The following is a 60948-nucleotide window of genomic DNA, read 5'->3' as shown; positions in this document are numbered from 1 at the left end:
CCCCAATTATGCTATATTAGTTTGTATGTTATAGCAGTCTGGATGTCCCCAAGTATACCGATTAGTTTGTATGTTATAGCAGACTGGATGTCCCTAAGTATGCTGTATTAGTTCAAGTTTATGACAATGTTATAGCAGTCTGCATGTCCCCAAGTATGCTGTATTAGTTCAAGTTTATGTTATAGCAGTCTGGATGTCCCGGATGAATAAACACAACGACAGTACTTTGATTTCTTAAATGATATACTATACAGGCAAATGTGTGTCTCTTGTTTTAATTCATTTTACTAATTTCTAACATGTATTATCAAAAAGAACAAGTCAGTTTAAATATGAACCATAAAAACTGCATTTTATTACATGTAGCTTGGCACAGTTTTTGCATTTAGTTAGATGAAAGCTGATTTCGTATTTTTTCTTGCTATCAGATAAAAGAAAATAAATCACGGTAAGGCATCTCGCATTTTAAAGTGTGCTTTTTCCCTTGAATGTCATATTGGCAGAACCCCATGATAAGACGCAAAAGAATCGAAATATTTGGCTGTCTATAGAAAATAGGAGTGAAATACTGAAACATAAATTAATGTTGATTATTGGTCTGGTATGAATCAGATGCGTATATCAGAGATTTTGAAAAAAGGTGGGACGGGGACTCCATCTGTACAACACTTTTGGAATTTTGGATCCTCAATGCTCTTCAACTTTGTATTTATTTGGCTTTTTAACTATTTTGATCTGAGCGTCACTGATGAGTCTTATGTAGACGAAACGCGCGTCTGGCGTATAAAATTATAATCCTGGTACTTTTGATAACTATTTACACCACTGGGTCGATGCCACTGCTGGTGGACGTTTCGTCCCCGAGGGTATCACCAACCCAGTAGTCAGCACTTCGGTGTTGACATGAATATCAATTATATGGTCATTTTTATAAATTTCCTGTTTACAAAACTTTGAATTTTTCGAAAAACTAAGGATTTTCTTACCCCAGGAGTAGATTACCTTAGCCGTATTTGGCACAACATTTTGGAATTTTGGATCCTCAATGCTCTTCAACTTTGTATTTATTTGGCTTTTTAACTATTTTGATCTGAGCGTCACTGATGAGTCTTATGTAGACGAAACGCGCGTCTGGCGTATAAAATTATAATCCTGGTACTTTTGATAACTATTTACACCACTGGGTCGATGCCACTGCTGGTGGACGTTTCGTCCCCGAGGGTATCACCAACCCAGTAGTCAGCACTTCGGTGTTGACATGAATATCAATTATATGGTCATTTTTATAAATTTCCTGTTTACAAAACTTTGAATTTTTCGAAAAACTAAGGATTTTCTTACCCCAGGAGTAGATTACCTTAACCGTATTTGGCACAACATTTTGGAATTTTGGATCCTCAATGCTCTTCAACTTTGTATTTATTTGGCTTTTTAACTATTTTGATCTGAGCGTCACTGATGAGTCTTATGTAGACGAAACGCGCGTCTGGCGTATAAAATTATAATCCTGGTACTTTTGATAACTATTAATTGGAGTGTGACAGATAATAGGTCTGAGTTAACCATATATGTAGCTCGATAAATAATTTGTTTTTTCAAGTCGAGAATTTAAATGTTCGTCCTGAGAAAAAACAACATCCCAAACTGGACGCGGCATGCAAAAGATTAGGAAACTCAAAGGTTTTCTTCCCGAAAAACTTAAATTTAATTTTGAACTCATGTTGGCTATATTATAATAAATGTTAAACCTGAAGTGATTCATGAATGACAGAAAACAATATGAAAACAATGGTACATTATAAAAAAGAAGATTTGGTATGATTGGTATGATTGGCAATTTGCCAATGAGACAACTCTCTACAAGAGACCAAATGACACCGAAGATCATCGTACTGCCCGGTTTCAACAATGAGCAAATTCCATGCCACAAAGTCAGCAATACAGGCCACAAAATCGCAATTGTAAACCAATTCATACGAGAAAACCAATGGCCTAATTAATGTACAAAAAAATGAACGAAAAACAAATACGTAACACAGCAACAAACGTCAACCAATGAATTACAGGCTCCTGACTTGGTACAGGAACATACATATACAAATGGCCAGTTTAAACATGTTAGGGAGCTACAATTTGATTTTTATGGAAGGCTAGAATGATCAAATTTGTCTGGCATTTTTATACGCCCGTAAAAATCTTGACGGGACATATATTGGCCTGTCTGTCTGGCGTAAAATGTCGCACTGTAACCTGAGAACAACTTATCCAAATTTCATGAAACTTAACATAGTTGTTTCTTATGATGGTCAAGCGATCTGTATACTTTTTGATGAAAATAAGATAAACACTTTTTGAGTTTCAGTTTTCACATGTTGTGCCATATCTCAAAAATGATTTATGACTATTGTTTAAAACTTTACATACGTCTTATTTATATTTTAAATCTAAATATCTATATACTTTTTGGTAATTGTTCTTTATATTATAGTAAATACATGTATGTAAAGATTTATGTTTTCGGCTTAATAAATTTAATTATTAATACAGTCTTTTATGAAGACAACGGATCATTTTAGGGAACTAAATCGGTACTCTATACCTTTTTTAAATAGTCTAGGAAGGTCTAGATAAAGTCCGAAGTGAAAGTGTGGGAAATTTTGACACATAATGACACGTTTCAGCATTTTAAACACATTATGCAATGATGTAGGGAGAAATTGAGGAATTTTAAAGGTATATAAATTACTCATACAATCATGCATAAACTTGTCAATGCAATATTTTAAAGGAAAGCAAATATACAAATATATATTGTCCATTTTTACCAAAGCTGAGAATATATAGAGGAAACGGACAAAAACATGAAAAGTGTTATAGTTATTTGTTTATGACATTTGACAACTTGAAACCGAATTTTATAGAAAATGACATCCTGTGTCCAAATTATAAACCAGAACGTAGATATTTGCAGAATTCTAAATTATCATATTTACTATTTTCAAAGAGATATAAACATGATAAAACATATAAAGGCTTATCTATGAAGCTTTTTTTGAAGATAAGAAGTGTGCAAAATAGTCGGATTGAAAATAAATTTTGTGTTAAATGAAACAAGAGTGCACATGCTGAAATGTCTCACCTTCTTGAATGATCATTGATATTATGTTGATAGTTCTAAATATAAAGCTTTATTACAATTTAAACATAAACTTAACAGTAACCCAGAAAACTAAAAATTGACCACTGAACCATGAAAATGAGGTCAAGGGAAGATGAACCATGCCTGGCACACATGTACAGCTAACAATTCTTCCATTCAACAAATAAAGTTGACCTATTGCTTAAAGTTTGAAAAACAACTGACCATAACCAAGGATTTGTATAGTTAGACAAAACAAAAAAGACTTAACACTGAGCAATGAACCATGAAAATGAGGTCAAGGTCAAATTCAATCTGAGCACCTGACATATAGATCATAAAATATTTCCATACACCAAATATAGTTGACTTATTGCATATAGTATTAGATAAAAAGACAAAAACTCAAAAACTTAACTTTAACCATGAAAATGAGGTCAAGGTCGGATGACACATACCAGCTAGACATGTACACCTTACAATCACTCCATACACAAATATAGTAGACCTATTGCATAAACGGACAAAAACACAAAAACAGAACTATAACCCCTGAACCATGAAGATGAGGTCAAGGTCAGATGACACCTGCCAGTTGGACGTGTATACCTTACAGCCCTTCTATGTTCATGATCACTGATCCATGAAATGAGGTTGAGGTCAAGTGAAAACTGTATGAAGTGCATGAGGACCTTGCAAGGTAAACACATACCAAATAAAGTTATCCTATTCCTTATGATAAGAGAGAATTTAACATTACAAAAAATCTTTACTTTTTTTTTCAAGTAGTCACTGAACCATGAAAATGAGGTCAAGGACATCGTACATGTGACTGACCGAAACTTGATAATATGAGGCATCTAATTACAAAGTATGAAGCATCCAGGTCTTCCACCTTCTAAAATGTAAAGCTTTTAAGAAGTTAGCTAACACTGCAACCACCGTAACACTATCCCTATGTCGAGCTTCTGCAACAAAAGTTGCAGGCTCAACAAAAAACTGAACAATGCAATACTAAGCTATATATGTAAAATATGGAAAGATCTACTGTCAAATGACTGTAGCTACATGTACTTTTAGGAATTAAAAAAAGGGAAAATTAAGATCTATATTTCCCTATATATACATATTCTTTAATAAATTAATTCATCTGAGTTGTCCCCCTTAGATGTTCCCAGTCAAAGAAAAAGCATTCTGACTACTTAATTCAATAGTTGTAATTTACAAAATGATTCCAACAGTTTTCTTCATTTAACATGTTTAAATGAGAATTCTTTCAACTGAGTAACTATCCTGACTCAAAATTTGAGTATTACAAGGAAGATCTAAACCAATTGTTTTCTGCTATTCTATATTATGCAAGATAGCAGATTATACATGATTTCTTAACAACCTAAAGGGAAATCATTGCTTGTGTTGAATGGTGTAATTCTCTATTGAAACAGTGTTAATGCTTTTTCCACAAGCATAATAAAATTGTATCTTTACCAAATATATATTTCACCCTTCTGTCATGACCAGATGACTGTAAATTCTCCATTTGCAATCTTTTAATGATAAACATGTACCTGTATTGGTGAAAAAATTCTAATTAAATCCTCATAAAAATGTTGTTCTTGTTTTGAGTAATTTTTTTACATACCAAATTATGTGCAAGTACGTGTAGATTAACTTTAATAGAAAAACTAAACTGCAAAAAAGAAGATTGGCTACTTGGAAAAACTTATCATCCTGTTTGATTTTAAGCTTGTCATGGGCGATTTGTAAAGGGTTTGATTTAAAGCTTGTCATGGGCGACTTGTAAAGGGTTTGATGTTAAGCTTGTCATGGGCGACTTGTAAAGGGTTTGATTTAAAGCTTGTCATGGGCGACTTGCAAAGGGTTTGATTTAAAGCTTGTCATGGGGGACTTGTAAAGGGTTTGATGTTAAGCTTGTCATGGGCGACTTGCAAAGGGTTTGATTTAAAGCTTGTCATGGGGGACTTGTAAAGGGTTTGATGTTAAGCTTGTCATGGGGGACTTGTAAAGGGTTTGATTTAAAGCTTGTCATGGGGGACTTGTAAAGGGTTTGATTTAAAGCTTGTCATGGGGGACTTGTAAAGGGTTTGATTTAAAGCTTGTCATGGGCGACTTGCAAAGGGTTTGATTTAAAGCTTGTCATGGGGGACTTGTAAAGGGTTTGATGTTAAGCTTGTCATGGGCGACTTGCAAAGGGTTTGATTTAAAGCTTGTCATGGGGGACTTGTAAAGGGTTTGATGTTAAGCTTGTCATGGGGGACTTGTAAAGGGTTTGATTTAAAGCTTGTCATGGGGGACTTGTAAAGGGTTTGATTTAAAGCTTGTCATGGGGGACTTGTAAAGGGTTGGATTTAAAGCTTGTCATGGGGGACTTGTAAAGGGTTTGATTTAAAGCTTGTCATGGGGGACTTGTAAAGGGTTTGATTTAAAGCTTGTCATGGGGGACTTGTAAAGGGTTTGATTTAAAGCTTGTCATGGGGGACTTGTAAAGGGTTTGATGTTAAGCTTGTCATGGGGGACTTGTAAAGGGTTTGATTTAAAGCTTGTCATGGGGGACTTGTAAAGGGTTTGATTTAAAGCTTGTCATGGGCGACTTGTAAAGGGTTTGATTTAAAGCTTGTCATGGGCGATTTGTAAAGGGTTTGATTTAAAGCTTGTCATGGGCGACTTGTAAAGGGTTTGATTTAAAGCTTGTCATGGGCGACTTGCAAAGGGTTTGATTTAAAGCTTGTCATGGGGGACTTGTAAAGGGTTTGATTTAAAGCTTGTCATGGGGGACTTGTAAAGGGTTTGATTTAAAGCTTGTCATGGGGGACTTGTAAAGGGTTTGATTTAAAGCTTGTCATGGGGGACTTGTAAAGGGTTTGATTTAAAGCTTGTCATGGGGGACTTGTAAAGGGTTTGATTTAAAGCTTGTCATGGGGGACTTGTAAAGGGTTTGATTTAAAGCTTGTCATGGGGGACTTGTAAAGGGTTTGATTTAAAGCTTGTCATGGGGGACTTGTAAAGGGTTTGATGTTAAGCTTGTCATGGGGGACTTGTAAAGGGTTTGATGTAAAGCTTGTCATGGGGGACTTGTAAAGGGTTTGATTTAAAGCTTGTCATGGGGGACTTGCAAAGGGTTAATTTCTAACCTTGTTTTGACCATTATCTAGAAAGCAGTGATGGCTAAAGATAATTTTCAACAGCAAAGTTGATGAAGAAGAAAAACCATTTAATTGTAGAGATGCTGGAAAGATTTTTTGTAAAAAATTTTAATCCTGATTTGTGTCACTGTATAATAATAATAATCATAATAATAATAAATTCTTTATTTAAAGAGGGTAAACACAGTTAGTTACAATCACTAATCTTCCCTGAGGCCCTCATATGATCCTATATGTATCAATAGGCATATTTACCAGAAAAGGGATTCAGGCTCTTTGGAGTCTGTATTTGAAACACCTGAAGGCCACTCACAATGAACAATTTACTTTGTGATTTGAAAATTTATAAGTAAATGTTAAATCATAAGTACCACTCTATGAGTAATTTTTTATGTATTAATTTCCAAAATGAAACCTAAATTTTACTTCTAAATGGTTATATATGGTGTTTTTTTACGCTTATATTTTGCATGTCTTAATTAATTTTTGAGAGAAGCATTATATTGTTTAAAATACTTAATTGATTCCTGGAAAATATTATTGTAATCAAATTACATGTACTTTAAATTGAGAAATTATTGTGAGGTTTTTATTATTGCAAAAAATGCGAGTTTAAATTTTTGAGTTTACAACTCTCGCATTTTTCGCAATAATAAAAACCTCACAATAATTTCCCAATTTAAAGTACATGTAATTTGATTACAATAATAAGTGCACACAATAATTTCTGAATTTACAGTATGTTAAAATTATAAGCTTCCCACATACATGTATTCTAAAACCCCTTTTAGGGGTCCATATGTATACATCAGAACTAAACCCATTTATTCAAAAACCAGTCATTTGCCAGTTGTTGGCATGACATGGATTATGTTCTTCACATATATGTTATGATGGTATGATACTAAACCCCTAACAGAAAGGATTGTGTCTGATGTTCATATGATGAAATCATAATCTTTCAGTCAGTTAAATTGAAGTCTGGAGCTGGCATGTCAGTGAACTGCTAGTAGTCTATTGTTATTTATGTACTATTGTCATTTTGTTTATTTTCTTTGGTTACATCTTCTGACATCAGACTCGGACTTCTCTTGAACTGAATTTTAATGTGCGTATTGTTATGCATTTATTTTCTACATTGGCTAGAGGTATAGGGGGAGGGTTGAGATCTCACAAACATGTTTAACCATGTTTTCTATGGCCGGGTTGTTGTCCCTTTGACACATTCCCCATTTCCATTCTCAATTTTATATACAGCAACTTTGAGACAACTCTCCATCCAAGTCACAGGTCTCCATCAGCATGTATGTATATATGCATATTTTAATACCAAATATTTAAAGAGAATTTATAGATTTATACAGCTACTGGTCTCTTTAATTTAGTTTGGGTATTTCAATGGTTATATAGTCTGTCCTAATCAGTTGAAGAAATAAAATGACAACTCTTAATGTTAATTATAAGAGAACTTGTCCGTGTGGAAGACTGTACTTTTCCCTACAATGGTTTACTTTTACAAATTATGACTTAACAGAGAGTTGTCTCATTTGCACTCATACTACATCTTTCTATATGTATTGTATTTTTGTTATTTTCTACTTTCATAACTTTGGTTTAAGTCTGATTATTCAGATAAATAAAATCAAATTCATATATATTTATTATTTAACTACAAGTCCAACAGGGGCCATTTACAATCAACAACTTCGATGAAATACATACACAATATACATGTAAGCAACAAACATGATACATCATGAGCAATCCAATTGATCTCAATAAATATTTTATCAGTAATAATTTCCTGCAGTTAAGTGTCCTGAAGATCTTTTGGTGATACAAACTATCAGTTTAAGTGTTGTCAGTTTGGTATCTCTGTAGACCAGGCTTAATATAGATTTTTATCTTGTTAATAGTCACAAATAATTTATTTATAGTATGCGACTTTAAAAATGTACTGAAAAAATGACTAGCACTGTAGGTTTATCTCAAGGATATTTGGGATAAGGAAAAACCAGATGAGGGTGTAAATTAAGATATTAGGCGGTAAAAGGATATCCATTCCCAGAAATAGTGAAATTGAAAAGTTGGTTTTGATCATCATTTTTAGCTCACCGGGCCCAAAGGGCCAAGTGAGCTTTTCCCATCAATTTGCGTCCGGCGTCGTCCATCTTCGTCCGGCGTCATTAACTTTGACAAAAATCTTCCCTTCTGAAACTAATGGACCAAATTAAACCAAACTTGGCCACAATCATCATTGGGGTATCTAGTTTAAAAAATGTGTCTGGTGACCCAGCCAACCAACCAAGATGGCCACCATGGCTAAAATAGAACATAGGGGGGTAAAATTGTTTTTCAGGTCAAGATCTATCTGACCCGCAAGTTTCAGATGAATCGAACAACCCGTTGTTGGGTTGCTGCCCCTGAATTGGTAATTTTAAGGAAATTTTGCTGTTTTTGGTTATTATCTGGAATATTATTACATGTATTATAGATAGAGATAAACTGTAAACAGCAAAAATGTTCAGCAAAGTAAGATTTAAAAAAAAGTCAAATCACCGAAATGGTCAATTGACCCCTTAAGGAGTTATTGCTCTTTATAGTCAATTTTAACCAATTTCGTAAATCTTAGTAATCTTTTACAAAAATCGTCTTCTCTGAAACTTCTGGGCCAAATTAATCCAAACTTGGCCACAATCATCTTTGGGGTATCTTTTTTGAAAAATGTGTCTGGCCATCAAATCAAGATGGCCGCCACCACAAAAAATAGAATGTAGGGGTAAAATGCAGTTTTTGGCTTGTAACTCAAAAACCAAAACATTTAGAGCATATCTGTCAGGGGAAATTGTTTATCAGGTCAAGATCTATCTTCCCCGCAATTTTAAGATGAATTGGACAACCCATTGTTGGGTTGCTGCCCCTGAATTGGTAATTTTAAGGAAATTTTGCTGTTTTTGTCGAGCCTGCAACTTGTGTTGCAGAAAGCTGGACATAGGGTTAGTGATCTGGCAGCGGCGGCTGTGTTAGCTCACTTCTTAAAAGCTTTATATTTTAGAAGGTAGAAGACCTGGATGCTTCATACTTTGTATATATAGATGCCTCATGTTACGAACTTTCTGTCAGTCACATGTCCAATGTCCTTGACCTCATTTTCATGGTTCAGTGACTACTTGAAAAAATAGTTAAGATTTTTTGTAATGTTAAATTCTCTCTTATTATAAGTAATTGGGTAACTATATTGGGTATGTGCATACCTTGCAAGGTCCTCATGCCTGTCAGACAGTTTTCACTTGACCTCAACCTCATTTCATGGATCAGTGAACAAGGTTAAGTTTTCGTGGTCAAGTCCATATTTCAGATTATGAGATACTATAAGCAATAGGTCTAGTATATTTGGTGTATGGAAGGACTGTAATGAATACATTTCCAACTGGCAGGTGTCATCTGACCTTGACCTCATTTTCATGGTTCAGTGGTTATAGTTAAGTTTTTGTGTTTTGGTCTGTTTTTCTTCCACTATATACTACAGGTCTACTATAATTGGTGTATGGAATGATTGTAAGGTGTACATGTCTAGCTGACAGGTGTCATCTGACCTTGACCTCATTTTCACAGTCCATTGCTAAGTTTCAAGTGTTTGTGTTTTGGTCTGTTTTTCTTTATTTATTAGCAATAAGTCAACTATATTTGTTGTATTGAAGAATTGTTAGCTGTACATGTCTGCCTGGCATTGTTCATCTCTTATCTATAATACTAAAATTACGAGGTCCAATTTGTCAGCCGTCATCACGTAAAAACGACGAATCACAGAGTTCAACTTTATATATAACTAATGTAGTACAAAGGTGTAGATTAAAAATTACACCACTCCAGGCCCTTTTGTTTTCCACGTAATTAATATTGCCAATAATTAAGAAGTTCCGGGTCGAGTCCGATACCGAAACCAATAGTATATTCACCTGTTACCTATTACCTTATCTGTACGTTCCGCATCTACCCTGGGCGCACCACCAAACGGTGTATTCAGGATTAATATGCTCTATACACTTCAATTTGTTAGCGGGCATGACGTAAAACAGCGAATCAAAGAATTCTACTTTTTTATAACTAATATAGGACAATGCGGTTGATTAAAACATACTCCATTCCAGGACCTTTTGTTTTCCAAATAATTAATATTACCAATAATTGATAAGTTCCAGTTCAACGGGTTCAAACAGAAAGATTTGAAAGCAGAGAAAAAACTGTGTTATTATAATCGGCATGACTTTATCAGATGACAATACTAATACACTAAAATAAGGCTTGCGCATAGTTATATACTTTAATTCAGTCACGGACACGTAATATCACGGGTGTGTTCTAGTAATGATAATGATTGTAAGGTGTGCATGTCTAGCGGGCAGATGTCATCTGACCTTGACCTCATTTTCATGGTTCATTGCTCAGAGTTAAGTTTTTGTGTTTTGGTCTATTTTTCTTAAACTATAAGTAAAAGGTCAATTATATTTGTTGTATGGAAGCATTGTTAGTTGTACATGTCTGTCTGGCATGGTTCATCTGACCTTGACCTCATTTTCATGGTTCATTGCTCAGTGTTTAGTTATCTTGGTTAATGTTAAGTTTATGTGACAGTTTTTAATAAAGCTTTATAATTAGGACTATCAACATAATATCAATTATTATTAAAGAAGGCAAGACATTTCAGCGTGTGCACTCTTGTTAACAGTTTTCATAAAATTTGTAAATTTTTACTAACATTTTCCACTGAAACTACTTGGCCAAGTTCCTTATAGATAGAGATTATTGTAAGCAGCAAGAATGTTTAGTTAAGTAAGATGTTCAAACACATCACCATCACCAAAACACAATTTTGTCATGAATCCATCTGCTTCCTTTGTTTAATGTTCACACAGACAAAGGTGAGCGACACAGGCTCTTTAGGTGTAATACCACCATTGATTTTTCCCTATTAGTCTTTGTTAAATTGGCATTTTAAAAAAATTGTACAGTTTTTACCTTTATTTCAACCAAAGAAATACTTTGCATGTATAAAGTTTAATCCTTTCCAGTGATACAGTGAAAATTTCACACTACATTTCATTGCATATAAGAAATTAACCAACACTGGAAGTAAACAACCCAATTTTTACACTGTTATTTACTGGTTACCTGCTTTAGTAACTAGATAACCTTAACGTTCCAAAATATTTTATAAGACCATCAAATAAAAAAAGAATGATGCTTTCAGACTTCCAACATACATATTTACGACTCAGAAAAATTTAAGTGCATTGAAATGCAGGGTTAATTTTCTACAATTGTCAAATTCAAGGGAATATTTTTTTAGGCCTACTTTCGTATGCAACCGGATGCGACGTACCATGATTTGGTGGTATTACACCTAAAGAACACCTAAATGTCAAATAAACTTAATGTAATTTTTTTCCCTCCAATTGCAAGTTATTTCAAGCATACCAGTCAAGTTTTGTCTCAGTCAGAGCTATAGTTTCAGAGAAAATCACTATAATGTAAGGCCACATCCTAGGGCAATTTCAGTCAAATTTCTTCGAAAAATCCTAATTCCAGTGTATCATTATAAAATGCAGTGTTGACTAATATCTGATCATAAACTCATGATCTATGCATTCAAACAATTCAATAGAATACAAAAGACAACTTTAAGATGATAAACAATTTTATTGCACCTTTAAGAGTTCATTTGAAGGTCTGTTTTAGTCTTTTTTTGTCCTTTTTTTCCTCCATCCTTCCTTTTTCATCAAAACTTGATATCTTTTGTCTAAAAAATAAAACAAATGTGATTAGTTTCCCACAAAAATGAAATAAATGTAATGTTAAATCAATAATTAAAGTGTTTTAGCTGAAAGAACTGTCTCTATAAATGTTAACAGTCTACACGGAAGTTTCGATAAGCCCTTATGTGTAACTTGAGTTTTTGGTCTGTTCCCCTAGTGTGACAAATAACGGTTCCCTTTCAGTCAATCATTTATTGTTACTGGTATCAAAGTCTTTTTATTTACTCATAACAGAATATTTCTAATAGATTTACACAAAAAGTCCTCTTTCTTGTATTTTACATTAGAAAATGGGGAGAAAGAGTAATAAAAAAATACCTAAAAATGTTTTCAAAAAGGGTTATGTCCCTTGGAATGCTGGTACAACAAATATATTGGTAAGAATTATAAAGTTTAAGTATGTGACACTGGATTCTGATGTGTATAAATCCAGGGCAACTAAGTGTTTAGATGATTTATTGTCTGTGCAAAATGTAGACGGCACAATGGCAAATTGTAAACTAAAGCGGCCAAAACGGAAAGAAATAAAAATCATGACAATAGTTGATACTTACTCTAATGCTGAAGTGTCATCTGCAGACCAATTCACTTATAAGATTTTTCAACAGAATGCTCTTCAGAACATGATTAACACTGAAATAAAAAATTCACATGTTGTATAAACAAAACTGTAAGGGTAATTTAAAATTTAACACAGTTAACTAAATACAGCTTCGTCTGTTCATCCATTTTACTTAGAAAACACCCGTAAACCCCCATTTCAAGGCAATTTTACCTCAAACGTGCTTTCTGTGTCTAAATCCATTCCGAAAAGTCCATGTTTACAATGTATGAACTGGTTTATTAATAACTTTTAAAAATGAAAGTACAATAAGGTCAATAGTGCACATGTAGTTTCCCTAAATAGGTGTAATACCACCATTGATTTTTCCCTATTAGTCTTTGTTAAATTGGCACTTTTAAAAATATTGTACAGTTTTTACCTTTATTTCAACCAAAGAAATACTTTGCATGTATAAAGTTTAATCCTTTCCAGTGATACAGTGAAAATCTCACACTACATTTCATTGCATATAAGAAAGTAACCAACACTGGAAGTAAACAACCCAATTTTTACACTGTTATTTACTGGTTACCTGCTTTAGTAACTATGTAACCTTAACGTTCCAAAATATTTTATAAGACCATCAAATAAAAAAAGAATGATGCTTTCAGACTTCCAACATACATATTTAAGACTCAGAAAAATCTTAGTGCATTGAAATGCAAGGTTAATTTTCTACAACTGTCAAATTCAAGGGAATATTTTTTTAGGCCTACTTTCGTATGCAACCGGATGCGACGTTCCATGATTTGGTGGTATTACACCCTAAAGAGCCTCTAGTTTTTGTCGAGCCTGCAACTTTTGTTGCAGAAAGCTCGACATAGGGATAGTGATCCGGCGGCAACGGTGGCTACGGCGGCCGCAGCAGTGTTAGCTTACTTTTTAAAAGCTGTATATTTTAGAAGGTGGAAGGCCTGGATGTTTCATACTTAGTATATATATGCCTCATGTTACAAAGTTTCCGTCAGTCACATGTCAAATGTCCTTGACCTCATTTTAATGGTTCAGTGACCACTTGAAAAAAAAGTTCATATATTTTTATAGTGTTGAATTCTCTCTTATTATAAGTAATAGGATAATTATATTTGGTATGTGCATACCTTGCAAGGTCCTCATGCCCCTCAGACAGTTTTCACTTGACCTCGACCTCATTTCATGGATCAGTGTACAAGGTTAAGTTTTGGTGGTCAAGTCCATATCTCAGATACTATAAGCAATAGGCTAGTATATTCGGTGTATGAAAGGACTGTAAGGTGGACATGTCCAACTGGCAGGTGTCATCTGACCTTGACCTCATTTTCATGGTTCAGTGGTTATAGTTAATTTTTTGTGGTTTGGTCTGTTTTTCTCATACTTTATGCAATAGATCTACTATATTTGTTGTATGGAATGATTGTAAGGTGTACATGTCTAGCGAGCAGATGTCATCTGACCTTGACCTCATTTTCATGGTTGAGTGGTCAAAGTTTAAGTTTTTGAGTTTTGGTCTTTTTATCTTATACAATATGCCGTAGGTCAACTATATTTGTTGTATGGAAATATTTTATAATCTATATGTCAGTTGCACAGGTTATATCTGACCATGACCTCATTTTCACGGTTCATTGCTCAGTGTTAAGTTTTTGTGTTTTGGTCTATTTTTCTTAAACTATAAGTAATAGGTCAACTATATTTGTTGTATTGAAGCATTGTTAGCTGTACATGTCTGCCTGGCATGGTTCATCTGACCTTGACCTCATTTTTATGGTTCATTGGTCTTTGTTTAGTTATCTTGGTTAATGTTAAGTTTATGTGACAGTTTTTAATAAAGCTTTATACTTAGGACTATCAACATCATATCAATGATTAGTAAAGAAGGCGAGACATTTTATCGAGTGCACTCTTGTTAAAACATCTTTATGGAAAGAGATGTTCTCACAGTCAAAACATTAAAAGTGTCATACCCAGCAAGTTTTAAAAGGGGGCTCCCAAACCAGGAGAAAGGTCACCTGGGTGTGTGTGTGTGTGTGTTCCAACCATATGTCCCAATGTTTGTGTTTCTAAAAAGGGTGTTTCAACCCCGACCCCCATGATGCCATTCCATTTATGCTGCTATTTTTGAAAATCTGACTGTTACAGTATGACAGATCTTAAGATTTTTAGCAAGGTAAATCTGGTCCAAACATTTTCAACACTAAAGACCTCGTTCCCAATTAGACAATTAGATCAATTTTGACTAGATATGGTTCACTTGAGATCTATTAAACATGTTGAAGCCCAAATGTGAATGCTTTGAATAGGGCTAAACTGAAACAAGCTACACTGCTGTGAGATGTCTAAGTCTGTCTTTTAGATAACAGTTACATAATTCTACATATTTTAAATTGATTTCACATGTCTAAAAAGATTGTCTTTGAAGTTCAATTGATTAAATATATTTTATATCCATTGAAACTTAGCTACTATGTAAAATGGGCCAAACATTGTTTACTTAGTTGACAAAGAAAAAACTTTTTATTGAATATATGTTATAAAGATCACAGGTGTATCATATATACAGAAGAGCAGAGCTAGTATGATATGAAAGTAAGGAGATGTGGTATGATTGCCAAGAAGACAAGAAACCATCACAGACTGAGACAACCATTCACTGGAGACCAATGCAATTACAAATGAACAGAATGTAAACGACTAGAGGTCACTGTACAGCATTTTACAAAGAGCAGAACCCACCATACAGAATACTAAATACTAATGATATGATAGACCCCTGCATTGCAAAATGTATGATATTCATTTAGATTATTCTGTAGCTAACCTTGCTTAGGAATCCTCAAATCTCCCTTTTCCCTGAATTTATAGAAATAATAAAATATGTTTGATTTAGTTCTAGTCATGTATCTAATATTTATAACTCAGAATCAAATGAATATCTGATATTCAATGAATAAAAGCTATTTCAATTCCATGATAGTATTCAGAAAACTATTTGGCAATTGTGTTGTCCGATTTTATTAGTCCCCTACTGACTTTGAAGGGGACATAGCTTTGTCTGTTTTGTCTGTTAGTCAGGCAAATCAGTTTTCCATACTTTTTTCTTCATGCTTGAAGATATTTATTTGATATTTGGTGAACTGTATTATTATAAGTTACAGATCAAGTTCAAATTTGTTTAAATATGATGCAGAATTATAGTACTTTGACCATTTTTGACACAGAAAATTCACTCAAATAATCTGTTTTCCACACTTTTTTTCATCATGCTTGAAGAGTTTGTTGTGAAATTGGTATATAGTTTTATCATGACAAGTTTATTAAAGGTCAACTTCAAATTTTGTTCCAGTCTTGATTGTGTGCATCTTTGTGGTCGTTTCAACCCTTTTTTTTCGTCATGCTTGAAGATATTGAAGACAATAATATGTTGGTAACGTTATTGTTACTTTGATAAAATGGTAAGATCGTCCTATTAGAGTTAACAGATAACAAATTGATCATTATGCCAACCTATTACAGTGGAAAATGTAAGGTCACCAAGGTAAGGTCACGTACCCTATTAGAGATGAAATGTCAAGGTCACCATATTAGAGCTATAAAAGATAAGGTCATCATATTAGAGCTGAAAAGATAAGGTCACCATATTAGAGCTGAAAAGATAAGGTCACCATATTAGAGCTGAAAAGATAAGGTCACCATATTAGAGCTGAAAAGATAAGGTCACCATATTAGAGCTGAAAAGATAAGGTCAACATATTAGAGCTGAAAAGATAAGGTCACCATATTAGAGCTGAAAAGATAAGGTCACTGTATTACTTTTAGAGTTAAAAGATACCAAATAAATCATTAAGTCACCATGTTAGGGGTGCTATAAACAGTTTCGTATAAAAAACTAGGGGTTATTCCCCGACTAAAAATAGACTTGGAGGGAAGTCCCTTTTTATCAACATAATTGGTAAAAAAGTATCATGTTTTTTTATATTTGATTGTAAAAATAAGTTAAATAGCTTCAATTAAAACAGGTTGAATGATTAAAATAATTTTTGAAAATTAGATTAAATACACATGTTTTAAGGGGAGACAAACTGTAAACATCCTGTTTTTTTGGCAGTGAAAAGTGCAACACTTATTTGCACCCACTGTAGCTCTTTTCGGAGCAGGCGAACGTAGCCTGAAGCATAAATTTTTAGAAAGACCAGGTAAAAACCTATGAAATTCATACAGTTTTGAATATGAAAAATGTGCATGTATCATGTCTGCATGGGTGTGCACATGGCCTGATTTCATGTTTTTTATGCATAGATTAGGCAATGTTTTTCCCATTTTCTCTGGATAAAACTTTTTGGTACTATTAAAAGTACAATTTATTTTTATCTCATTATAAACTAGAGAAAATTCTGATTCTAATGATATCTAGTTTTATACAAGTATCTTCATTAACATTAACACCACTAAGGGTCAATTATAGATGGTCCCTCAAAATATGACGTCATAGAAAAAAACTGTTGATTGCACCCTAGAGTTTAACAGGTAAGGTCACTATATTAGAGTTCTTAGATACCAGATGAAATCGTTAGGTCAACCTTAATTGAGGTCAACCTATTAAGGTTGAAATGGTAAGGTCACAGTCACCATATTAGAGTAAACAAACACTAGATGAAATGAAAATTATATATCTTATGAGTTGAGATTACCATATTAGAGTTTAATGTCATCAAATTTAAGGTTTGCCTCCAAATCATCTGAAAAATTCAATGGGGCTATAAGGTATTTTAAGTAGTAATTTAAATGTTGACAAGAGCAATGATATCATCCCTTTCTAAAACATGTTAGTTTTTTTATTATACAGAAATGCCACAGGCTTTGAGTGAGAATTAACATTTTTAATTCCCTGGATCATTCTACATGTTTAGATTAAGTATTAATTTATTTTATCAGAAATGATCAGATATATAGCTATTGTAAAGATTTTGTTTTCTTTGGAAATAGGATGGGTATTCAACTTTGAAATTTTGAAATTGGAATGTTTCAATATATTGTTAGTTGAAATGAAATGATATTCTTCTTATTTTAAAACGTAAATATTTTGAGATTAAATGCTCCTTTTTTTTTTTTTTTAGCTGTTTTGAATATTCTATTTAAATAGTTATTGTGTCTGATCTTCGAAGTTAAGTTGAAAGGAGTGAAATGTTTTAGTCTTCCTCTCTGTAATGAATGATAAACAGAACGTATTTCAGGATAACATCTGAAATCTGCTGAGACTTCTTGTTATTTATAAGTAGTCTCAGGATATGTATAAGCCGAATATTGACTTTTAGTCTGCAAATTATTGCTTCTCTAATTAATGATTCAAGATTCACATAAAAACACCTGTAAACATTCTAATCAATAGGAAGTGATAGTTTACAATACAGTATATACATATCTATACCAAGATATTTTTCTTAAGATTCTGTGTCCATTCCCTAATCCCTTAATTTTCTTTTAAATATTCATGGCTGTTCATTAATTTTCAACAAAGATCACTGAATTTTAAAGATGATTTAAGGTTAATATATATACATGAAGTTATCATTAGCATTGATAATATATACATAATGGTATTTCGTACAGGTGTAAACAGGTGAGTAACCTTTCATATCAGAATTACTATTACTCGTAAATTTTAAACATATCAATCATATTTCATTGAAAATAGTATGAGTGTGATCACATGACACTATGAAATTCTCACTATAGAATTAAACCTAACACCAACAAAGGTATGTCCATTCAAAAGAATACTCAGGTAAATTCTGGGTCAGAACGAAGGATAAGCCATAAGTGTTAAAAAGTATATATATTATAATTCATTATTTTTATGGATTTATAAACTGTGATACAGTAAGTTGTTAATTTGTGTATGCTATGTTTATAACAGCTTTCAAATGATATAGTTAATTGGTAGATATATAAAAACAAGGGTTGGAATTTGTTGCTTTTGAAGTAACTAGTTTTTAGATTAGTTGATTTTTTACAAATTTGAATATAGTAACTTTATCAGCATAATTCTAAGTTGTTTGTTCAGACAGATGGTGTTACTGGCATGACTGGTATCTTGTAGATATAGTTATGAGTTGGTGGTGTTTATCTCTTTATACAGTTGTTTTGAATTTCCAATATTGAGTGTGTGTGCCAGGGGGAAGGGGGAGGGAGGAGATCATTATACAATGTTTTAATTTTTTCAATATTGTGTGGAAGGAGTTTAATTTTAAGATAAGGTTCATAGAATGATGGAAAATGAATTATAATGCTAGTTTGAATGAAAGATGAATTTGTTTCACAACCTGTGACTTAGAAATCCTCTTTTCAACATTTGTTTAAAGGTGATCTGTTTTTAAGATACTTACAAAATTTAGACATCCAAGCAATTGAGTTCAAAAGCTTGGCTTGCTCACTTTCACATACATGTACCATGTAAACATTAATGTACAACATCAATTTGAAGCAGCAATTGACAATTTAGTGCTATTTTAAACCTTAATTGTGACATTTTTTATATTTATCAAGAGTAAGAATACTTTTGTTTAAAACAGCAATAAAAAAAAGTTACTTTTTGTTTTTATAAATAAAAATATTTTTTGCCTTTAAGTCCTAAAACATTAAGGGATGTGAAAACCTCATATGGGATATCATTCCCATCGTTTTTAGTTCTATTTTTAGTGTTTGATAATAAATAACTAAAATTAAACTATTTATGTATTGATATCTTCTATATTTATAGAAAGTTATATCTTTATAATCAAAATCAATTTTCACCTTACAGGTGTGTTATTTTACATCGTAATTGAATTCATGCCCAATGTCACATACTTTCTGTATTTTAGCTATTTATTGATAACTACTATATTTATGGAATAATCAATAATCAATTTTAAATTTCACTTTCATGTACCTGTATTTTTTAAAAATAGGAAATGAATTCATGCCCTACGTCACATACTTTCAGTTTTTTTGACACATTTAACTATATATAATAACGATAATATTTATACAGTAGTAGCGGACTGTTTACCTGTGGTAATTACAACTTTATGTATATTTTACAATCTCTATTGTTTATATTCATTGGTCACAATATAAATTATTGACTATAGATAAACAGAGCATTTATAGTCATAAGAAGATTTACTATGTAAATTCTTTTGTTTTGAAAATCAATTGAAACATTATTGTTTTGAAAATTTTGAAATGCCATGTTCTGATCAGTCTAGAATATCTAAAGCTTTGGATAATTTGCTATGATTATTTGAGTTGAGTTGTTATTTTTGTTTAGCCTCTTTGACACCTTAATCTTGTCGTAATCCAAACATTGATAAAATTAGTTTGTTGCCTAGGATAAGCCATATTGTTACTTGGGAAAACAATACCAACATGTTCATCTATTTTTAGACAGTTCTCAAAGATTGGAAATACCTAAAAGTTGAAAATTATGATAAAATAGAACTCTGGGTGTGGGAATTTTTTGCTGAGTTGAAGACCCAATTGCGGCCTTCGCCTGTTTTCTGCTATTTGGTGGTGTTGTTGTCTCTTTGACATATTCCATATCTGTAATTGAACAGAAAGTATATTTTTGGTCTATTTTGAAGAGTTGTCTTATTGGCAATCATACCACATCTTTTTATATTTATTTTAAATTCTGGTCACCTTACTAATAGGATCATCCGATCTTACCCACAGGCTATGATTCATATTTGTATAATACTGATTAAAGAATTATATAAACAAATTTAATGTATACTCTCTCTTGGATTTTAAATCATACATAGAACAGTGTTTTAAAAAAGGAGTTTGTCCAATTTGAACGTTAAGAATTCACTCATTTCCTACACTTAAATCTATAACAGTAAGTACACCAGTATGTTAGAAAACAAAAGTGTTAGAGATTATGTGACAGGCATGTTCTTACTTGTAATTATATAATTTAAAAAGAAAACATAGAAATTACTTTAATTTAATTAAAATGTTAGCAGAAAGCTGTTAGCTAGGAAGTAAGTTTATTTACTGGTGAGATTTAATTGGCAGAGTGAGATAACGAGATAAGTTCAATCTACCTGGGAATGTCACACATCAATTGTTTACCAATAATACAGGTATCAATGAGCATTGGAATACAATTTAAATATCAAATATGTTGATCAGAAACATATTGTGTATATACACGATATTGATTGATTTAGTCTGATAGATTGGAAGTTGATTTTGAGTCAGCACTAAGTTAAGAATTGTTTTGAAATTTCATGCGGATATTAGTCAATTCCAGTTCAGGTAAGTGTGACAAATATTTCTATCAATAGCAGTGCCATAGTTCTGTTGATAATATTATGTGAATGTAGACTTGATATGTAAAATGAAAAGCAGGTATGAATTTTTAACAGAATAAGAAGGAAGTAAAAATTTGTTCCATTAAATATACATTACAAAATAATGTTCCATTTAATTAACATTGCCAAATTTGTGCTTTGGCAATCTAATTGACTTAAATGTAGAATTTGATATTAGGAATTTTATGTCTTGCTTGACTTGCTGCCCTGTCATGGTCACATATGTGTTTTAACAGGAGTATTAGTGGCACATTTCTGGTCTAATCAATTTGAAACCTCAATTAAAATATATAGTTATACAATATTGTTCACAACTGCTGAGTCTGGTGTAACCATGCATATGTGTATTAAATTTTTGAGAATAATACCACAGTATACTTATACTTATTTATCTAGTCTTACTTGTATTTAGTAAAGGTAATCCTTCAATGTTGACCTTGAGATGTGTTTTATTTGTAATATTGGTTGCTGTGACTTATTAACATATACATGTACCTTGTACCACTGATTTATATTTATAAAAAAACAGGTTTAAGCATTCTGTATTCAGCCAATATTATATTCTTTAAAGATATACTGCCTTTAGATTATATACATTTTGATTCAAAAAAAGATTCCATTTAAAGCATCCATTCATACAATATTTGCTCCATATTACCTTTGACAATAAATATTTTTTGTGTAGGGAGTACAGTATTAATCTAATAGGCATAATACTGATGCCAAGTTTTTCTTTGTTTCATGGTTTTAGTGGTGCTTCATTTTATTTTATTTGATACCTTTATAAGAATGTACTTTTATGTCATATCTACATTTACCAAGAGAGGTAAATGAAGACAAAGATCTCACAGATACATAATAGAGACTCATCAAATTACAGCTTGTACTGTATACATTATAAAAAAGAAGATGTGGTATGATTGCCAATGAGACAACTCTTCACAAGAGAACTGACACAGAAATTAACAACTATCGGTCACCTTGCAACCTTCAACAATGCAAAGTCAGCTTTAAACGGACCCATTATGACAAATGTAAAACATTCAGATTCAGAAATGTATACATGTATTCTATTAATCAGTCTATTTTATTCTAATCAGTCTATTTTATTCTATGTATTGGCTTGTTTTTGTTTTGCCATAAGCAGAAGAGACAGCTTTGTGTCATATATATATATAAACCAATATACATCTTTCATTTTTGTCCTTCTGGCTATGGTAGACTACCATGCTGGTATAATCTTACAATTAGTCAATGTGAATAACAGATGCTTCAGCAATGAATATACTTTTGATAATGATTATAACTGGTTAATTATTGATATGTTAATTTGGGTATTCAAATCTGTCATTAAAATAATGTAAAGAAGTTGATACCGACTTACTGTACAAGGATAGTCAAACTAGACCATGCATCAAGTTTAGAAATATATTTATAGTTGTAGCAGATACCTGGGTCGACTGGATTCATTTATTTTTGTGGGTACTAATTTTTCGTGGATTAAGGAAAACTTTCATTTTCGTGGTTTTGACAATCTCTGCATACAAAAACTATAGAAAATTTGCTATTTCGTGAACATTAGTATCTGTGGGTCACATCAGCTCACTGTCTAAACCAGCAAAAATTGTTATCCAATTCTAATAATGAATCCACAGGGCCTAAAATAAAATATTATTTGTTTCCACAATCCTGACCGACCCTGCAAAAATGCTCCGACTCATAAAATTCTATTGTCAAAACTAAGATAAATATTATTTTATTCATTTCCGATTTGCAGGCCTGCCAGATCGACTAAACTTGTTGCAGCTTTTGAAAAAAAAAAATATTTCCCTAACTACCTACACACACCTGGCTTGGCATGGTCGGGATTGGGGAAACAAACAATATATTAATTTAGGCCCAGTAATTTACTAACCATTATAATAAAAGTTCCAGTCGAAATAAAAATAAATAAAATTGGTAATACTTTTATACCTTTGGTATCCTTGAAATGACCTCATAATTCTTTTCAAAGAGAGGATGGCAAAGATAATTGTTGAGAATACATGAATTAAGGAAGAAAACGTTGCATGTTATAATTTGTAATCAAACAAGAGAAAGCCTAAGTATACAAGTAACATGTCACAAAGTCTTTACCCTATAATATAAGGAATGAGTGACGTTCTACCGCTGTGTCTACCTACAACAATACGACTGCAAAGAAAATTTCTTCTGATTTTTAAAAATTGTTATTTTTGAATGATTACGTTACTGTAGGACTGTACATGTGCTTCTCCCCTTATAAGAAAGCTTGATGTGCAGAAGGTATTTCAACTAAACTAAAAACTTATTTTTTTATGTTTTTTGTACGATATACAGGAGACTTCAAAGCCAGGCCACAACTGTCACAACCCAAACAATTTTATAAAAAGAATGGGATAATTGGCATATTTTCATCCTTTCTGAGCTAATTTGATGTACTTTTTATATTTCAGATATAACTGAACTATAAAGAGAGTGTTGAGATTAGAAAGATAGTGCAAGGTGATATATTGTGATACTTAACCTAGGACTAGAACACAGTAGAACTACAATCAAATCCAACTTATTTCTCATTGTATCAGCTACCCTGAAGTCATTACAAAGTGTGACATGGAATGATTGCTTATAAGGACAACAGTGAGAAGGTTTCAGGTGGTACCAAGTCGTTTAGTAGTAAAGGTAACGTATAATAACCTTATCTACTGTACAACCTGCATGACATTATATAACCACTTTAAATATTCCATATACAATGTTTAAAGATTTTGCAATGATTAAAAAAACTTTTCCTAACCGAACTGAACATGGCCTTGCATAAAAATGCTTGTTAGTATAATCCCTTCATTCTATAGCTCACCCATTGAATATGGAAGACTTTTTACTTCCCAATTACATTGAATGTTTGCTACTGATAATAAACATCAAGCAGTTGCCAACTGGTTTTATTAAAAACCCTTTTTGACAATCGTGATATGGCTAGCACAATTAAGTATAGCTTTTGCTTCTGGAGACATTTATCATCAGTACTAGATAAAGTGGTAGAATCTGCCTCTCTGATGAATGTTTAACAATATGTAGGCAAACTTTGCTGTTAGTCTCTTGTGGAGAGTTGTCTCATTGGCAATCATACCACATCTTTTTTTATATTTGGCATTCTTTTCTTGTGATCTACAAAAAAAGATTGAAATTTTCCTGTGCAATATGATAAGCATGGCCCCACTCAATTTTTTAAGAGGATAGTAGAAATGACAAATTGATAAATGTAAGAATTTTCTTTTCTTTCTATGAAACATGAATATCCCAAAATTATCCTGACCAGATATTTACGTGCAGACAATCTGACCCAAATAAAAATGTGGAAAAGGAGTATGAAGTATAACCAGTGTTCTCTTTGTTCACGTCATTAAATCCGTCATTTAATCATACATATCTGATATCAAGCATCCCACATATAAGTCTGTATATATACCAACTATGTGTACCTTCTAAACTGGCGTTTTAACTGATACGTTAAATTAATCTATTGTTCGCGACTATAAGGGAGTGAAATGTGAAAATTATATCCTAGCGATACCATCATGCACTTCAAAGTATGGACGTCATGTAGTTAAAATACAGAAAGATTCTAACTTATGGCTTTCCATTATGCATAGTGGACTTGATAGGAATTTAGATATGTAGTTCGTATATGGAAAGATTCTTACCTATGAATTTCCTTCATGCGTAGTGAATTTTATAGGAATTTAGATACAGCACATAAATATCTAAATAAATTTATTATTTATACAATTACTTTTAGTAGCTTGTATAAAAGAAATAAATTGAAAATTTATGAACTGTACTAAAAAAGGTGTGAAAAATGTACACTTAAACATGTTAGTATCAAGGGTTGTATTTTGAATGTTAAAATTGAAAACGTCAGCATAAATATTTCATTGATTTTAGTCATGTAATTTGGTTAATATTCATCTTTTCAGTAGCAATTCCTATACCAATAAATATACCATACTGTGCTATACAATTTTTAGTTGAAGTTTTGAAATTTTTATTTTAAATGATCAATTTAAGCATGTTTATAAGTACACCTGAACTCATAAGCGACAAGGGATGAATTAGTAGCACAAATATTGAAAAATGTCAGCATAAATATTTCATTGATTTAAATCATGTAAATTTGGTTATTATTCATCCTTTTCCCAGCAATTCCCTTAAAAATATATAAAACATACTGTATTTACAATTTTACAGTTGAAGTTGAAGTTGTGAAAGTTTTATTTTGATTTTTTTTTTTTTTAAAGCATTCTTCAAGCAAACATTTAGAAATAAATCAATTACGTTTGAATCAATATTTCATATGTATACTGCATGATATGTTGTGGTATAAATTAGCTGAATTTCAAATAATAAAGTAAACTTTCCCTTATATAAATATATATGTGTTTGCGCTTATAATACTGAGTAAGACTCAAACATGCTTATGCTGTAATGATGGTATTTACACAAGTTTATAAATTTAAAATATGTATAAATCAGATCATTAAGGAATGCCTGTACCTGTTCATTGATTTTGTAATATTGTGTCTTTGTTATATGACATAAATATCCATGGAAATCATGTATGTAGCATATAATGCAATGAAACTATGAGAGAGGATCAAATATCTATAGATTAATTTCAATGTGTTAATAATCTTTAAATCCCTTTTAAGTTATATAAAGTCTTCTCGATTGCATTGAATAATCTGAATCCATTTCATAGGTTTGTTTATATTCTACTAATTTTTTTTTTTAAGAGGGAATGTATGATGGTATATCACAGTCTGTCTGTCCGTCTGTCTGTCAGTACAGCTAAAATTTGCTTTGACCATATATCATTTTACTTTAACACAACATTAGATTTAGATTTTTAATGCCCCACTTAGGGTAATATGTTTTTCAATCTGTGTGTCTGTTAGTCTGTTAGTACATTTATCTGTGTTCATCTGACGATCTGTCATGCTTTTACATGTAATTGATGGAGATTTCAAATTGGGGTAAAAGAATAACTGCAAATTGCTAACATGCTGCAACTGTACATGCATGCTCATTTTTTCCTAATACACATAATGGTTAACTTGTTAATTGGTTTACATGCATGTAAAAAAATGACAGAAGAATAAGTCTGAAGAGAGATGCAGCTCTCTTAACAAATGGTTAAACATGTCATTGATTAAAATTTCAAATCAGAATTACCAGCAGATCTTTAGATTGCTTGCATGCTACAACTTAACATGCATGCTCATTTTCTTAAAATTACCTAATTCATTTTAAGCAGGTTATAAATGTTTTAACCCTATTGTATGTTTGTAAAAGTTGGCAGAAGAATAAGGCTGAAAAGAGATCATTAGAGATGTAGCTCTGTTTTGTCTTAGCAGTTATAAGTATGAAGTTATTATAAGTAGTGTCTATAATCGTTGATTTTTATTTTCAGTGATGTCTGTATTGTTATTCCAGTGTATAGGAGTACCTACTGTAACTCTGATATTTTTATTTTCAGTGATGTCTGTATTGTTATTCCAGTGTATAGGAGTACCTACTGTAACTCTGATATTTTTATTTTCAGTGAAGTCTGTATTGTTATTCCAGTGTATAGGAGTACCTACTGTAACTCTGATATTTTTATTTTCAGTGATGTCTGTATTGTTATTCCAGTGTATAGGAGTACCTACTGTAACTCTGATATTTATTTTCAGTGATGTCTGTATTGTTATTCCAGTGTATAGGAGTACCTACTGTAACTCTGATTTTTATTTTCAGTGATGTCTGTATTGTTATTCCAGTGTATAGGAGTACCTACTGTAACTCTGATATTTATTTTCAGTGATGTCTGTATTGTTATTCCAGTGTATAGGAGTACCTACTGTAACTCTGATATTTTTATTTTCAGTGATGTCTGTATTGTTATTCCAGTGTATAGGAGTGCCTACTGTTTCTCTGATATTTTTATTTTCAGTGATGACTATTGTTATTCCAGTGTATAGGAGTACCTACTGTTACTCTGATATTTTTATTTTCAGTGATGTCTGTATTGTTATTCCAGTGTATAGGAGTACCTACTGTTACTCTGATATTTTTATTTTCAGTGATGTCTGTATTGTTATTCCAGTGTATAGGAGTACCTACTGTTACTCTGTTATTTTTCTTTCAGTGATGTCTGTATTGTTATTCCAGTGTATAGGAGTACCTACTGTTACTCTGATATTTTTATTTTCAGTGATGTCTGTATTGTTATTCCAGTGTATAGGAGTACCTACTGTTACTCTGATATTTTTATTTTCAGTGATGTCTGTATTGTTATTCCAGTGTATAGGAGTACCTACTGTAACTCTGATATTTTATTTTCAGTGATGTCTGTATTGTTATTCCAGTGTATAGGAGTACCTACTGTTACTCTGATATTTTTATTTTCAGTGATGTCTGTATTGTTATTCCAGTGTATAGGAGTACCTACTGTAACTCTGATATTTTTATTTTCAGTGATGTCTGTATTGTTATTCCAGTGTATAGAAGTACCTACTGTAACTCTGATATTTTTATTTTCAGTGATGTCTGTATTGTTATTCCAGTGTATAGGAGTACCTACTGTAACTCTGATATTTTTATTTTCAGTGAAGTCTGTATTGTTATTCCAGTGTATAGGAGTACCTACTGTAACTCTGATATTTTTATTTTCAGTGATGTCTGTATTGTTATTCCAGTGTATAGGAGTACCTACTGTAACTCTGATATTTTTATTTTCAGTGATGTCTGTATTGTTATTCCAGTGTATAGGAGTACCTACTGTAACTCTGATATTTTTATTTTCAGTGATGTCTGTATTGTTATTCCAGTGTATAGGAGTACCTACTGTAACTCTGATGTTTTTTTTATTTTCAGTGATGTCTGTATTGTTATTCCAGTGTATAGGAGTACCTACTGTAACTCTGATATTTTTTATTTTCAGTGATGTCTGTATTGTTATTCCAGTGTATAGGAGTACCTACTGTAACTCTGATATTTTTATTTTCAGTGATGTCTGTATTGTTATTCCAGTGTATAGGAGTACCTACTGAAACTCTGATATTTTTATTTTCAGTGATGTCTGTATTGTTATTCCAGTGTATAGGAGTACCTAATGTAACTCTGATATTTTTATTTTCAGTGATGTCTGTATTGTTATTCCAGTGTATAGGAGTACCTACTGTTACTCTGATATTTTTATTTTCAGTGATGTCTGTATTGTTATTCCAGTGTATAGGAGTACCTACTGTAACTCTGATATTTTATTTTCAGTGATGTCTGTATTGTTATTCCAGTGTATAGGAGTACCTACTGTAACTCTGATATTTTATTTTCAGTGATGTCTGTATTGTTATTCCAGTGTATAGGAGTACCTACTGTAACTCTGATATTTTATTTTCAGTGATGTCTGTATTGTTATTCCAGTGTATAGGAGTACCTACTGTAACTCTGATATTTTATTTTCAGTGATGTCTGTATTGTTATTCCAGTGTATAGGAGTACCTACTGTTACTCTGATATTTGCCTGGTTGTGTATGTACTTTGGACTTTCTGATACCTATAGTTACTTCCCTGAGGTAGCTACAAAGAAACTGTATGATATAGACAGTAATATTGGAATACAGTCACAGTTCTGGAGTATAGCTAATGTTTCTCGTTTCTCTGCTGTAAGTTACTGTTAACCAACTTATTTTCATTGAGACTTTTTTACGCAATAAGCCCTTTATATATGAATTGGCAGCTATTTATTTTTATGATGTCCTTACCTTTTTGATGTATTTATAAGGCAAGATCAAAGGTTTACCATGTTTGAGACATTTATATTCGCAATATTTAGTTCCCTTTGATAGTTGGGCCATTCTTAAAGATTATTTGTTTCACCTTTTTATGCCAAGTTAATTCTTTTTTTTAATAGACAAAAGAACAAAAGCAAGACTCTTCTTATAAGACAATTATCAATGCAATGAGCCTTTAAAAATGGTCTGATATTTATTTTCTTTAAAAATGCTTTATTTATCATTCGTTTAGTTTAAATTCAAAGCTTACATGTATATCACAATATAGATCAAGATGAAATGACAACAGGTTGTTTTTTTCAAGAATTTCCTCTAACCAACATGCTTAAAAAAAATCTCTGTAGTCATGGTAGAGCGAAACTACTTTTGCCTTGTTTGAATTTTCACCAAAAAATAAAACAAAAAATAAAAAATATTATACTGCTTGTTGACCCTTTAAAAGGAAAACTAATATTCTATTTTGGTACCTCTATTTTCAACATAGTTTTATGAAATTAAATCCTCCTTTTACAACTTTTAAATGACTGACTGTTGCATTTAATAAACGTCATTTACACTGATTGACCTTAGGTCATTTAGTGTAACTCATTCATAAAAAACAACTGAACTTGTCAAGATTGGTTTATAAATCCACAGTAACTGCTACCAGTGATACTGAAATATTTTGTATGGTTGGATGTATTGGTAGAATGGGATTTAATAGAGGATAAGCTCCATGAAGAAAAACTTTTGAAAAAATAGTCATCTGAAAAAATTCTTTGAAAATTTGTATTTCTTAAAAGAAACGCTATCACATTATTTCCATATGAAATTCTTTGAAGAAAATGAAGAATATTTCAGATTGTATCAGTTTTCCATTCACGGCATTGAATATTTCACTAATTTTATACCCTTGTCTATAAGTCATACGTAGTTAGTCTGACATTATATTCTGTTTCAAATATCATAGTTGTTTCATTATATATTGAAAAAAAATCTCATCTTAAAGGTATGTATAGAAGATGACAATATTCACTTCATATGTTACCTTGACCTCTGACTAAGGTTAATTTTTTTTTTTGGACATACTTAGTCATATTCAACCTCAATACTAGATTGATCAGTTTAACCTACAGGTATGGTCATGTTTAAACTAATCATATTTATTAATGATGCCATAATTTTTTTACAATTAAAGAAAACAAAGTGGACAATTTTTGTGTAATCATTTTAACCTTTGACCTTTATGTTTTCAGATGTATTGGTTTGACGAGCAGACATGGTCCTATGTAACCTTTATTTTGGCCATCTTGCCATTGATTGTGTATGCAGTTGCCATTGTAGTTATATCAATTTGTCATATAGGAGGGTAAGAATCTTTTTATTACTGTATATTTTAATTCAATAATAAGGAATTCAACTTTTGAACATATTTTAATGATTTTACATTACACAACATCGATAATGACGTTCTTTTAAAAGTCTGGGAACAAAAATTATCACCAGTACCATTAAAAAAGTTGACTCAAATAAGGCACCTTGCAGTATATATATATATATATATGTTATAGTCTACATTTCTGCTAAATTAAGATATTAAAAATTAAAATATGCTTTTTCTTTTAATTTGAAAAATAAGTTTATTTTATGACTTGTTTATCATTATATATTTGCAGGCATTTCCACTTCCACAAGAAGGAGGAGCCATTATTGTCACATGATTCTTTACCAGGGGTTTCAATAGTGAAACCATTAATGGGAGTTGATGATTTACTGGTAGAAAACTTAGAAAGTCATTTCAGTCTCAATTATCCAAAGGTAAAGTTAAACATGATACTCAAAGTTTTCTTGTGTCCTATATAATTTTAGTAAATATTCATTTTATATTTTTATGCCCCCACCTACAATAGTCTGTTTGTTCGTTCATCCGTCTGTCTGTCTGTCCTGCTTCAGGTTAAAGTTTGTGGTCAAGGTAGTTTTTGATAAAGCTGAAGTCCAATCAACTTGAAACTTAGTACACATGTTGCTTATGATATAATATTTCTGATTTTACAGCCAAATCCAACTTTTGACCCCAATTTCACGATCCATTGAACATGGAAAATGATAGTGTGAGTAGGGCATCCGTGTACTAGAACATGGAAAATGATAGTAGGAGTGGGGCATCCATGTACTTTGGACACATTCTTGTTTCACTTTAAAAAAAAAGTATCTTTTTTACACTCCAAGCTGAAATGGGCAATATATAAACTTGATAAAGATGTGGATATTGGACTTGACTGAAACTTTTTAGAATTTTGACCATACTATGTCATTGTACACCTCATAATTTATCTTTGAAGATGCTTGAGGTATCCTTCAACAAATCATGGAAGAAATTACATTGATTTTGGAATTGAAATGGCAGCTCCTATTAGTAACAAACATGTAGATTGAGAATATAACTTTGTTGTTGAACTTACATGCATGTCACACTTTTGGCAAAAGTTCTATAAGATGTATATTGTCCTAGCTAAAGTTGGTCTAGAGAGTCAGATCATAGTTTCAATTATTTATTACTATTTTTGGAAATGTTTTAAATGATACCAGAAATCAGTACTAGAACAACATGTATAATTTCTGTTGTAGTTCGAGTTGTTACTGTGTACACAGACTGATGACGATGAAGCTATACCTGTTGTAAATAAACTGAGGAAGAAATATCCACAGGTCGATTGTACATTGTTCACAGGTAATTTAGGACATAACTTTTTATCAAAATGTTCTTTTTGTAGCAATAAAAAGTATTAATGGCAAAGATATATAGGCTCAGAGCTTACTGTAAAATTGAGAATAGAAATGGGGAATGTGTCAAAGAGACAACAACCCGACCAAATAAAAAAACAACAGCAGAAGGTCACCAACAGGTCTTCAATGTAGCGAGAAATTCCCACACCCGGAGGCGTCCTTCAGCTGGCCCCTAAACAAATATATGCTAGTTCAGTGATAATGAACGTCATACTAATTTCCAAATTGTACACAAGAAACTAAAATTAAAATAATAGTAGTATTACAATATGTGGCAATTTTCTCTTGTTGTAAGTACAGGCAGTTATAAACAAACAAGTTTCTGTATAAAGATAAGACCGTTTGTTTTCCCATTTGAATGGTTTCACACTTGTTATTTTTGGGCCCTTTATAGCTTGTTGTTAGGTGTGAGCCAAGGCTCTGTGTTGAAGGCCGTACCTTAACCTATAATGGTTTACTTTTATAAATTGTTATTTGGATGGAGAGTTGTCTCATTGGCACTCATACCACATCTTCCTATATATACTTATAAGTTGTTTATGTCACTTTACATAGTTCTAAAACATTACATGAGAATGTGCAAACAGGAAATTAGTCCTGAATCCACATGGCAAAGGGGAGATAATAGATTTTTTTTTGCAACATTACTAGAGGTGGTAATAGACTCGTGCATGAAAGGGGGTTTCTTTTGTGAGTTCTATTTCATACATGGTTGTTTTAGAAACAAAAGAGTGAAGGGGTAGGGATAATTGAAATTATTTTACTCCTGAATTGCATAAAGAGTCTTATTAATAGAGAATATCATATGGCTTTTTCAATATCGCATTCGTATCAACCCGAGACACCAATATAATCCCAAGAGCTCTGCTCGAGGGATTATATTGGTTGAGGGTTGATCAGTGTGTGATATTGAAAAAGCCATATTATATACACTTTATTATATACATATACCTCAATTAGATGTTTTTTATGTGACATGACGTCATACAGATAATTGAATAAGGAGGTTTGAAATGACGTCAAACAGATTATAGGTTTGACATGACGTCATACAGATTATGGATTTGATAAAGCCTTTTCAACAGTGACTGCATCGATGACGTGATGTCATACAGGTGAAAGGTGTGATAAAGCTTTTGCAACCGTGCTGATATTGATATCATCATGGGTGGCTGATACAGCATGCTTGCCATTGATTGTATTAAACATACAATTTATCTGTATTTACTACTAAGTATATAATAAACTCTTTTATCCAATAAAAATATTTTGTAAGTTCACGTGGAAATAAAAAATGGAAACTAGCCGGGTCATTTTAGACCAGAAATTAAGTTTGCATATTATTTCTGATCCCTAACAGACTTAATAAATATCTTTGGAATATCTGAATATAAAGATGTGGTATGATTGCCAATGAGGCAACTCTCCACAATAGACCAAATGACATGGAAATTAACAACTTTAGGTAACTGTACAGCCTTTAACCATGGGCAAAGCTCATACCTCATAGTCAGCTATAAAAGGCCCTTTAATGTCAAACAAGAAAACTAACAACCTAATTAATGAAAAAAATATCAAACGAAAATTAAAAATAGCAACAAAAGACAACCACTGAACTTCAGGATCCTGACTTTAAATTAGGTCACACACATACAGAATGTGGCAGGGTGATATATGTTTATTCAAAGTGAATTTATTGCTTTCTCATTCATCTGTTCATTGAAAAATAATATTTGTTTACTCTTATAGGTGGTGGTCCAGGCTGTGTAAATCCCATGGTCAACAATATGGCACCTGGTTACTGGAATGCTAAATATGATTTTATCTGGGTCAGTACCAGTAGAATTAAAGGTATGTATGATATGTTGACTAATCTTTTTAAAGAAAACATCCATGTGTGAGGTATATTGTTGAAGTTAAGAAATTTGTTCCAACCTTCAGTCTGTCAAATCAGATCTTGTGAGGAATTAAAACTCAATATCAAGCTCTATGAAAAATTAGAAAAAAACTTGATTTTATGATTTTGGTTTTCCCCCATGATAAATTCCAACATAATCTTTTAAGGTAAAGTCTCTTACTATACATCATACTGATGTTACACAACTCTCATCTATAGATAATTTGCATGTGTTTTATGATATTTTAATGTAGATGAATTCAAAGGGTGAAGTATTTAGGGGTCTTTTAGTATTGATGAATTCAGCTATTGATTGTAGCCAACAAATTATGTACAATGTTAAAAAACAAAAACAAAACACCAAAAATATTTTCAATGATTCTTCCTATATAGATGCTATGATAATGATAAACACAAATTAATTCATGTGGGGAAAGCATATGATATAAATATAGGAAGATTTTTTAAAAACTATCAGTTTGTAAAGTTTAATATCAATTTTACAACTATTAAATAAGTTATTGTTAATAATAACTTTATTTCACAGCCTCGTCTGATATAATCATGGATATGTCCTGCAAGCTTCAGAAACCAGATGTAGCCTTAGTTCATCAGATGCCATTTTATACAGACTTGCCAGGATTTGCTGGAACTATTGACAAGGTACCAATTAAGGGGAATGACTCAAATCAATATGAGAGCACTTATTATTTTTTTTAACATCGAAGCAACTAATTACTTTGTAACTTAACCTCATATTTAGATTTCTGTGTTATATTTGGAAGTTCAGTTTGAATAATTTCAGGAATAGTAAAGAAATATAATTGAATATTTCAGTGAAAAATACTCCAACTTTTATCATGAACTTTTGAGTGTTTATTTGAGGGCTGGAATGGGGATACTTTCATGACAAATAACGATATAATTTTTTCAAATGACTGTAACAGTAATTTTTGGTGCAAGACAATAAAATGAACACTTTCTTTTAGATGATAAAAAATTTGACGGATTTGACAAATAACTAAATATTTTTCCATAATAATTATAAGGATCATAATTTGAGACCTCTGAGGAATCACAGGGATTTGTTGATGAATCACACTAAAATAATAACCAATTTGACGCTAATGGTAGCTGAAAATTACCATTTGACTCCTGACAATAAAGGACATTCATACCATCTTATTTGTTCCTAAGTTTTATACATTATCAAATGTTTGTTATCTTTCCTTCTTTACAGGTACATTTTGGTTGTATAATTGGTCGATGTTATCCTGCGTTTAATTTCTTAGGCCTTTGCTGTTGTACAGGGATGTCATACTTGTTTAAGAAGCCTGTATTGGAGGAGTGTATGCCTCAAGGGGGACTTATCTACTTTGGCAAATACTTAGCTGAAGATTTTTTTTTATGTACATTATTACATGAAAAGTAAGTACTTATTGATGTAACACAATATTGACATTTTTTCGTATATATCTAAATATACCTTCAATCATATCCATCAAAAATACTGGAAAATATAAAAAAAACAAAGGAAAATCCTAGTTGATTAAGATGAGTGTCAAATGCACTGCCCACTTGCAGAGTTCAAACTTCTTTGATATATTGTTGCTACTTTGTTTTTATTTTAATCGTTAACTTGTTGATATTTATCTTCTAATGTTACTTTTTTTTCCAAATTATCTTCATGACAGAATATTTCAAAAAATATATAATAAGTAATTTTAATGAAAAATATTGATAATAAAAGGATATTTTACTACTTTTTTTAACCAGATTTGTTGATTTATATTTGTTTATACTTTTCTAATTATTTTACAGAGGCTACAAGTTAGTTATGTCAGCTTACCCAGCTCAACAGAATATTCCCTCATCATCCATTTGTTTCTACAAGGATAGAATGGTCAGGTTGGTATCATTATTTCTTTTGTTTCTACAGGTCATTGGTAGATTTTCTCAAGAATCAATAAAATTGAGAATGGTTTTTAGGGATGTGTCAAAGAGACAACAGCCCAACATTAGAGCAGAAAACAGCAAAGGCTACGAATGGGACTTCACAACATAGTGAGAACATTTCACACACGTAATCCGACCCATAATAAAAATTTGTACTATTTCAGTTTAAATGGATGTCATACTAAACTCCAAAACATGAACGAAAACTTTATGTGAGCATGTTATACCCTGTGATGTGTTTTTACATCCATCATTCATCAACTTATATTTATACAAAAATACTTATTAAAGGGATATCAATAGTATTGCTCAGAGTTTGACTTGTTCAAACACATACTACCGTATAGCGGGTTATTTTCGCGGGGTGTAAAATTTCGCTTATTTTCCAAATAGAACAAAATCTCCAAAATAAATTCCGCCAATTTAAAAGTGTACATGCAAAGGTAATGTTAAAAATGTTGAATCCGCCAAAATAATAACCGCCAAAATTTTTCGAATACCTTATTCAATGAAAATCGCGAAAATAACCCGCTTTACGGTACCATGATAACAACATGAAATTATTAGAGAATGGTACTAAAAGTATTTCAAAATTCAGCTTGTACTGGGGGTCAATGCATTCTTATGAATCCTTCCTAATTTGTTTTTATTATATTTGTAGATGGCTGAGATTACGCCTTAACATGATGACATTTACAAGTGGTGTTCTAGAACCGTTAGGTGACATGATTCCTTTAGGAATTTTAGTTAGTCTAAGTGTCAATCATTTCTTCAGCATTAGTGTAACTTATTTCCTGCTATTCCATTTCACTTTATGCCTCATATCAGATTATATACTACTTAAACGGTACCAGGTAAGTTGATTAACAAATATGTTATTGTGGATTAATTTTTATGCCCCACCTACGATAGAAGAGGGGCATTATGTTTTCTGGTCTGCGGGTTGGTTTGTTCGTCTGTCCGTGTGTCTGTCTGCTTCACTTCAGGTTCAAGTTTTTGGTCAAGGTAGTTTTTGATGAAGTTGAAGTCCAATCAACTTGAAACTTAGTATACATGTTCCCTATGACATGATCTTTCTAATTTTAATGCCAAACTAGAGATGTAACCCCAATTACACTATCCACTAAACATAGAAAATGATAATACGTGTGGGGAAACTATGGACACTTTCTTGTTCTGCCTTGGTTAGTTTATTTGTAGATTGATGAGAAATTGTGTTTTCATTAATAAATGAATGTATGGTTTTGCTGTATTCTGAAAGCATGTCATACAGAATATTGATACATTGTCAGACATCCAAATTGATGCTTTATCTTAAACCAAAAAATTTGTATCCATGAATTATAATGATTCTCCAGTTTGGGTTGATATTTATATAGTTGTAATAGGGTTCATTGACAGAATAAAATGATTCGTCAAGTTTAAGATGCTTTATTCATACGACATAAATAAATCAACCCTGAAAGCACACAAATAACAAAACGTAAATACATAGACAGTACAGTGTACAAAGGGATATAACTCTAAACCATAAAACGGAAAGTACATGTATAAAATATGATAAACTAGCTCTTTTCTAATGAACTAACTATATCAGCATAGCATTTATATAAACAATAAGTAAAATGTTCAGCAGACATTACTTTGGACCTTTTATAATAATAAAATAACTGTACCAATACATGTATCATTAATATATCTATGATATATTATTTCTCTGAGTTCATGGAAATACTTCTTCAAAATAAAATATCTATCCTTCATGCACAATCATTCTGACTTATTCAAAATACATTTTCTCTCAGATTCAAACTAAAGGAATACTGTGCAAATATTAAAGACTTAGAGATATTAGTAACTGACTTGATTAATATGGAATAAGTGTCCAGAATATTAAACTGTATAACTATTTTAAATATGGCTGCTACATGTAAAGCTTTCTCTCAAGGTGTATCAAAAAGAGTGGCAAAAACTATGAACTCAATGACTGTGACCAATAGTAGACAAGATAATATGACACATGACTGACTGACTAATGTTAATTATTCTAAAAGAAAATAAATATTAATGCTAAACACTCTACCATATAGTAAGCTTCCAGTCTGACAGAATCACTGGGGTAAAGCTGATGACCGTAACTGCATTCACGGTCATCCCAAGATGTCGGACGAAAAATTAGGTCAGTTTCTGTATTGTCTGTTAAAGTGTTTCTATATCATTTTCTTTACAATTCTTACATTGAAACGATGTAAATTTATAAAAGAATCACTCGGAAATCACTGATTACTTCCGAGAAATATGCATGAAACGGGAAATTCGATTTGAAAAAATCTCTCAGAAGACCGTAAATCACAATCGAGATGACCGTAACAAAATCACCGATTCATAACAAGGGTGACCGTAATTGCGTTTAAGATGACCGTAATTTGTAAATGATGACCGTAACTTTTAAAGGATGACCCTCAATTCTAAGAAATATCCGTATTTATTTAATTACCTTTTTGTATCAAATGATTAATCGTGTTGGTATAAACATATTAATATGAGAGTATTATCCTATAGGTAGAAAAAAATAAGTCGTGCTTCAAATGCAAAGATTACAATATGTATCTTTTTTACGGTAGAGGGTTTAATTTTTTTAAATGTCTTTGCAAAAAGACATGCAAATGAACAGGTAGGGAAACCATACTACAAAAGCGCGATAAAATGACACCTCACAAGTATAATAAAAAAAAATGCGGTGCACAGCCTCCAACTGCTCGACAAAAGATTTTTTTTATTTCTTGGATTCCTTTTAATGACATATAATAAATACACATTTTTAAAAATGTCAATGCATGTAGACCCATTGTTATTATATCGTCTTCCATTTTGTCGTGCATATAAAATAACAGAAATATTTTGAAAATATCATACGACTAAACTAGTGAAGGTGAGCTCCAGCAAAGTAGATCCTTAAAATAGTCTATTACGAATAGCGTATCACAAGGCGGGAGGTTGTCAATTTGTATATATATACAGAAATGTTATTCATACAGTCAGGATTCTACTTCTTCAAAATTGTTTCCCCATTACGCCAGTTCATGCTCACAATCGGAGAAATGGAGCCATTGTAGGGATGACCATCTGCCAATTTTGCTCTTGAAAACTGATAAATTTATCCACATAGCACCATTACGATCGATTGTTATACGTCAATTATATTTTAAAAGACAAATGTATCTACTAGCTAATGAGCATCAGTTAATGATCTTGTCTGCATTGATTCAACTTAAAAATATTGTCTGTTCGGATGTCAGGTGGAATTTTAGAAAATTCTTTAGCATTTAAAAAAATTCTAATTAAATATTTCGTGGAAGGGCAGACTAGATTTTTTCAGTGGTTGAAGATTATAAACCCTAGTTATCACACACAAGAAAGTCATATTTTTTCGAAGGTATCCATTTTCATCATCCAAATTAAAAGACTGACGTCAAGTACTTTTAGAAAAAATAGCTATTCGAACACACCTACTCTGTTTTTGTGATTCATTAGATAGGTATTTCACTTGAACCATATATTTCATCTTTTCGTACTGTCATTTTTTAACGTTATAAAGTCAACCTGTAGCTTTGCTATATAAAAATGATAGAATCTGAAGCGAGATGCTATATCAAATACTCTTGTTTTGTACGTTTTAAAGACAAAATATACACCCCAAACATGTCCTTACATAAAAAGGTGCACTCGACTTTCTCTTTTCGATACAATCGTTACCTATTTTGGGGAATTTTTCATGATTCACATAATGGAAGGGCAGACACGAAAATTTTTGAACTAAAATATGTTCTCCGTCCGTGGTAAAAAAAAAAAAAAATCAGATTATGCATTTTCTACATCCAACTTATAGATACCCATGTCGTCGACTTGATATCTTAATGTTTTGCATTACTATGTAATAGATACATTGAATACTTATGCAAATGGTGTTTTTAAAATAAAACACTTCGTAATTGAGAAGAAAATTGTCGTTTTATTTGTTTCTATTAAGGGACGACATCAAAAGATCAATGAAGGATAAAAAACTTAATTCAAATAGTTTGGGGGTGGGGGGGTTAAACGTGCTGCAAGTTTTGTTTATCAAACATCGATTTTACATATATCCATATGGGTCAATCAATGTTTCCCAAATTAAGTTAAGAGGGGGTAGGGGGGTCAGTAAAAAAACTATCTGAATTAAGTGTTTTTTTTTTTATCCTACATTGAACTTTTGATGTCTTCCCTAACTTTTTAAAATTTTGTTACTATATCAAACATTACAGTAAACATTTATCGCTTTTTCGATAAACAAAGAGCTTCGATTCTTATGTTTTATTTCAAAAGTGTCTCCGCCTGCATATATCAAGACAAATTAAGATTTTAATCTGCTTCCTCTGGAACCATACCCATGGGCTCGATTACCAAATATTCGTATGTTTTATTAATGTTTTTAATGGTCCATTTATTGGCATTAAGTTTTTCTGGTCTGTGCGTACGTTCGCCCGTTCGTCTGTTTGTTTGTCCGTTTGTCCAGCTAAGAGTTAAATAAAATTGAAACTTAGTATATACACAATTTACCTATGGTATGATCTTTTTAATTCTAATGCCAAATTACAGTTTTATACCATTTTCACAGTCCACTAAATATAGAAAATGATAGTGTAGATGAGGCATCCGTGTACTAGGGACAAATTCATATTTCTCCAAATTTTCGTCGTATCGCTGTCAATTTGTTTTAAAATTTTAACGTCGTTTTCAATAAATATTTCATTGTTTACGAGAAATATGCAATTAACTATCATTGTCATAAATCCAAACTACAGCCAATCGTATCATAGTTTAAAAAAAGAAATGTGTGAAACATATTTATATCCGCTAACCGAGCCCCAATTAAGATCGACAAACTCAACAAAAAAGCTTTGAATACAATACGAATATTTCTTAGAATTGATGGTCATCCTATAAAAGTTACGGTCGTTCTACATAAATTACAGTCAGTCTTTACAAATTATGGTCATCCTTTACAAGTTACGGTCATCTTTTTACCAATCACGGTCATCCTTGTTTTATGTTACGGTCATCTTGAAAATATTTTGATTATGATTTACGGTCATCTTAACGATTTTTTCAAATCGAATTTCCCGTTTCATGCACATTTCACGGAAGTAATTAGTGATTTCCGAGTGATTCTTTTATAAATTTACATCGTTTCAATGTATGATTTGTAAAGGAAATGATATAGAAACACTTTAACAGACAATACAGAAACTGACCTATTTTTTCGTCCGACATCTTGGGATGACCGTGAATGCAGTTACGGTCATCAGCTTTACCCCAGTGAGAATGGATAGTTGAGGATGAAGTGTTTTCACCATTCATATACCTTTTGAATTTGTTCTTGCCTATCCTGTTTATTTTTCAGATCTAAAGATATACAAATAGTAGAGGAATATGTATTAGTCCACTCAATTTGTATATTCAGTATAAAAGTAAATTAAAAAATTTTGTTGGCTTTGATCTTCCATTTATGAGTTATGCAAATTAAATGATTGATCAGTACTTTGAAACATTATATTTTATCCCTTTCATAAATTATATACAGAAAATTTCTAACACATTGAAACTTGTTGAAAATTACGTGTGTACGTTCTCATTAATATACCATTGTTTATACAAACACAGATTATATATATATATTTTTTTCAGAATGGTCCACTTATATTTTCAAAACGTAAGTTTGTGTTGTGTTGGTTTGTTACTGAACTTATGAGAACTGTAACCTATTTTGAGGCTATTTGGCGGCCTCAGACTATATTTTGGGGAACAAAACAATTCCGGGTACGTCTAGGAGGAGTTACTGAGGTAGTGCGAGATACTGAGAAGACTAAATCATAGTTAACTAGTCATTACTTAGAAAGGGAGATAATTTACCTTAACAGGAAGTACACAAAAGGAGATAACCCTGTCTGGAACAGAATCAAGAACAGAACGACTTAGAGAAAGAGATCATGTTGCATTTCAGTTTTGAGCTATGTTTGATTGGGAATTCAGTGCTTTAATGAAGAATATGTTTAGGTTGTTTAACAACAACTGTCATCAATAGGGATACACTTGCATATAATCATGATAGGAGCGTTTGAAAAATTTGGGAAATATTGTTCAATTATTTTTTGCTAATTCAGATTATTAGAAGTTGAGAGAGAATTCTAAGTCTATTAAAGATTAGCACATGTGTGTCTGACCTTAGTGAGATTTCAGTGATTTATAAATCTAAGCCTTTATAGATTATATAGTAATTTATGGATGTAGTAGACTTGTGCATTTTAAACATGCCGGTAATTAATATTGATTCATTATTGATATTTTTCACATTCAGTGCAATATAAAAAAAATTATCAAGCTAGTTTAAAAATTATTAATCCATTAAAATGATGAAATATTGACATCTGCTATTTTTTTTTTTTTTTGAAAAGTAATCGTACTTTTATTAGTTTTTAAATGGGTATTTATATTGATGGGCCAAAAACAGTGATTTTTTTTTTGTAACACACATAATAGTTTATAGGTTCTTTTAATTTGTAGAGTCCACATCTTAAAATATTTTGTATTTGCAATCATCAGTTCATGTGTCTGTCATGATTTACATATAAATAACCAGTATTTTGCATTTATTAGAACTGGTGGATGAAATGTTTCATTTTTAAAGGAGAATTTTTTTTATCAGAGCTATCATTTGGCTAGAGTAGTAAGATTATTCTTTCACAAGTACTATTATTTCATTATAACATTATTGATTTGTTCTGTTCACTTTTAGTGCAGAAATGTCACTTGAAATATAAATGTGATATCTCACAGTTTAAATCTTAATATGAACATCTGAAGGGCATTATATGTCATACTTTTTGAATTTTTTTTTTCAAAGGGTTTAAATAAATGCTCATATCATACCTTTTTCTAATAATATGAAAGTGGATCTGTAATAATGTACTATTCCTTTGTACAATTTAAGTAATCTCTTTTTTTTCATCCTTTGTAAAAATCTATATTTTTTATACTATATACATTTCAGTCCAAGACTTAATGATAAAATGAGTGATTTTTGGAAATTTTATTTTAGAGTTTTGTATATTTTCATTGGAAAACACAATGATTGAATTAAAAAAAACCAGACTTTTTCAAGAGATCAGTTTTGGCCAGGTCGCCAAGATAGCAATTTCAGCAATTATGCATATATGTAATCAAATTTTTCTGCAGTTTCTTACCCAGTTTTATGAAACATAGAATGTTTGCAAACCAATTGATGTTTTGTAAATTTTATAATGGAGTTGACAAAAATAATTCCCCATTTTTTTTTATTTGTTTAACATTAATTTGACTATGGTTTATTTTTCAATTATCTTTGGATGTATCATGTATTCATTTCTTATTTTCTGAAGGATTGATGTGGTAAAGTTTGAAGTTATACATTATGGCCCATATTGATGATAGACCTACTCCTGTTAGATACATGACAATCAAAATAATCATAGAAAACAATCAAACATCAACAGTGAGGAACATCAGTGGTTATTGAACCTCCAAAATTGTTTTTAAATGATGTGTGAAAATACAACTATTATCTTGTTTAATATTTGAGAACCAAAAGATTGCTAAGAAAGAGAATTTTTATTTCATACCATTGTTTCATAAATGGCATAAAGAAATATTTTTATTTAAAATAATTTTGCCAGTTTCAATAAAAGCTCACTGATTCATTCTAATTAAGGAAAATGAAAATGTTAGAATATCCTGCAAACTGACTTCATAAAAATGTAATAAAAAAGTTTTACTAACTTTGAAAATTGTGCTATATCTATTTAAAATCATAAAAAACATATGGAAAATTTTTATTACTTTTGCTATAGATGATAAAAATAAAGTGCAAAAATAAAAGAATTGTATAGAATTTAAAATATTTCTCCCTTCTATGTCTATTATTTTATCTTTAAGGAAACCAAATAAGAACTTCTATGTATAAAAATAAGAAGATGTCTTAGATGACTTAGAAGTTAACAACAATAGGTCACCATGCAGCATTTATGTTGTTCTATGTTCTTATTAGAAATTTAATTAAAAACATCATCCAAATCTTTAAATGTTACAAGTATAATTATTGTTTTGAGATCTATTTTTAAACAACATGGACCAAAGTATGACATATCAGGGAATTTAGATTTTATTTTGTTTTGCTGTTACATTTATTAATGTTGCTTTAATGAAAATTAATTATTTAGATTTTTCTTCACATACATATTATTTCATGTTTTTTGTTTTCATCTGGTAAATGACAATCATTTTTTTTTTTTTTATTTTGAATGATAGCGTCATTTCAACTCATGTTCATACTAGTCTTAGTGTAGCAGATATGAATAAAGGAGTCATTGAGACAGCTACCCAACATGAAAGACTAAGATACCCTGAAGTCAACAGACAGTCTTTAACACGAAAAAGTGTGATAACGATTTGTCAAGTTACAAACCATTTAATAGAATACAAAAGGATATGGCTTATCCATCCATAACACAAAATCAGTACATGCACAGCAATAAAATACAAAAAGTAAAGGAACAGCACTAAATGGTAAACAAATTTAATAAGGACTTTCAAAGATTAGCTAACAATACTGCATCATTTCAAGGACAACAAAATAAAAAACAAATGACTCTAATCAACCAATGAAATGGTTTCTTACACAGGATGTTTTTATAAACATATTTGGATTAGATATTTTGTTATTGGTCTTGAGTTCATGATTTGTATTAAATATATTGAACAGACATTGCTTTATTTTAATTAGCATTAAAGTTAAGCATTACAGTTAAGGAAAATATCATATTAACATTAGTTTTGATTTTTTTTACTGCTGAAAAAATAAAACCAGTATTAACAAAGTATTTTTTTTTAACCAGATATTAAGATTTGAAAAATTTCTAGTCTTAAGCTTTAAGAACATTCTTGGAGAAGACATATTTGTTGTAATGAATTTCATTCATCCTTTGTTGTATCTTTAGACTGATCATATACCATCGGACCTGTGGCCAGGGGGGGGGGGGGGGGGGTTCAAGGTGTTTGGATGACCCCCCCCCCTTGAAAACAAATATGCACTGTTGGAAACTCCTGGCTATGGGCCTGACCATTGTGAGTGTGTAATTTCTCATGAAACTGGTGTTTATATGTTTATCATTATGTATGATCCTATCACCATGACATTTCTCACTGCAAAAATTGTATGTATTTATGGTATTGAATGAGTCTCATTGTTATGTAATGGCTACTTTATTTTATTCTCCTCAAATCAAAGCATAGTTGAAGTAATTCTAAAAAGTTGCTTTTTTTCACTTAGGGATGACATCAAAAGTTAATGTAGGATAAAAAACTTAATCAATATAGTTTATCACTGAAGAAATAATTATTAATTCCCTAATAAGAAGGAAGTTGGGGGGGGGGGGGGGGGGGTACATATAAGTCTTATCATTATATACTTTCTGTTTTTTGAAAAGACGAAATTGCTTTAATTTTACAACAAGTTAGTCCCATATTTTTTTCTGTAAAAAAAAAAGTAACCAGACTTCATAAAGGTTGTTGCTTATATTGATATACTTTTATCTGAAAAATCCAGTAGCAAAAAGGTTTAGTGATCAACAGCTTTTTTTCTTCAATTTACAAACCAAATTATTCCATTTAGTATTTACTTCAAATTCCTTGTATTTTCGAATTAATTTCCTCAAAAAAGTCAAAAGTAGATTAAAAATCATTTCTTTTTAGAAACAACCTCGTTATTTTGAAGTTTGAAGATTTTTTTGTACAGAACTAAGTATTAAATAACATTTTTTGTGTATTGATTTAACGGTTGATATAATTATACCTATACAGCTATTTATGACAAGAGCACTGTAAAAATTGATATTAATACAAGTGTAATTTTTTTGGCTACTTTTAAAGTTGCAAAATTGTTTTAAAGCAGCCTTTAATGTCTTATTGTGTGAGGTTTTTGTTGTTGAGTATAACTTTTTTTTATATATCTGTTAATATATCTGAATTTGATTGTTAAAGTAAATTTTTAAGATCAATTTATATTGTAGCTTCTTTACATGAGTAAATCTAAGATCTGTGAATAAATGGTTAGTTTTTTGTGGTCTTGGAATTCATAATAATTTTGTATAAATGGTCTGTATTTTTTGTCTGTGTATATGAAAAATGTGTATAAATGATTGTTAATTTTGTTGTAATTTTATACAATGAATATTTATATCATCTGTTAATCTGTCCATATCTACATTCCCATTATATTTTATGCAAATATAGAATATTTTGTTATAATAGAATTGTTTATTTATTTGCCAAGTACAGAAATAAAAACAGCCTAAAAGAAATAAACCACTAATTTATATCCCTTATTTCTCTCCATGATAAATTCAGGAATTTCCAGTATTCAAATGCATTATGTCTTAAGTTTAGATGAAGTAACAGTTATTTCAGATCAAAACAATAACATTGCCTGGCTTGTAAAAAATTCTACATACCTTTGTTTGCATATTGGTTTCTTGAAATTCAGAAGTGCAAAATCGAGTATTCTAATCTGAGAAACGGGAAAAGTTATGCCTTCTCTTTCAATTTGATACACACAAAAAAAAAAGAGTAAAAAAGTACTGAACTCGGAGGACAATTCAAAACTAAATCCCTAATCAAATGGCAAAATCAAATGATAAAACACATCAAACAAGTGGACAGCAACTGTCATATTCTCGACTTGGTACAGGCATTTTCAAATGTAGAAAATGGTGAATTGAACTTGGTTTTATAGTGCTAAACCTCTCACTTGTATGACAGTCACATCAAATTCCATTACATTTACAACAATGGGTGGAAAAAACAGACATAATAGGTAAATAGTCAAAATATGGGTACAGCAGTCATCAATGTGTCACAATCTCAAAACACACAAATATTTAACAAAAAAGCACAAAAAGCATCTATCAAATTTAAAACCACATGCATTGCTTTGCATGTTTGACAGCATAAAATGTAAACATTTCATAGAAACAAATATAAAATAATTTTGCTGTTCAATGTTTTTTCAAAAAAAATATAATTTCACATGGGAAATGGTGGTATACAAGGTTAAAAAAATCAAAGGTATGGTAGAACTTATTTCAGAAACAGACCTAGATTAAAAATTATCCAGAAGTATTTATAATTTTTAAGAATCCATACATGGTTATAACCCCTACGTGAGTAAAATATTTTTTTTGTTTTGTTGTATTTTCAACTTTATAATAGAACATTAAAATAATGACATATAATAACACAATAACACATTGGGGTGGATCTTTTAAAGTACAGAGTCACGTCATATGAACCAATGAAACACAAAAAGTCGCACATACAAAACACACCAGCAAACATGAAGGAAAATACAAACACATTGACGGGATGTATAAGTACCTTGCCACGGCAAATGGATATCACAGAATACAGACCAAACAGTAAAAGTAATATTCATAAGAGCACAAAGACAAATGAAAGAACAATATAGCACATTGTAAAGATGAACAACGTCAGTACGCAGAATCTATACATCAAGACCATCATGTATTATTTGTGAAGTTGATACGGAATATTTATCAACAAGGTCTTGGTATCTTCCAATGATTTTTTTTAGAAAAAGGACGTGATGTTCTTTGATATACCCCTGGTTCATTAATTTTCTGCTCAGACATTGGTGACGTTTAAAATTATCTAGAAGTTCTTTAAACATTTTAAGAATCAACGCATTTAACGAGGATTTAGCTGTGAACCAATGTAATTATGCTTTCATTTCATACAAAATAAAAAAAAATAAAAAATTTGAAACTTAAATGCTATGGTTAAGAACAGTTTTATCGAAATTTGTACAACTGTCTTATATTTTTCTTCTTTACTGGACCCACATTAGCGGTTTTATACTGAACTACTATTGGTTCATTGAGTATTTCTTGTATTTATTTCGATATGGGCGTCACTGATGAGTCTTATGTAGACGAAACGCGCGTCTGGCGTACTAAATTATAATCCTGGTACCTTTGATAACTATTAGGTATGTTATGAGCAGTTATTAATTTTCTATCTAGGCATTAATCTAAAGCATCCAAAGAAATTTCGCACTATCTGTTAGTTCAAAAGATCTTTAAACAACGAATATGTATTCAATGCCATAACAAAAACTGTTATCTGTATGAATAAACATCAAATTCACCCATAGTCCTGAATGTTTTGAAAATTCGAACTAGAATAAGATGCTTTAATTTTCAAATATAACACAATAAAGAAGCTGATAGAGAAATACACATAACAAATATACTTATTGAAAGAATAATCACAACAAGAAAAAAACTAAATATTATATTCATCAATTTCTAGATTTTAAAAAACTGATATCTGAAATCATTTTAAAAGTATTCAATATTTTCCTCATTTTCTGTTAAAAAAGATTTAAGTTGAACTAGCTATGAAATCATGAAGAAACAATACATATATTCAGATAGTTTTGGAACGTGTTGGAGTATAGGCGAAAACTTATCAAAATTATTTCATAATTTGTCAGAATGTAGTATGTATGTGATGTGTTTAAAACATATAACATCAATGTTTGGTCACCTAGCTAAAGGATGTGAACACTATGGCAGATTTGGATACTAAACAGTGAAAATACATCATTATGTGAATATAAGATAAACTAAATGACCGAAGTTTTCAGAAAGTAAGAAGATACAATGTCATTACTGCATTGTTTTTCCTGATAAAGAATGAAATAGAGAAAGAAAAAAAAATGAAATTAAAAAAAATACCCATTAGAAAAAATAGCAAAAGACGTGTTTCCAGATTTGAAATTAGTAACAATTTATTCTAGAGTTAAAATAAATTTATGTTTGTACATATTCCTTCCAAAATTGTTGAACATCAATCTGAAGGTCACATAGATATAAACCTTGCACACATCATCAAATAACATCACCTTCATCAAGTGAAAAACTGAACAGTTTATCATCCTCGTCACATGAAGTTGCATATCATCATTTGCAATCACTGAAGGATGTATTTCAAGTAGGTGTATACTCATTATAAGATCAATACAACATGAATTTAAAATCAGTGATGCAGCTTCAACGGGAAAGCTTAACTAACAAAACTCCAATTTGATTCGAACGGATCATATGCATCATGTCATTTTCATTTTTATAATATAGGTGACAAGTTTAATTTCAAATAACACTGAATTAGATTAATAATTCTGGATAACGTTCAGATTATATTTGATTATGAATAAAACAAACAGTGTGAACACCCTCAATATATAAAAGAAAATTCTGTTCAAGACTTCCCTCTGAAAAATTGCTTTTAAATGTTATGTGAAAGTGACCAGCTGGGACAGTTAGCCAAATAAACTCATTATTCACCAGGGCTGAACTGGAAATTTTCCATCGGTATAACATTGTGCATCCAATATGCATTGTGATGTTCAATACATAATCAGCCTTACCTTCATGACAATTAATATATGAACTCGCAACAAATGTTGATTAACAATATAAATTTCACGTTTTTTTATATAGATTAGACAGTTGGTTTTCCCGTTTGAATGGTTTTACACTACTAATTTTGGGGCCCTTTATAGGTTGTTGTTCGGTGTGAGCCAAGGCTCCGTGTTGAAGGCCGTACATTGACCTATAATGGTTTACGTTTTTAAATTGTTATTTGGATGGAGAGTTGTCTCATTGGCACTCACACAACATCTTCCTATATCTATAGATCACTAGCTTACTAAATAAAGACAGCAGAAGTATACCGCTGTTTAAGGTGGCACGGTAGTATTTGCTTTCCAGAATTTAGGTTGCTCTTTTGTGTACCCTACTTAGGTAAATGTATCTAAACAGTGTGATTGGACAAAAAATACAGTATCAACTGAACATACTTTCCCAAACTGAGTGATGAATCAGGTGTAGAAAAATATGAAATAATTTTACATATAGATGAAAATGAATTTTTGAGAATTTTTTTAAATTTTGCATTCACTGCACCATAAAAGACCTAAAAGTACTAGTGGCCTTAGGATTTTAAAAATAGCAAAAAAAGTAAACGGTCATGATACATATTCAAATTCATTTCTGAATGGTAAAATAAAAGTACTTCAGTTAACTGTGAATGTAGAATTTTTTGCAGTGTTAGAAAGTGGTGAAAATTCTAAAAAGGCTATCATTATCCCTTATGGGCCAGGAAATACTACCGTGCCACCTTAAGGGGGATATATATTTTTACACTAAATCAATAAAGGAACTTTTTTTACCTATGCAATTTGTAAGTTTAACAATACAAAGTTGATTAAGGGCAACTATGATAAAAACAAGCCTTAAATTCCACTCCTGAGAGTAAAAATTGCTGATTCAGCAAATTTTGCCTGATCTGTAGGTAATAATTTAAAAATTTACCTAGAAAGTAGAAATTCATTACTTTTATGTAACTTGCACTACATTTTTAATTATAAATGCTTGCTTTGACTTTCCGCAGTGTCTGACACATGTGCAACCACTGAAATTTGAGACGCGACATTCTTCAGTTGCATGTACATCCTATTATTTTCACCGAAATAAATAAATTGCATAATTTCTTATTTTTTGCAACACAAGTACAGCTATACTAGTTTTCTTGAGGTTTAATTTGTAGTTCTAATGTAACATGACACCAGTTGGAGCTTTAAAGGAACCAGTAAGTGGTTAAGGGGTCCTTACTTATTCATTAAGCTCTCATACTGGTCTGAAATAGAGATAGAAATAGGGGTTTCTTTACATTGAACAGACCTTATTTTTGACAAAGAATGTATTTATGATGTTATATCAGCAAGATTAAATGGTTTCTTCATTTTCCATGCAAATACCATTAGTTGTTAAGATTTTCTGACAGTGGAAAGCACAATAAAGGCAAATTGATTATGTAAGGGGACATAATTTAACTTAATGCATACATGAGAAATAGACAAACAGTCAACTTAGAGATGTGTTCTAGTACATATATTGCCAAACAGATTTTGGAATTATAGTTAACTGCAATCTAAAGACTCTTGTTGTATTATCCTCATAATCTGGGAATGTTTAAAGTAATATAAGGCATGCTGTAAAATGTGGAATGGAGTTTAATACCAGTTTTCAGGATTTGGTAATAAAACTGTTTCTTTCAGTCAGATTAACCATAAACAGAGTTGGCAATCCACTAATTCCTCCTGAATCACCATGTTGGACTTCTGTGTTGCTTTGAAACATCATATATTTTGGTTTTGTTCACTCTTTAAGTAAAAATGGTAAGATGAAAAAAAAGTGAAAATCTGCCAGATGGGGTAGGGATGTAATGTTTCATTTTTTTTGGGTAAGAAATGATCGCAGACTAGTATTCTTTATTGTAATATGTTCCAAAATAAGAAGTCTATGCATCATAGGTGTCATGACTGGTTTCAAGGTTGTTATTTCTTGGTTAAGGTGGCACGGTAGTATTTGCTTTCCAGAATTTAGGTTGCTCTTTTGTGTACCCTACTTAGGTAAATGTATCTAAACAGTGTGATTGGACAAAAAATACAGTATCAACTGAACATACTTTCCCAAACTGAGTGATGAATCAGGTGTAGAAAAATATGAAATAATTTTACATATAGATGAAAATGAATTTTTGAGAATTTTTTTAAATTTTGCATTCACTGCACCATAAAAGACCTAAAAGTACTAGTGGCCTTAGGATTTTAAAAATAGCAAAAAAAGTAAACGGTCATGATACATATTCAAATTCATTTCTGAATGGTAAAATAAAAGTACTTCAGTTAACTGTGAATGTAGAATTTTTTGCAGTGTTAGAAAGTGGTGAAAATTCTAAAAAGGCTATCATTATCCCTTATGGGCCAGGAAATACTACCGTGCCACCTTAAGGGGGATATATATTTTTACACTAAATCAATAAAGGAACTTTTTTTACCTATGCAATTTGTAAGTTTAACAATACAAAGTTGATTAAGGGCAACTATGATAAAAACAAGCCTTAAATTCCACTCCTGAGAGTAAAAATTGCTGATTCAGCAAATTTTGCCTGATCTGTAGGTAATAATTTAAAAATTTACCTAGAAAGTAGAAATTCATTACTTTTATGTAACTTGCACTACATTTTTAATTATAAATGCTTGCTTTGACTTTCCGCAGTGTCTGACACATGTGCAACCACTGAAATTTGAGACGCGACATTCTTCAGTTGCATGTACATCCTATTATTTTCACCGAAATAAATAAATTGCATAATTTCTTATTTTTTGCAACACAAGTACAGCTATACTAGTTTTCTTGAGGTTTAATTTGTAGTTCTAATGTAACATGACACCAGTTGGAGCTTTAAAGGAACCAGTAAGTGGTTAAGGGGTCCTTACTTATTCATTAAGCTCTCATACTGGTCTGAAATAGAGATAGAAATAGGGGTTTCTTTACATTGAACAGACCTTATTTTTGACAAAGAATGTATTTATGATGTTATATCAGCAAGATTAAATGGTTTCTTCATTTTCCATGCAAATACCATTAGTTGTTAAGATTTTCTGACAGTGGAAAGCACAATAAAGGCAAATTGATTATGTAAGGGGACATAATTTAACTTAATGCATACATGAGAAATAGACAAACAGTCAACTTAGAGATGTGTTCTAGTACATATATTGCCAAACAGATTTTGGAATTATAGTTAACTGCAATCTAAAGACTCTTGTTGTATTATCCTCATAATCTGGGAATGTTTAAAGTAATATAAGGCATGCTGTAAAATGTGGAATGGAGTTTAATACCAGTTTTCAGGATTTGGTAATAAAACTGTTTCTTTCAGTCAGATTAACCATAAACAGAGTTGGCAATCCACTAATTCCTCCTGAATCACCATGTTGGACTTCTGTGTTGCTTTGAAACATCATATATTTTGGTTTTGTTCACTCTTTAAGTAAAAATGGTAAGATGAAAAAAAAGTGAAAATCTGCCAGATGGGGTAGGGATGTAATGTTTCATTTTTTTTGGGTAAGAAATGATCGCAGACTAGTATTCTTTATTGTAATATGTTCCAAAATAAGAAGTCTATGCATCATAGGTGTCATGACTGGTTTCAAGGTTGTTATTTCTTGGTTAAGGTGGCACGGTAGTATTTGCTTTCCAGAATTTAGGTTGCTCTTTTGTGTACCCTACTTAGGTAAATGTATCTAAACAGTGTGATTGGACAAAAAATACAGTATCAACTGAACATACTTTCCCAAACTGAGTGATGAATCAGGTGTAGAAAAATATGAAATAATTTTACATATAGATGAAAATGAATTTTTGAGAATTTTTTTAAATTTTGCATTCACTGCACCATAAAAGACCTAAAAGTACTAGTGGCCTTAGGATTTTAAAAATAGCAAAAAAAGTAAACGGTCATGATACATATTCAAATTCATTTCTGAATGGTAAAATAAAAGTACTTCAGTTAACTGTGAATGTAGAATTTTTTGCAGTGTTAGAAAGTGGTGAAAATTCTAAAAAGGCTATCATTATCCCTTATGGGCCAGGAAATACTACCGTGCCACCTTAAGGGGGATATATATTTTTACACTAAATCAATAAAGGAACTTTTTTTACCTATGCAATTTGTAAGTTTAACAATACAAAGTTGATTAAGGGCAACTATGATAAAAACAAGCCTTAAATTCCACTCCTGAGAGTAAAAATTGCTGATTCAGCAAATTTTGCCTGATCTGTAGGTAATAATTTAAAAATTTACCTAGAAAGTAGAAATTCATTACTTTTATGTAACTTGCACTACATTTTTAATTATAAATGCTTGCTTTGACTTTCCGCAGTGTCTGACACATGTGCAACCACTGAAATTTGAGACGCGACATTCTTCAGTTGCATGTACATCCTATTATTTTCACCGAAATAAATAAATTGCATAATTTCTTATTTTTTGCAACACAAGTACAGCTATACTAGTTTTCTTGAGGTTTAATTTGTAGTTCTAATGTAACATGACACCAGTTGGAGCTTTAAAGGAACCAGTAAGTGGTTAAGGGGTCCTTACTTATTCATTAAGCTCTCATACTGGTCTGAAATAGAGATAGAAATAGGGGTTTCTTTACATTGAACAGACCTTATTTTTGACAAAGAATGTATTTATGATGTTATATCAGCAAGATTAAATGGTTTCTTCATTTTCCATGCAAATACCATTAGTTGTTAAGATTTTCTGACAGTGGAAAGCACAATAAAGGCAAATTGATTATGTAAGGGGACATAATTTAACTTAATGCATACATGAGAAATAGACAAACAGTCAACTTAGAGATGTGTTCTAGTACATATATTGCCAAACAGATTTTGGAATTATAGTTAACTGCAATCTAAAGACTCTTGTTGTATTATCCTCATAATCTGGGAATGTTTAAAGTAATATAAGGCATGCTGTAAAATGTGGAATGGAGTTTAATACCAGTTTTCAGGATTTGGTAATAAAACTGTTTCTTTCAGTCAGATTAACCATAAACAGAGTTGGCAATCCACTAATTCCTCCTGAATCACCATGTTGGACTTCTGTGTTGCTTTGAAACATCATATATTTTGGTTTTGTTCACTCTTTAAGTAAAAATGGTAAGATGAAAAAAAAGTGAAAATCTGCCAGATGGGGTAGGGATGTAATGTTTCATTTTTTTTGGGTAAGAAATGATCGCAGACTAGTATTCTTTATTGTAATATGTTCCAAAATAAGAAGTCTATGCATCATAGGTGTCATGACTGGTTTCAAGGTTGTTATTTCTTGGTTAAGGTGGCACGGTAGTATTTGCTTTCCAGAATTTAGGTTGCTCTTTTGTGTACCCTACTTAGGTAAATGTATCTAAACAGTGTGATTGGACAAAAAATACAGTATCAACTGAACATACTTTCCCAAACTGAGTGATGAATCAGGTGTAGAAAAATATGAAATAATTTTACATATAGATGAAAATGAATTTTTGAGAATTTTTTTAAATTTTGCATTCACTGCACCATAAAAGACCTAAAAGTACTAGTGGCCTTAGGATTTTAAAAATAGCAAAAAAAGTAAACGGTCATGATACATATTCAAATTCATTTCTGAATGGTAAAATAAAAGTACTTCAGTTAACTGTGAATGTAGAATTTTTTGCAGTGTTAGAAAGTGGTGAAAATTCTAAAAAGGCTATCATTATCCCTTATGGGCCAGGAAATACTACCGTGCCACCTTAAGGGGGATATATATTTTTACACTAAATCAATAAAGGAACTTTTTTTACCTATGCAATTTGTAAGTTTAACAATACAAAGTTGATTAAGGGCAACTATGATAAAAACAAGCCTTAAATTCCACTCCTGAGAGTAAAAATTGCTGATTCAGCAAATTTTGCCTGATCTGTAGGTAATAATTTAAAAATTTACCTAGAAAGTAGAAATTCATTACTTTTATGTAACTTGCACTACATTTTTAATTATAAATGCTTGCTTTGACTTTCCGCAGTGTCTGACACATGTGCAACCACTGAAATTTGAGACGCGACATTCTTCAGTTGCATGTACATCCTATTATTTTCACCGAAATAAATAAATTGCATAATTTCTTATTTTTTGCAACACAAGTACAGCTATACTAGTTTTCTTGAGGTTTAATTTGTAGTTCTAATGTAACATGACACCAGTTGGAGCTTTAAAGGAACCAGTAAGTGGTTAAGGGGTCCTTACTTATTCATTAAGCTCTCATACTGGTCTGAAATAGAGATAGAAATAGGGGTTTCTTTACATTGAACAGACCTTATTTTTGACAAAGAATGTATTTATGATGTTATATCAGCAAGATTAAATGGTTTCTTCATTTTCCATGCAAATACCATTAGTTGTTAAGATTTTCTGACAGTGGAAAGCACAATAAAGGCAAATTGATTATGTAAGGGGACATAATTTAACTTAATGCATACATGAGAAATAGACAAACAGTCAACTTAGAGATGTGTTCTAGTACATATATTGCCAAACAGATTTTGGAATTATAGTTAACTGCAATCTAAAGACTCTTGTTGTATTATCCTCATAATCTGGGAATGTTTAAAGTAATATAAGGCATGCTGTAAAATGTGGAATGGAGTTTAATACCAGTTTTCAGGATTTGGTAATAAAACTGTTTCTTTCAGTCAGATTAACCATAAACAGAGTTGGCAATCCACTAATTCCTCCTGAATCACCATGTTGGACTTCTGTGTTGCTTTGAAACATCATATATTTTGGTTTTGTTCACTCTTTAAGTAAAAATGGTAAGATGAAAAAAAAGTGAAAATCTGCCAGATGGGGTAGGGATGTAATGTTTCATTTTTTTTGGGTAAGAAATGATCGCAGACTAGTATTCTTTATTGTAATATGTTCCAAAATAAGAAGTCTATGCATCATAGGTGTCATGACTGGTTTCAAGGTTGTTATTTCTTGGTTAAGGTGGCACGGTAGTATTTGCTTTCCAGAATTTAGGTTGCTCTTTTGTGTACCCTACTTAGGTAAATGTATCTAAACAGTGTGATTGGACAAAAAATACAGTATCAACTGAACATACTTTCCCAAACTGAGTGATGAATCAGGTGTAGAAAAATATGAAATAATTTTACATATAGATGAAAATGAATTTTTGAGAATTTTTTTAAATTTTGCATTCACTGCACCATAAAAGACCTAAAAGTACTAGTGGCCTTAGGATTTTAAAAATAGCAAAAAAAGTAAACGGTCATGATACATATTCAAATTCATTTCTGAATGGTAAAATAAAAGTACTTCAGTTAACTGTGAATGTAGAATTTTTTGCAGTGTTAGAAAGTGGTGAAAATTCTAAAAAGGCTATCATTATCCCTTATGGGCCAGGAAATACTACCGTGCCACCTTAAGGGGGATATATATTTTTACACTAAATCAATAAAGGAACTTTTTTTACCTATGCAATTTGTAAGTTTAACAATACAAAGTTGATTAAGGGCAACTATGATAAAAACAAGCCTTAAATTCCACTCCTGAGAGTAAAAATTGCTGATTCAGCAAATTTTGCCTGATCTGTAGGTAATAATTTAAAAATTTACCTAGAAAGTAGAAATTCATTACTTTTATGTAACTTGCACTACATTTTTAATTATAAATGCTTGCTTTGACTTTCCGCAGTGTCTGACACATGTGCAACCACTGAAATTTGAGACGCGACATTCTTCAGTTGCATGTACATCCTATTATTTTCACCGAAATAAATAAATTGCATAATTTCTTATTTTTTGCAACACAAGTACAGCTATACTAGTTTTCTTGAGGTTTAATTTGTAGTTCTAATGTAACATGACACCAGTTGGAGCTTTAAAGGAACCAGTAAGTGGTTAAGGGGTCCTTACTTATTCATTAAGCTCTCATACTGGTCTGAAATAGAGATAGAAATAGGGGTTTCTTTACATTGAACAGACCTTATTTTTGACAAAGAATGTATTTATGATGTTATATCAGCAAGATTAAATGGTTTCTTCATTTTCCATGCAAATACCATTAGTTGTTAAGATTTTCTGACAGTGGAAAGCACAATAAAGGCAAATTGATTATGTAAGGGGACATAATTTAACTTAATGCATACATGAGAAATAGACAAACAGTCAACTTAGAGATGTGTTCTAGTACATATATTGCCAAACAGATTTTGGAATTATAGTTAACTGCAATCTAAAGACTCTTGTTGTATTATCCTCATAATCTGGGAATGTTTAAAGTAATATAAGGCATGCTGTAAAATGTGGAATGGAGTTTAATACCAGTTTTCAGGATTTGGTAATAAAACTGTTTCTTTCAGTCAGATTAACCATAAACAGAGTTGGCAATCCACTAATTCCTCCTGAATCACCATGTTGGACTTCTGTGTTGCTTTGAAACATCATATATTTTGGTTTTGTTCACTCTTTAAGTAAAAATGGTAAGATGAAAAAAAAGTGAAAATCTGCCAGATGGGGTAGGGATGTAATGTTTCATTTTTTTTGGGTAAGAAATGATCGCAGACTAGTATTCTTTATTGTAATATGTTCCAAAATAAGAAGTCTATGCATCATAGGTGTCATGACTGGTTTCAAGGTTGTTATTTCTTGGTTAAGGTGGCACGGTAGTATTTGCTTTCCAGAATTTAGGTTGCTCTTTTGTGTACCCTACTTAGGTAAATGTATCTAAACAGTGTGATTGGACAAAAAATACAGTATCAACTGAACATACTTTCCCAAACTGAGTGATGAATCAGGTGTAGAAAAATATGAAATAATTTTACATATAGATGAAAATGAATTTTTGAGAATTTTTTTAAATTTTGCATTCACTGCACCATAAAAGACCTAAAAGTACTAGTGGCCTTAGGATTTTAAAAATAGCAAAAAAAGTAAACGGTCATGATACATATTCAAATTCATTTCTGAATGGTAAAATAAAAGTACTTCAGTTAACTGTGAATGTAGAATTTTTTGCAGTGTTAGAAAGTGGTGAAAATTCTAAAAAGGCTATCATTATCCCTTATGGGCCAGGAAATACTACCGTGCCACCTTAAGGGGGATATATATTTTTACACTAAATCAATAAAGGAACTTTTTTTACCTATGCAATTTGTAAGTTTAACAATACAAAGTTGATTAAGGGCAACTATGATAAAAACAAGCCTTAAATTCCACTCCTGAGAGTAAAAATTGCTGATTCAGCAAATTTTGCCTGATCTGTAGGTAATAATTTAAAAATTTACCTAGAAAGTAGAAATTCATTACTTTTATGTAACTTGCACTACATTTTTAATTATAAATGCTTGCTTTGACTTTCCGCAGTGTCTGACACATGTGCAACCACTGAAATTTGAGACGCGACATTCTTCAGTTGCATGTACATCCTATTATTTTCACCGAAATAAATAAATTGCATAATTTCTTATTTTTTGCAACACAAGTACAGCTATACTAGTTTTCTTGAGGTTTAATTTGTAGTTCTAATGTAACATGACACCAGTTGGAGCTTTAAAGGAACCAGTAAGTGGTTAAGGGGTCCTTACTTATTCATTAAGCTCTCATACTGGTCTGAAATAGAGATAGAAATAGGGGTTTCTTTACATTGAACAGACCTTATTTTTGACAAAGAATGTATTTATGATGTTATATCAGCAAGATTAAATGGTTTCTTCATTTTCCATGCAAATACCATTAGTTGTTAAGATTTTCTGACAGTGGAAAGCACAATAAAGGCAAATTGATTATGTAAGGGGACATAATTTAACTTAATGCATACATGAGAAATAGACAAACAGTCAACTTAGAGATGTGTTCTAGTACATATATTGCCAAACAGATTTTGGAATTATAGTTAACTGCAATCTAAAGACTCTTGTTGTATTATCCTCATAATCTGGGAATGTTTAAAGTAATATAAGGCATGCTGTAAAATGTGGAATGGAGTTTAATACCAGTTTTCAGGATTTGGTAATAAAACTGTTTCTTTCAGTCAGATTAACCATAAACAGAGTTGGCAATCCACTAATTCCTCCTGAATCACCATGTTGGACTTCTGTGTTGCTTTGAAACATCATATATTTTGGTTTTGTTCACTCTTTAAGTAAAAATGGTAAGATGAAAAAAAAGTGAAAATCTGCCAGATGGGGTAGGGATGTAATGTTTCATTTTTTTTGGGTAAGAAATGATCGCAGACTAGTATTCTTTATTGTAATATGTTCCAAAATAAGAAGTCTATGCATCATAGGTGTCATGACTGGTTTCAAGGTTGTTATTTCTTGGTTAAGGTGGCACGGTAGTATTTGCTTTCCAGAATTTAGGTTGCTCTTTTGTGTACCCTACTTAGGTAAATGTATCTAAACAGTGTGATTGGACAAAAAATACAGTATCAACTGAACATACTTTCCCAAACTGAGTGATGAATCAGGTGTAGAAAAATATGAAATAATTTTACATATAGATGAAAATGAATTTTTGAGAATTTTTTTAAATTTTGCATTCACTGCACCATAAAAGACCTAAAAGTACTAGTGGCCTTAGGATTTTAAAAATAGCAAAAAAAGTAAACGGTCATGATACATATTCAAATTCATTTCTGAATGGTAAAATAAAAGTACTTCAGTTAACTGTGAATGTAGAATTTTTTGCAGTGTTAGAAAGTGGTGAAAATTCTAAAAAGGCTATCATTATCCCTTATGGGCCAGGAAATACTACCGTGCCACCTTAAGGGGGATATATATTTTTACACTAAATCAATAAAGGAACTTTTTTTACCTATGCAATTTGTAAGTTTAACAATACAAAGTTGATTAAGGGCAACTATGATAAAAACAAGCCTTAAATTCCACTCCTGAGAGTAAAAATTGCTGATTCAGCAAATTTTGCCTGATCTGTAGGTAATAATTTAAAAATTTACCTAGAAAGTAGAAATTCATTACTTTTATGTAACTTGCACTACATTTTTAATTATAAATGCTTGCTTTGACTTTCCGCAGTGTCTGACACATGTGCAACCACTGAAATTTGAGACGCGACATTCTTCAGTTGCATGTACATCCTATTATTTTCACCGAAATAAATAAATTGCATAATTTCTTATTTTTTGCAACACAAGTACAGCTATACTAGTTTTCTTGAGGTTTAATTTGTAGTTCTAATGTAACATGACACCAGTTGGAGCTTTAAAGGAACCAGTAAGTGGTTAAGGGGTCCTTACTTATTCATTAAGCTCTCATACTGGTCTGAAATAGAGATAGAAATAGGGGTTTCTTTACATTGAACAGACCTTATTTTTGACAAAGAATGTATTTATGATGTTATATCAGCAAGATTAAATGGTTTCTTCATTTTCCATGCAAATACCATTAGTTGTTAAGATTTTCTGACAGTGGAAAGCACAATAAAGGCAAATTGATTATGTAAGGGGACATAATTTAACTTAATGCATACATGAGAAATAGACAAACAGTCAACTTAGAGATGTGTTCTAGTACATATATTGCCAAACAGATTTTGGAATTATAGTTAACTGCAATCTAAAGACTCTTGTTGTATTATCCTCATAATCTGGGAATGTTTAAAGTAATATAAGGCATGCTGTAAAATGTGGAATGGAGTTTAATACCAGTTTTCAGGATTTGGTAATAAAACTGTTTCTTTCAGTCAGATTAACCATAAACAGAGTTGGCAATCCACTAATTCCTCCTGAATCACCATGTTGGACTTCTGTGTTGCTTTGAAACATCATATATTTTGGTTTTGTTCACTCTTTAAGTAAAAATGGTAAGA

General features: G+C 31.4%; 1 protein-coding gene across 10 annotated transcripts; it reads left to right on the top strand.

Annotated features, from left to right (window-relative positions):
- The first annotated feature begins 2615 nt into the window (after positions 1-2615).
- Positions 2616-42250, top strand: LOC134715065 (ceramide glucosyltransferase-B-like). 10 transcript variants are annotated; one of them, XM_063576935.1, is made up of 12 exons: positions 2616-2733; positions 23534-23759; positions 28587-28786; positions 30151-30263; positions 30571-30712; positions 31523-31625; positions 33431-33532; positions 34126-34241; positions 34819-35006; positions 35400-35486; positions 36196-36388; positions 41259-42250. In XM_063576935.1, the coding sequence occupies exons 2-12, from the start codon at positions 23696-23698 to the stop codon at positions 41445-41447; spliced, it is 1497 nt and encodes a 498-aa protein (XP_063433005.1). In that variant the 5' UTR covers positions 2616-2733; positions 23534-23695; the 3' UTR covers positions 41448-42250. The 10 variants fall into 10 exon arrangements, with proteins under 10 accessions (XP_063433005.1, XP_063433004.1, XP_063433010.1 ...); XM_063576934.1 differs by lacking the exon at positions 2616-2733 and adding an exon at positions 18403-18579; XM_063576940.1 differs by lacking the exon at positions 2616-2733 and adding an exon at positions 18435-18458.
- The last annotated feature ends 18698 nt before the right edge of the window (positions 42251-60948 follow it).

The sequence above is a fragment of the Mytilus trossulus genome, chromosome 4 (genome assembly GCF_036588685.1).
Source record: "Mytilus trossulus isolate FHL-02 chromosome 4, PNRI_Mtr1.1.1.hap1, whole genome shotgun sequence".
NCBI classification, from domain to species: Eukaryota; Metazoa; Mollusca; class Bivalvia; order Mytilida; family Mytilidae; genus Mytilus; species Mytilus trossulus.
This window is presented reverse-complemented; position numbering and strand designations above follow the sequence as displayed.

Bases quoted from the DNA above. Each gene is read 5' to 3' on its own strand.
- LOC134715065 (XM_063576935.1), top strand. From the start codon at position 23,696: ATGATTGCTTATAAGGACAACAGTGAGAAGGTTTCAGGTGGTACCAAG. The intron at 30,713-31,522 runs GTAAAGTTAAAC...TTTCTGTTGTAG, and splicing joins TCAGTCTCAATTATCCAAAG to TTCGAGTTGTTACTGTGTAC. The intron at 31,626-33,430 runs GTAATTTAGGAC...TTACTCTTATAG, and splicing joins CGATTGTACATTGTTCACAG to GTGGTGGTCCAGGCTGTGTA.